The 72,089-nt window shown below is 42.0% G+C and overlaps 2 protein-coding genes across 2 annotated transcripts in view; both read left to right on the top strand.

Annotated features, from left to right (window-relative positions):
- The window catches only part of LOC105928425 (serine/threonine-protein kinase pim-3-like), a 6,061-nt gene extending 3,963 nt beyond the window's left edge, over nucleotides 1-2,098 (top strand). Inside the window, exons 6-7 of the mRNA XM_036144597.1 lie at nucleotides 1,533-1,703; nucleotides 1,793-2,098. Coding sequence (XP_036000490.1) covers nucleotides 1,533-1,703; nucleotides 1,793-1,884 — 263 coding nt within the window. The 3' untranslated portion in view covers nucleotides 1,885-2,098. The remainder of the gene's footprint in view (nucleotides 1-1,532; nucleotides 1,704-1,792) is intronic.
- Nucleotides 2,099-15,227: 13,129 nt separating this feature from the next.
- Nucleotides 15,228-68,358, top strand: lrriq1 (leucine-rich repeats and IQ motif containing 1). Its single transcript, XM_036146239.1, has 24 exons — nucleotides 15,228-15,455; nucleotides 17,418-17,513; nucleotides 18,930-19,091; nucleotides 19,230-19,304; nucleotides 20,882-22,282; nucleotides 23,460-23,612; nucleotides 23,702-23,852; nucleotides 24,103-24,296; nucleotides 26,715-26,842; nucleotides 27,086-27,159; nucleotides 28,761-28,854; nucleotides 35,657-35,836; nucleotides 43,209-43,643; nucleotides 45,369-45,528; nucleotides 47,203-47,328; nucleotides 51,617-51,706; nucleotides 53,223-53,308; nucleotides 53,976-54,047; nucleotides 54,138-54,226; nucleotides 55,697-55,795; nucleotides 61,629-61,743; nucleotides 62,147-62,207; nucleotides 62,390-62,489; nucleotides 68,225-68,358. Exons 1-24 carry the CDS (start codon nucleotides 15,375-15,377, stop codon nucleotides 68,356-68,358), a joined length of 4,356 nt encoding a protein of 1,451 aa, XP_036002132.1. The 5' UTR covers nucleotides 15,228-15,374.
- Nucleotides 68,359-72,089: the final 3,731 nt, after the last annotated feature.

Here is a 72,089-nt window from a genome sequence, read left to right as displayed (position 1 = left end):
AGGCCAGTTCACCAATTCATTAATAGCTTTGACAACAAGCAAAGCTCCACTCACTTGTGAATGTTTGAGGAGCAGTTTTTCTCAGGGCCAGCCCGGGTTCCTCCGGCTGGGCTGAGGAGCAAGGTCAAACCGAGTGGACTCGAGAGGCGTTTTGAGTGAACTCACTGCTTTTTAGTGATTGGTCGAGGGGCGAAGGGAAATGAGAAGGTTTCATCCGAGGAAGTCAAAAACTGAAGAGCGATGACATTAATATTAAGGAGCACTATGAACAAAGTGGGTCAAAACCAAAAACAATTTTATTATTTGCAAACCATGAACCACACCTAAGAGAATAAAAGGACACTTCAGCCTTCTAGACCCTGGCACGGTATATCAGATCCGTGGATTTATCGAGGCTTTCTCCCATTTTACACAAGTCTCCATCCATCAATCAAATGAGGTACAAGGCAGCAGCTGTCTGCCTTTCAGACTCAGAGCACCGAGGGGGAGCAGTGGGGTGCTTTCACAGAGGTGCCCACTGAAAGCAGCTCAAGTTCGGCCGACTCCAGACTCTCTCTCAGCTGAGACAGCCTGGGAGTCAACGCGAAATCAAACTGCTAAAAATAATCTCACTGCGGTTAAAATCTTTTTTATTAATGTGTTCTCCTCGCTCCTTTCATGGCTGATCTCATATAAAAGTGTAAATTTGAACTCTGTGACTGAAAACAGCCGGGCGAAGCAGTGGTCTTCCCCTGGCCGCTCGAGGGGAGCTCATATTGGGCAAGGTCTGAACGCTTAAACCACTGAGACAGCTGGGGACCCCCGTTGGGGACCCCTGCCATGGTTGAGACAAAAAATCTCATATCAAGGTGTAAATTTTAACTGAAAACAGGCTGGCGAGGGAGTGGTCTGCCCCTGGTACCCTGGAAGCTCGCTCAGCTGAGGGGCCCGACGTTTGCAGGTTAAACGGCTCCGCCTCTCTGCTCTCTCTCTCTCTCTCTCTCTCTCTCTCTCTCTCTCTCTCTCTCTCTCTCTCTCTCTCTCTCTCTCTCAAACACACAGTTTCAAAGCAGTTAGCAGAGAGGCTGTGCCTTGCTTTATTATTAGATGTGTAATCCAGATATTTGTCCTGGTGGATTGTGCCTTTAACATGTCAAAGACAAGCTTGTATAGGCTACACAGTTAAAGAAAGATGATATGTTTTTTTCTTTTATTTATGTTAATTTATGTTTAATTTTAATGATGTATTTCTTTATCGTTTACCAGTTGTTGCAGATTTTTTTGACTTGTCAATATTGCAAAAAGGGCATGGGGCGGGGGGAAAGTGGCTAAAGCCACCCACGGAAATAGTTTCTGGGCTGGCCAAATGACAAAAAATATAAACCGAGTGGGTAGGAGCTGAGTCGGGCGGCCAAAACGAGTAGGGTCAGTGGAACTGCTGCTGAAATGAACCAATTGATCTCATGAAGCTTCTCAGAAAGAAGCAATTCCCATAAAATCCCTTTCCGAATCACTATGTTCTAAAGTCCACTCAGACTATGCGTGTGTTTCAGGTACTCTTCCTTATGCCCCCCCAGAGTGGTTCAGATATGAAAAATACAAGCCTGTTCCCACAACAGTTTGGCAGTTGGGGGTAATGCTTTACTGCATGCTGCACAAGCTTTCCTTTGACACCAGGAGTTTCACACATGGCTGCATTAAATTCAGCAGCGACCTCTCCCAAGGTAGGTCCACAAGCAGCTACAAGAACGGTACCGGTTTCTGTCTGCCTATGCTCAGTCGTTATTCTCTTGTGTTGCCTTCTTGATTCTAGCGTGCCTCGAGTTCCTCCATCTGTGTTTGGAGGTGAAGTCTAGGAAACGTGCCACCCTGGAGCAGCTCCGTGCTCATGCCTGGCTCAACTGATTGAATCCCGTCCCTCAGGGGTCCGCGTTGCTTTTGTTCTTGCTGGCCCCTGTCACTGCATCCTCCGCCCTGTTGCAAAGACCTCTGTGAAGAACTCCGTCACACGCGCACGTCAGATGAAACTGACAGACACAGCTGAAACAGATTTGCAGCACGTCTGAGATTTCACGTTTACAACTTAACCAGACATTTGCATGGAGGTCATCTTCTTGGACATCTGACACTTGATTTTTATTGTATATATATATAATAAAACAATATTTCAGTTGCTTTCTGTGTGTGCGTATGTATGCTAGGAGAAAAACTCCAACAGTTATATCCCTGTTTGTGTTGGTAGATGATCCGACCTGCATTTTTTAAATATATTTTTATTCTTTTGATACTTGTGTGCGCATTTTTCCAAGGTGAAGCTGTATAGACATAGTTAAACCAAATTAATATAGAGGACTGCGACCGGCCACCAGCTTTCTTGCAAATAACTATCGACTTTTTAATCCTGAAACTATGGAATGAAAATACGATGGATGTTCGAAGGTCCGTAAATTAGTACTCTCAAAAGCCACCATGAACCTCTGAGGTTATTGAGCCGATAGCTTTGCCTTGGCATGGCACGGCCAGCCATTAGCAGGAATCCTTCTGTTTTCTGATGTCCACATGGTTGTGATTTGTGTCGGGCGGTCACAAATGGCGGCTTAGTTGTTGAATTGTTCTTGAACCGACACTGACCTTGTTAAATTGATGCTGACCCGTGATCGGTCGCCACCAGTTCCTCCCTGCTTAGCATCTCATGGAAAGTGAGGACATATTGGTTTTCACTGTTACGAGGACACAGCGTAACGGTCGACAAGGGGCTGTGAGAGTGGGACAGGACTGAACCGGCTGGTGATGTTCAGAGTTAGAGAAGCTAGTCGTCCAGCGACAGCTTCCCACTTTCACGACTAAACTACCTATAACTGCTTTCTGAACACTGGCTGTGTAACGGAATATTGAATGGGAACAGCTGCAACGTAAGTAAGCATTTTTTATTTCGTTTTTATTTTTTGGCTTCAGCTTGAGGCTGCACTCTTTAATGTCCTGTTTGTGTTGTCTTAAAACGTTGCTTTTGTACCCGCAGGAAAATTCATTGCATGAGGTGTCTGGGACCTGCTCTGAAAACGAGATAACACGGTGTTCTGTGAAAGGCGATGTGCAGCCCCAACCTGATCTGATTAAACAAAAGAAAACAGTCAGTGCTGAGGTAACAGTGACGTTCGCGCTGGGAACCTTGGCGGTGTATTGTGTATTCAAAGTGAGACCTCAAGGCCACATGAGGTGTTGTTGGATAGATTTGAAATGAGCAAAAGAAGAAGGGAAAGACAACTTGAGCATTTAAGCCCCTTCTACCATGTTAAGTCCTGTTGGATGTGCATCTCATTTAAATTATTTTCTATCTTTTGAACAAAACAAATGATGGCAAATTCTTCTTCAGTCATAGCTTCTCCAACTTATATTTTTTAATTTTTGCATGATTCTAACAGAATTTAGACATTCGTAACATTCATATGCTTCCCCTGTTCAAATCCTGACTTAAAACCCACCTGTTCAAGACTGCTTAGTCTGCCCGCATGATTTGTCTCAATTAGACGTTAGAAGTGCCTCATGTGTTGTGAACTATATAAATAAAATTTCATAAAAGGCACTTGAAAATGATATAATAATTTGATATAAAAAAAACAACAACAACAACAACAACAACGATGGAAATGATGATTAGTATTATTTAGTAAATCAGATCCTGAATATAAGACAAACTGAATATCAAAGCTATGAGGAAAAAATGCGAAGTAACAGTAGGCTTTAAATTAAACGTGCCAATCTGGCACCCTGAAAAGAAAGAAGAATGGAGAACCCTGATTGGATCAACTGTCGGCTATCTACATACAAAGGTCATGACAGTTTCATTGCAGTTAAGCTGCCACACAGAATTAAAGCTAGCTCCAACTCAGATAAAGTTTCCAATTATCCACAATAGAAATCTTGAATACTTAAATCTTGTAGAATGTACCTCCCAAGTGGAGTAACAGCATAAACTTGGTTTAAACAGCAGCAGCAGCAGCAGCAGCAGCAGCAGCATGTCAGCGCCATTTAAAATAAAAATCAGTAAATAATCAAAAACCCAGGTTGTCAGGATCCCTAGGAACTTGATTACTTGTTTTGCACCCCTAGTAATTCAGCTGGTAATTCTGTTTATGTTTTGTACCTTTTTAGTCTCATTTAGTATCTGTAGATTCTTGTCATTAATTAGTTCTCAGTTCCTTATTATTTGAGCTTATTCCTAATATTTGTTAATAAGTACTTGCCTATTAAAAAAGATAGATCCCTCTTAATTATCGGGAATGTTTTATTGCACAATACTGCATATCAGGTTTAAGAACGTTGCACAACAAAATCACAACAAAATTGAATGTATCATCAAAGAAGCTTGAAGTGACTGATTCATCCAACATAATGGATCATGTTTAGGTGTGGTCTGCCAGTGCTAGTACCTGGCAGACCACAAAGACTAGCTTGCATGCTGTGATCCTAAAACAAAACAAAACTGTACATGCTGTTCTCGTTATTACCTGCACCCATTACTTATTGTTCTGTTCTGTGCGTCCTAAAGCAGAGCATGTACTGAAAATATAAAACTTCTTGATTCTTATTTTCGGGCCTGCCTTTCTCGGTTTAGTTAGTTAGGCTAATCTTCCTTATTTGGTCATCCATCCTTTTCCCTGTTACATTCTGTTCTCCTCCTGCCCCTGCCAGCACATTGCCCTCACTCTCCTTCAGCCTGTGTTAATGCGCTCCACCTGCTGTTCCTTCCATGTCCTCCCCTATATAGTCAGCCTGTTCCGTCACAGTCTTTGTCAGGTTATGTAACCCCTATTTCATATTCCTCTTGCCACTCTGTGAGTTTTACTGTTTGTTTGATACATAAACCACATTACATCTCATCATGCAACTTCCTAGCTCTTGCCTGCATTTTAGTCTGCCAACAATTACCAACCAACCAAAACATGTTCAATCTATATTTCGGAACACAAATGCTGAAACATATTCTTGCCTCACCAGTTAAAATCCCTAAAACACTAAAGGTGTTATTCTCAATGTCTCCATAGAGATGCTGAAAGCATGTTCCTTTAGCCAAAAAGTTCCAATATAGTTGGTGAATTTAACTAACGTATTATGTATATAATTTCAGCATGGGTGGTGTAACGAAGACTAGGTTCGTTACCGGATAAGCAGAAACATGCACCTTACTTGAAGCACTGGATCATGCTCAAGGCACTTTTGATAGCTCACTACACTTCGAAGTTATTTACTAATTTGCCCATCACCAGGGCTCCGGCCTGCAGAAATAAGAATCATAAATGTGATTTCAGTAATAAGTGTCAGTGTGTAGTGTATGTGGTATGTTTTAAAGGGTTTTAGAGTGGTGTAATATGTTGATTGTTTTTTTTCTGACCTTCTTCTTGTGTTCAGGTGTCTGGCAAAAGGATTCTCCAGAGACCAGACACCTATTTGAAACCTTCCGGGCCGGACCAAGAGTGAAGACGGCAGGAGGGAGTTGTTTGATGGTTTTAGAATTGGTTGGAGAATTATTTATTGCAATTGTGTTTGATTTAGGATTTTCTCTATTTAATTGATGAGTTTATTTCTACATAATTATTGGTGGGTTTTGAATGGAGGAATTTTACGTTGGTTTTAAAATAACTAATGTTTGTACACCCCTAGTGGTTTTAAGTGGTTTTACCTTGCTGGGCGTGGCCCCTTTAAAAAAGCCAACTAGTTCATTCATGGTGAGAGTTGAGTTTGGAGTGTCACCTGCTGTCTGCTGCTCTATGCTACTAGGTAAACCATGGCTGCTTAACAACCATGCACTTTTTGTATTTTTAAGTTGAAAATAAATGACACGGAAACTGAGGACCTCAAAGCTGCTTGAACTTTAATTTTTCGTCGGTACCAACACTGTTTATTCCACCGCCCGTGCCAACCTGACCACACTGATACACACGGTGGGATGGTGTTGACAGGTGGCTGGGTTTAAATGTTGTGTTTCCAAATAAAGATGCAGAAGTGCTGCTGTGTACTTTAAAGTTAACAGAAAATATGACCTGCAGAAGAGAATAAACTGGGAGAGGACAAATAATACAATTCTATAACATGACCTGAGGATACTCAGGTAAATGTTTGTTTAGCTAAATGTTTAGCACCCTCCCGCTGCAAAACTCCCGCTGGACTTAATTCTGGTGACAGATTCTAAAAAGAAGGTGCTGTTTGGAAAATCTTTGCTAGGGGTGGGGGATGTTGGTGGGTGTGGCGAGAGGGGCTCGCCCAAGGCGCCGTTCATGTGAGAAGCACCACTGATTGTAGCAGGAAGCAACTGAGGGAGCATGAAGAACATTTTACATTTTTGCTAGAGGTCAAAGTTCTACGGTTGAGAAATGAACCAGCTAACAACCGTCATGTCGTGGCGGCGAAGCCAGTGCTTTATTCCAGCTGGCTGTTTTAGCAGCTGTTAAGCACTTTTCTGTAAATTGTAGCTGCTCTGCCGGCTGAGAGCTGGCCCTCAGCAGTTCATCTTTGCTAACTGAGATCCGTTCGGACTCTCTACAGTGGATTTCTGTTCGCCGTGTCCCCACACAGACACTCTGTATAAATTGTGACATTATTTGTAGACTTGCGGAACTCCGTGCTTTTGTGAAGCGTACAAAGAGGGCCGCGTCTTGGTTTGGCCCCTGGTGATCAGTGTTACCATTGATGGGCCGGGGAGTGGGGAGGGAGGATCCTGCACCCAGCATGTGATTATGGATTTACCCGCAAGTTAACACTAAAAAAAAAGTTTTTTACACATAATAGAAGTGGCCAAGTGATTAGAAAAGCAAAGCTGTCCACTGCTGCTCCTTTATTCAGAGGACCTCTAATTGCAGAAATCTCACAGTCATTAGAATCAGATTTAAGGGTTCTGAGCGTGGTCTGGCAGCTTAGTGCTAACTTTGAAAGGCAATCCAAATCTGTTTATGGATATCTATGTCCAGCTGAGTAACTGCTTTTGTCAACCCATTGTGGGATAAGTAATCTCACTCAGGATGTTGAAGATGAACCGGATGAACTGTACGGGTCTGAGCTACTGCTGCTGACAGAGCTTTGCAAAGGTTTCTTTTTTTTTTAACAGTATGCTGTCCAGGCAGCTTTTGGAATCAGGATGCTGCGTCTGGTTGCCTTGCAGCACCACTGGCAGATTGTTTCTACACAAGAGGGGAAAGCATTCTCCTCGTTGCACATTGAGTATATTAAAGGGGACATATTATGGAAAATCCACTTTTTTTTAGCCCTTAAATACATTTGTTGTGTACTTGGAGTCTCTAGGAGTGCGGAAAATGTGAATGTAGTCTGTCCAGGTGTGGCATTGCTGCAGAGCTGCTAAACAAGGCCATTGACTTCTCGCTAACTAATTATGCGAATCTGCCATTTTTATTTTTCTGATTTTGTAGTCCAAGCTGAAGAAAGACAAAGCTACAAATGGATAAGTTCGTCATTCGGTTGTTCCTACCACAGACATATATACGTAGACGCGTCATAGGGCGCAGGTTCGCACATCAACGTCACCGCCATATTGTATGCTGCAGAAGAAAGTTATTGTGAACGTGAATCAGAAAAGATGCCTCATTCCTGTGCTGCATGGAAATGTATTCTGGCTGATTTCACTACTTGTATCTGCCTTCTATAAACTAAGGCTGCACCATGTTGCAAAACTGGACACACTAAAGCTGCAGAGTGGCAACACAGGCTATATATATATATATATATATATATATATATATATATATATATATATATATATATATATATATATATATATATATATATATATATATATACACACACACACACACATTTGTGTGTGTATGTGTTATGAATATAAGGATCAATTTGTTAAATCTAAACATTGTGGTCTTCATTATTTCATAAAACCATGTCACATGTGAACCTTTAGGAACAGACTTTTTGGGGGAGTATTAAAGAGGTAAAATTAATAATATGAGAAAAAAAAAATAAAACACAAAAGTAATAATGTTATGAGAAAAAACGTCATATTATGAGAATTAAGGGGGAACATTTCCAGAATACTCACAGTTTGCAGAATTATTTCACTCCTGGAGTAATAGGGCCAGGTTAGATTATTTTAAATATTTTTATTCTTTAGGAGAATAAATTCAGGAGAATGAAGCTAAAGGGATACGAAAATAAACTTGTAATATTGCAAAAACAAAAATACTACGAATACAAAGTATATTCAGAGATTAAAGTCCCTCTGATACTGTTTAAGTGACTGAGTAACTGCAGATTTGCCACATTTAAGATGGCGGACGCTCTGACGCATCCCAGCATAGGCAGAACCCGCCCAATGACGCGTCTACGTATATGATGTCTAAAGTTCCTACAACCCCAGCTTACCACAGAAATGCCTGAGGGGGGTGGAGTGGAACCCTCTGTGACCTGGAAGGGGGTGGAGTGTGAAGTGCCTCCTTTGGATTTAAAGAGACAGCACAAAAACGAGTTGCTATGAGACGCACCTCAGAACAGCGGTAAAAGAGGGGTATAGGGCTATAATAACAAGGAGTTCAGACCAAAGCATTGCAGTTTCACATAATATAGACAACAATGGAAAGATTTCAATGTGAAAAGAAAGAACTGAACATTTGTGACCACATGACAGGCCACACCAGGTTTCAGGCAACAGATTGGGTGGGCCACAACAGGCAGGGACAAACCTGCCTGTTGTGGCCAAACATTCTTTAATGACCAGACAGAATGAAGAAAAAAAACAACAACAGAGGGGCAAGTGAAACTGGGGAGAAAAAAAGCAATAGTTACAATAGCAATAATATTACTACTACTATTTTTACTACTCTAATTTAGCTATAATAATAATAATAATAATAATAATAGTAAAAATAATAAAACCTAAATAATAAATTGCATCTAGTGCACCCACAAATGTACCACCACAATTTATACTATACTACCAAATACTTGGTAGTATAATACTAGCTTTTTAAAAACAAATCGTCAGAAAATATTGTTACATGAAACCCATGAAAACTCGGCTCTGAATTAATCAAATACAAATGAAGAACTCAGTACACTCTATAAAATGCATCCACTGAGGTGAAGGGAGAATGATTGTTCAGGTAACGTGTCTCAATATCAGTATACCTCAGCAGGCGGCCATGTTGCTCGGCTCAAAACCTCCAGTAGATTTCTAGCCCACTGCAGGTAGTTCATGTTAAAGGGCCAATCATTATGCACCCCATCTCTGAGCTTTGGGCATTTGTCAAGCTACTTTACTCCACTGACTCTGGAGGTTAGTGAAGGTTAGAAGGAATACTCCTCCATCCGGACTGGAGTCCGCTGCAACATCTCATGTAAGAAAAGGCAAGCATTTTTTCAGGAAATGTTGGGCCAGTAGCTACATCATGTACTACGGTTAGGGAGTGCACAAACACTGTCATTCCCCTGTCTGTCTGATGCTGCTCAACGCTGCATGCTGAGGTTTGTGCTCACTGAGGATCAACTCTGGCCAGAATACTTACAGGAACCCAAAATAAAAGGCCGTGAGGTGTCAGAACAGGTTTGGCAGGGAATTCATGACAGAGAGGGTCTTTTTTGATAAAAGATATTGATAAAAGAAGAAAACATTTATCTCCTTTGATCATCCGGGGCAACAGGGTAGGTGCTTGAGTCGCACTAGGAGTCTGTGAACATGTACATAGGTTATGCTTTACTTGTGCTTGGAAAGGTTAAATGAAGCAACTAAGACAATGAAGAAAAAAAAAACTTATATAGCAGCAGGTAAAAGGAAATCTGATTGGAGTATAATTAGACAAATAATGATTTATGGGCAGCTTCTCAACTCATGCACATAACGTGCGTAAATCGGGTTAAGCACAAGCGCCTTTGTTCTTGGAAGCATGTAATGTGGCTCAGTGCACAGAGATGTTTTTTTTTTTTCTAACTTTGGGATTTAAAACGTCAGCTTGTAATTGCGATCTCCTCCTTGACTGAGTGGACCAGACTGAGCTTGCAAAGGAGGCTGCGGTGCTACTTATGCCCTTTGAACTGTCATGTCCTGGGCGATGGGCAAAAGGTTTTCCTCTACATGGCTTGTGGCAAACTGTAGACGGTAGTTGTAGATAGGGTTTAGACAACACATATAACGCGCCTTGCACTGTGTTCACTGTCAAATTATTTTCTCCCAACGAGCCTTGACTGCTTCTCAGATCATTGCTTCCCTTGTCTGCCTGTTAGTTTAGGTAGACACCCATGTTTTGAGAAGCTGTCTGTCTGCCATATTGCTTTCTTTTTTCAAGAAAGCAATATGGCACGTTCTTGGGAGAGATGTTCTTGGGAGAGGGAGCGGACCGGACCCATACCTGGAAGAAAAAAAAACAAAAACAAAGCAAGGATGGAACAATACGAACAAACAGCTAAAGACAATACAATCAATAAAGACAGTGAAAAATAAAACGCTACAAGCCAAGGAACAAAAATGCGTTTTTAGAAGAGTTTTAAACATGGGCAGTAGAGGGAGATTATGCCGTAAACTGTGAGTGATGAGTCTTTGAACAACAGCATCCAGTCTCGTAGCAGCTGGTTAAAGTCAAAGTAGTTTTAATTTCATCTTGTTCATCTTTGTATCCATCCTGAATAGTCATCTCTACTGAGATTTGATAGAAAAAAAAGTTAAATAACTTGTTTTAACTTAAGGTTAAGGTTGGCACGATATAAAATTCCAATTGAATTTGATAGAATTTTTGAATCTCTCTCTTTTTTAAATATTTATTTTAATATTTAATAAATAAAGTTCAGTGTTTTATAATCTTTAAAAAAACATATATCTATTATTTCCCCGATTAGGGGTGTCCAGGTGCCCCACCCTGTAATTTCCACCTATGCTCCCACATTGGTTATTAGCGCACATAAGAAAAAAGAAGAAGAAAAAAAGAAAGAAAAAAAAGAAAAAAAGAAAACAGGGATGTTCTAAGTTTGGGATGTCCTTCAGTACCTAAGCCCTAAAACCTTAATACCTAAAACCCAAGGCTTCTTTAAGCTTCTTCAAAACTTTATCTCCTACCTTCCTGGTGTGTTGGTGGTGCTTTTTGTTCATTAATGCTCTCTAATGAACCGCTGGGGTCTTTACAGAACAGCCGGAATATGACTGAGATTAAAATGCACACATGTGGTCCCATTTCCCACTTATTTGGCTGCTGCGGGTCTTTAGTTGTCTTGACCTTTTTTTTTTAGGGGTATCAGAATAAGTGGTGCTGAAAAACATGCCTCCCATGTCTCCTTTTGGTGCTTAAGCCATGAATCATTTTCTTTCCACTTCAAAATGATGCATTAGTTTGTGTTAGTTATCACATAACATCCTGGTAAAATATAATTGAGTTTGTAGCTGTAGCGTGAAAATAAAAGCATTCACGGCACCATATATGTTAAGGCATTCCATTTTTGTTGATGACTTTTTATGGATCACCGACATTTGCAGACTCTGCATCTACCGAGCGTGCAGAGTACCGTGCACTGTGCAAGAACCTTAAAGCTGGAGGTACATTCTGCTCAAATTTTAACTCCCAATTCCCTCTTTCGTCAAACCCTCCAGATGGAAATGATGGGCTTAATATGCCCAATGATAGTGGCTACAGATGAGTAACAGAAAACCCTCGGCAGAGTCAACACACGGCCGCTATCCAAGCTGCTGCTGGCCTTTGGCTTGAGAAGCCATTGACTGGTGTAATCTGCTGTGTGAATCTGCAGTTTGGCCCTGTCTGGCTTCTGTCTGGGTTCCGTGCACTTGGACAAAAGCGAGGGACACCTTGCCCACCGACAAAGGCCCCGGCTCTAATCGGAGCAGACAAGGCTTGCTGATGGAGGCTTTTTGGGCAATTGAACTTGTTCAATAATTCTCAGAGGATCTAATGAAACATAAGGGACACACAGTTGGACTCCAACAACAGCAGCGGCACCGGACTGTCCTGTATCTGCCCGTCAACCGCGGGACTGAAGCCGTGCTCTGACCCGTACCGCCCTGTAACAAAAATACGCCTCTGCCGAACCTTTGAAGACTGCGAAGGTGTTGACACTGGGGCGCACACAGACTGTAGATGTTCCTCTTGTTGTCATAGCGAAACACGGACCGGGCCTTGAAAGCGAAACCGAGTTTTGAGCTGGCTTTCTTCTGTTGTGTTGTTTTCATCTACGCGCGTCATGCGAGCCCAGGCAACAGGCTTTGTGTGTTTCCAGACCAAACACTCTGAAAGGGACAAGCTGTTCTTAAAAAAAAAAGAAGAAAACTCTCCAAGGAAGGAGAGTGAGCCTCTTTTAGGGGAGCTGCGGCAGCCGTGCACGGTATAACCTGTGTGGGCCATTGGAATCTCCTCAAAGGGAAGGAGGGGAGCACCAGGGCAGAGCCTCTCACCGCAGGAGAGGAACAGGTCTTTGTGATCACAAATACCACGGGAAAAAGTGTGCATTGTTCCCACCCTTGTGGATTTTTTGTTCCTCTATTCCTGTGATTCGCCCACAAGGACTCGGCCTCGCTGACCCCACTTGGGTTTCGCAAAAAAATGCCCACGCAAGTCACCGACCCTTGCGTTTCATCCTCGCTATGTAACTCGGTCATTTCACGTTGCTTGTTTTGCCCACAGTTGCAGGCAGCCCTGATGAAAATATGCAAGAAGCTCGGAACAAAATTCTTTTTTTTTTTTTTTTTTTTTTTTTATTGAAGCTGCAAAATGTCCTGTAGTAAAACTGAGAAAAATCCAACCTCTAGCTGGAGTAAAAAAAAAGCTGCTCTTCAAAACGAAAAAGAGAGGCAAACATGCCATTTTAAGTATATTGCATGTCTGTCAGTCTTCACTGGACAGGAGATGGCTACATCTTGTCAATATTCAAAGTCATAATAACAGTTAAAACGTTAAAACGCGTTGTTTTGTGACGTTTAGTTAAAAACTTAATGGAGTCCTGAAGTAGCCGATTCAGCAATAGGTACGTTTTTTTTCTATTCAATTCAATTTAATTTTATTTATATAGCACCAAATCATGAAACATGTCATCTCAAGGCACTTTACAAAGTCAAGTTCAATCATATTATACAGATTGGTCAAAAATGTCCTATATAAGGAAACCAGTTGATTGCATCAAAGTCCCGACAAGCAGCATTCACTCCTGGGGAAGCGTAGAGCTACAGGGAGAGTCGTCTGCATTGTACATGGCTTTGCAGCAATCCCTCATACTGAGCAAGCATAAAGCGACAGCGGAAAGAAACACTCCCCATTAACGGGAAGGAAAAACCTCCGGCAGAACCGGGCTCAGTATGAACGGTCATCTGCCTCGACCGACTGGGGTTACAGAAGACAGAGCAGAGACACAACAAGAGAGACAAAAAAGCACAGAAGCACACACTGATCTAGTAATCTGTTCTATATTAGATGGTAGTAGCGGGTGAGCCGTCTTCTCTGGATGATGTCACAGCTAACAGAACGCCACACCAGGTGTACCTACTATGAAGATAAAAGAGAGAGAACAGGGCAGGGGTCCCTGAGGACCAGGGTTGGTCCCTGAGGACCAGGGTTGGGAACCACCGTGGTTGGAGGACGACAAACAAAAATGCAGTATTGAACTGCAGCAACAGTGCCATCTTGGGGTCACAGAGTCTCCATTACAAACAATCGGACACTATCGACATTGTAAGCTGTTGCTGAGAATGCATGGCAGGAGAAAAAAAAAAGCATTTCTGTCCTACCATCACAAATGTAATCATGCAAAGTTACATAATATGGGACAAATATGCGTAAACGTACCGTTAAGTGTAGGGGAGGAAGGTCTGTGATGCTGGGGATGTTGTTAGAGCACATGGCCTCATGAGCTAAACAGAAGTTGCGTTGCCTCTGCTAGTTCATTGAAAATGGGTCATCACTGAGGTTTCCCGCAGGATAATGATTCAAAACATACGGCAAGATCAACATATGGCCGCACACACAAGCGACCTTCTACCCTGGCTGTTAGTTGTCAGACCTAAATCCTGTGGGGTGAGCTAAAGAGAAGAGAGCATTACAGAAGACCCAAAAGCTGAATGATAAGAGGAGTGGTCACAGATCCCTCCCCAACATGATCCAACTTTATGGAATGTGATAAAAGAAGCTGGCAAAAGGACAATGTATGTTCAAAGTTAAAAAAAAAAAAAATCAGTAAAAGTTGTATTTTCTAAAATGTTCAGTATGGGAGAATGCAGCTGCAATGAAACATCACTTTATTTCAAGGCTTTCTTTACATCTTTATCAGGGGTGGAGGGTAAAACCGTAGAATGATTTCAGGATGCTTCTGACATTTTAATTAATCAGCTAGCGGACACCTACTTCACAAATCCTTTTGCATTATGAGTTAAATGATCTACGGACATCAAATAAAGATGAAAACACTCATTCATTCTCACCCAAAGTAGCTCTGGGACATGAGAGTCTGTCCAAGTCAGACTAGAGGTCGTCGTTAAGGGCTATAACATCGCCCTCTAGCGGCAATAAACGGAGAGACACTTTCAGGGCCCTCAATGAAAGTGGGTCCACATGAAAAAGTACTAAATTAAAATATTCAAAAATCTAATTTCTAGCCTTGATATTTTAACCCCCCCCCCCCCAAAAAAAAATATTACAGCTCAAAAATTTTAAATACTTCTGTGAAACGTTTTATATTAATCTAGTAAGCCACATGAGTATTTTATTATAGCAAATGTATCATCTTAATAGCAGAGCACTTTCACACATGAAATATTTTTTCTGCATTCTATATGATTTGTAATCTATCTTTCAACAAATTATTTATGGGTGTAATTTAAATTCATGTCACGTGATTTAACTAATCTTTTAAATCTTTATTTCTTTGGCACGGATCCCCTATAGATTTCAGAGGACTGTGAGAACTGGTCCTCACCTCATTTACTGCAAATGAAAAAACAAAAGTTATGACTGAACTGAATTGAATAAATTGTACGGCTTCTCGCTGCCTGTGAAGCAGATGGAGCGCCATCAATGTGAGAAATAAAACAAAAATCCTCCCAATTCTCCAGTTTTTAAGTCCTCCCAGCAGCTGCCCGCCTGGACTGGGTGAAAAGTGAAAGGAAGGAACCATTTCCAATCGATAAAACTGCATCGTTTTCAGTTCGGAACAAGTAATTCAATTTCCCTCCGAACAGCCCGTTACCCTGAAGCTGGACGTCGTAAACGCGACGTGACGTGGCTCGTAGCGTCGTTTCCATGGAAACCATCTTAGCGCGTGGAACGCAGAAGTTTTGCGAAGCGTAAATTTTTTTTGCCGTAATATTTATCGACAACTCTACTGAACATAACTCAAGTAGGAGTTAAATAATGGCGGCGGCGTTGTTACAATGACAGCGTGAAGCAGTATTAATGGAGCTCCATTTAATGTTCTGTGAGACGGAGGACGGTGAAGGGAACCCGGCCATCTTTTCACACAGCGACCCCGACCCGGTAGGTCCAATTCCCAGGTCTGCAACCTGCGGCTCCGGAACCACAGGGGCTCTTTGGACCTTCCACAATGGCCCTTAGTAACTTTGCCTAGCAAAAGTCACATAGAACCGTATAGAAAATGTAGATTCATTAACAAATGTAGGCTTTAGCCGTTTTCCAGCATTTAATTATATTATATAATTATATATATATTGAATTTCCCATGCGGAATATGACTCTAAACGTGTCTGTAAGATAATTTTTTTTGTCATTAGTTTGGAAACTGTGCTTTAAAACCCCCCACACACAATTTCCACATATATCAACATCCAATAGAATAAAAAGTGTCTGTCCTCTTTATGCAAAGGTTTTGCCTTTCTGCATTTTATTAAAGGTAGGTATAAAATGGTTATGTCTTTTTAATGACAACAAGCTGTCCTATATTAGAACTTGATTCATTATTATAAGTTGTCTTTTTTTCTAAAGGTCATGTAACATTTGTGGCTCTAAAGGATTTTGTTTAGCTGGACTGAGGGCAAAAATGGCTCTTTGGATTGTAGAAGTTGCAGATCCCTGATCCAAAATGAAACCCTCTACAATCCAGTGGTGGCCGACATCAGATTAACGAAGCGCAGAACCTCGCAGGGGGATTCACGGCTCTTCAGACGTTTCACAACAACTTGACTGGGATTTATGGGATAGACCAGCACAAAGCAACGCATGACTGTGAGCTGAAAGGGAGACGTGGCATTATTTTCCAAATACTTCACAAAACAAATGGGGAAAAAATGTCACGTCCACATACGCCCCTAAATAAATAAAAAACCCTGCAGCTAATCGCCTTCAGAGGTAATAGAGACTGATGATCCCACCAGACAGGTCAGAGATGGATATGTGCAAAGGTTTAAAGCAGTTAATATGTATTATTGCAAGCTTTGAACAGCTCACCGAGGAAAAGCCCCTTAAGGGAACCACCCAATGGAGCCAGGGTATCTCTGAAGGAGCTGTTGGGACTCCCTGCACTCCACAAATCCGGTCTTTATGGAAGAGCGGCAAGAAGGGCGCCACCGTTTAGAGAAAGCCAATGCAGGAAAAACATCTGCGTTACAGAAAACTAATACAGGAAAAGCCTTTACTGTACAGCGTCACAGTGGAGGCATGGCGGTGGCAGCATCATGATGAGGGGAGGCTCTTCCTCAGCTGGGTCAGGGAATCGGACCAGAGATGATGGAACATAAACAAACTCAAGAGTTATTTCCAATATTTAACTGTTTGTTGTGATTAAAAATACAGTAAGCGACTGTAAACATTGTTTTAAAGAAGATTCTAGGTTTTCTTTGAAGTGACTTTATTCCTGTGACCATCAAAGCCCCACAGCCACTCACGCTGCTCTAAGAAAAAAACAACATACCTATTGCTTAATCGGCTACTTCAGGACCCCATTTAGTTTTTAACTAAACGTCACAAAACAACCGCGTTGAATCTTTTTTTTTTAGTTATTCCAGCTCTCTCAGAGCTCCCAGTAGGAAAGCAATAGTAAAAATATTAAATACCGACAATTCTTGTAGTTTTTGAGGTTTACCAACATAATTCCATAGAGTTTTACATTTTTTATTTTTATTTTTTTATCATTGTCACCATGAATCTGAATTCTTTTGACAGGGAAACAAACTTCAGGATAACATAATTTCCCTTCCGCATTGGCAGGAAATTAACAACAAAACCAAACTAAGCCGTATTTCTTTCCTCCACACATTATAAAGTACTATTATGTATTAGTCTGTCACACACAGTTAGGATAGGAGACGCTAAAGTTAAACCTGGGTAACAGACGACGTGAACGCTGGACTGAAGGAGTGCAGAAGTTTGTGATGGAAAAAACTAAACGTTTCCAGGAGTTTTTGTTAGATACCTCTGATCAGATCTGCCGCCTGTGTAGAGAAGTCATGGCAGCGATAAAGAGCCTCTCTGTTTGGTGTCCAGGCGCTGGGAGACATTCCAGCTTCTCTAGCCAGCTACTTTGAGACGTCAGAAAGCCGAGCAGCAGCCTGCGAGAGACTGATCCTGGAGCAGCTGGAAGGTATAGCTGATGGCAGATTCATCTGTAATCTCGTTCTGGTGTAGCAGCGATGGCGGCCCCTGCAGTAGACTGATATCTGCTCTCATCCAACTCAATGTCAGAGTCCAGAGATGGCACAGCGAAACTGCAAACTCAGCTAAATAAAGGCGTAAGGAAGTCCAGGACAAAGGTAAGTGCCACCTTGCTGTTTAATCTGAAGGACAATTCAATGACATCCAAAGATCGACTAACATGACTTAACAAAGTTTTTATAATTTGTTAAATGCAGATCACTGGTGATTCAGGTGATGACAAGAGGAACACTGACGGTAGGTTCAGGGTTGAGTGAGAAATAAAAATAAAATGAGAATGTGTGAGGCACAGCTGTGAACCGAAGAACGGCGACCAGTGATAAAACGTTCATGTTTGTCTCTTAACGACATTTGAAAGCATCTTTTGTGTTTAACGTGTTTCAGAGGAGGTTTCACAGTCTGGACGAGCCAGAAAATCCAAAATGTGTCGTTAGTGATCAGATCTGGGCCGTTTGTCCCTGTCACAAACCGGATGCAGTGGAAACCCAGAGATTCATTTCACCTTTCCCTGGTTTAAGAGCTGCCGAGCAGGGCACTGTGCAACTTTGTTTCTGATTAACCTCTTGTGAACAATTGCCACTTTTGTCCACAAGAGGTCCCTGTTGTCTTCTTTTTGTTCTGCCCTAAGATGGCAGACAGGATGGACACAGTGCACCACACTGCTGGTCATCAGCCTAAACAGTGCCTGACAGTGTGTGTATTCCTCATGTGTTGATTTCAAGGAGGCTTACCAGTTTAGCAGTGGAAAGTCTACGAATATGAGAACTTATTGATCCTCTGGATCCAGATTATCTCGGGAATAGTGTTTTACTGCCAGATTCCCAATTCTACTGCTCTGATCGCTGCCCCACCTGTATAATCAGGAAATCCCTTAAACAGCCTACTTGTTCCCAGAGAAGCTGGGAACAAGTAGGCTGAAAAATATCTCTTAAAGCAACACATCTAGAGAAATTCAAGAACAGATGAGGAGAAAATTGATCAACAAAAGAAAAGGGTTACCAAGTCATTCCTAAGGCTTTGGGTCTCCATGTTAGAACGCGTACAATGTTGCTGATTTAAAACAATTCTGCAAAGAGCAGTAGGTAGAAATCCCTCCTGTGAAAGACTCATTGCCAATCACTGCATATCATGGTAGTAGTTTCCCCCCACTAAGGCTGGCATAGCCAGTTATTAGGCTTAGGGGGCAATTACTTTTTCACTTAAGATTGATTTTTTTTATCCTTGCAATGCTTAAAAAACAGACTTGTTTTCTTGTTATCTTTATCTCACATGAAAATTAGTTTGATGAACTGAAAAAAAGATAAACATCTGTCGGTGTCGCTTACATTTAATGCACTGCTCGCCGATGACTATGCAGAGAATAAGGAGGATTTTGCGGCGAACATCAGGCAGCATCTGGCAGAGCGAGGCAACCCTCACCGCGAGCAGACGCAGGAAACGGAGACGAGGCGACGGAGAGAGATGGACTTCCAGGAAGAGCTGAGGAGGAACATGGAGGCAGAGAAGGTAAGTCCTTCCTGGAGTGTCAGTCTGATCAGGCAGCGAAGAAAAGGATTTTAGTCACTATGTCAGCGCTGACTCTCTAACCTGGTGGGTGTGTTGGTTTACGTCTGGATTGTTTAAAATGAACCCTACGGTCCCCAGCGTCAGCAGATGGAGCTGGAGCTCAGACAGAGAAAGGCTCAGGAAAAACTGGACCAGGAGCTGCTGCTTCGCCAGGTGGGTCTTAAAGTCTGATGTTTCAAAGAAAGCCACTCGTTGCATTAGAAATGTTGTAGAACATTAATTCATGTAAATGGTCTGCATCACTAAACATGGATCTTAGAGCACTTTTTGCCGTCATGTTTCCCTTTTCCACACAGAGCAGTGGAAGCTTTGCTAATCGCTACTTTTTAAAAATAACTAGATTATAAAATGCTAAGAGCTGATTTTTACACCTTTCCTTCCAAGCATTCACAGCCAGGTTTGTTCTTCAGCCACTTACAAATATCCTGAGCTAAACTTTCTTAAAGACGTAAAGAAACTTTACACGCTCTGAGATAATCTCCTGACCTCCCAGGAGGTTAAGCTTTCGTTCCAGTGGCCTCCACTCTTCATGGTTTACATGGTTTACTGTGGCATGTCCTCACCTTCCAAAGGTTCCACACATCCAACCTTAAGTTTGTCTTCATGTGTCAGAATATTTGCTGTATTTGGTAGAACATTTTTAATTCTAATATTAAATCTGAAAAGAAATGAAAGTAACTAAACATTTCTTTAGGTTGATCAGTACATCCAGGAGCTTTTAACTCATAATCCAACACTTGTGTTCTCCCTGTGGTTTAAATAAAAGCTGGTAAACTTATGATGTCATGGGTGATGAGGCCTGAGGAGGATCCATGTGTATGTTTCCTCTCTGTGGGATGGTAGGGCAGGTGAAATAAATCTGACACGCTGGCGTGTCATGATCCGAGGATGTGTTTTGATTATTTCGGGTTGTGATAGTTTTTCAGATTTGCCGTTTTAGGTGTTGTGTATTTGGTTCCCTCTTTTTTTGTAAGACCCTTGGTTATTTGGCTTTTGATTCGATGGAATTATTAATTCTGTTTTAATTCCTCCGTTCATGAGTTATCTTGCATCAGCTCCTCTGTTGAGTTCGCTGTGCTGTGGTGATTGGACTAATCTGGTTCCTATGTCACTGATCACCTCCATAGCAAGTAAAAGCCCTTTATTCATCCACGGATCCCTCTGTTTCCCTGCCTGGCAGTTCGTCTGGAGGGGATTATGCTGTTTTCTGGACTTTGTTGTTATGTTTCATTTTCTCCATGATCAAACTGTCAGTCTGTGCACATTCGGGTTCCCTATTAGAGAACTGCAGACCCCCCCTCCGGTATCTTGGGGGTCATTTTGTAAAACATTATACACTGTTTTACTTACGGCAACAAACATTCCTTGTTGGTTTGTGTGAAGCAAATTAGAATTATGCAGAAAAGCACCAGAGCCCCACTATTGAGTGGAGGATCTGAGATGCTGTTGACCAAAAAGGTTCTGGGAACCTTTATAGAGTGTGTGGGATCACAAACCTGTTGAAACACCAGGACAGTGTGTAAAAATGAGTGGGACTCTACCAGAAAACTGAAAATTGGTCAAACATAAATCTAAGATGTTTACTTTCTGCTCTTTTTTTTTTTAGGAGTTCTTGTGTCTTCTTCGATTAAGAAGGATTTGTTTGTTATTCTCATGCAGTTTGTAACATGATAGGCCAATGAGTGGCACTGCTAACTTTGCCAATTAAATAACTGCTGCTTCTTTGCCAGGAGCTCATTGGGAACTTCAAAAAGCAAGTGGAGCAGGAGAGGGTGATGATGGAAGAAGAGAAAAACAGGAGAATATTGGAGGAAGTCAAGATGAAGCAAGAGAAGAGGAAAAATGACAAAGAGGAAAAGAAAAAATGCAACAAAATCAGAGAGGATGGAAGAAATGGGGAGAGGGAAGAAATGAGAAGAAAGGTAGAACAGGAAGAGGGGAAAAAGAGGGAAGAGACAGAGAAGGGAGAGGTGAACAGAAAGAAGGAAAATAAGTCGAAAGAGGAGAAGGGATGTTTTACAGTAAATGGAAAGATGATGACGATGGACGGCGAAGAGAGAAAAGTGGATGAGACAAAGCTTGGAGATGAACCGGAAACAATGGAAGAGAAGGATGATGGAGAAAAGAGAAGAGAGGAACATTTTAGAATTGGTTCTCTTAGTAAAGGTCAGGTGCAGCAAGAAGAGAAGGAGGGAGGAGAAGAGGTTCAACTACAGAGGAAGACATTTAAGAATGAAATGCACCACAAAGACGGTGAAGAGAAGAGAAAGATAGATGAGAGGAAGAGTCATTTAAAAATCTGTCTTCAGAGAAGGAAAGAGGAGAAGAGAAGAGACAAAGAGATGGAAGGCCAGGGGTTAGAGACAGCTACACAGAAAGAAGAAGGGGAACAAAGAAGCACAGAAGAAGAAAACAAAGTTAAGCAAGAACGGAGAGGAAGGAAAGGATATGAAAGAGAGAATAGAGAAATAGAGGGTTTGGAAAAAGCAGAGGATGAAGAGAAGAGGCAGGAAGAGTTGACGGATGACAACCAGAGAAATGATGATGGGACAACAGGTGCAGAAGTGGACAAGTTGAGAACTGAGACGGGAGAACAGGTAGAAACGAGGGGGAGAGGAGCAGAGGATGGAGGAGGAACAGAGGGGAAGAAAGACGCAATAAAAGAGGAGCAGCCGATTGGCCACAATCATCTGGAGGAGAACAAAGGAGGAAGTCACAGTTCAAGATCTCTACAGAATTCAGATAAACCTGGGCCTCAGGCCTCCTTAGTGTCTGACCCATCAGTCAGCGAGGCCACACCAACCCCCCCAGCTACACAGCAACATGGGCCAGACGACAACATCTGGGACACCTCTGCATTAGAAACCGCTGACCAGACACATTCAGAGCCGAAGCCGTCCGCCTGGTGCCGCTCTCTGCCTGCTTCCCTTCATGAGCGCACAGAGCAGAAGAGGCTGTCCTGGATGGAGCGCTGCGCGCCCTGGTCCGAATTGTCCCTGCAGAACAAGAGGAAGCAGAAGGGTTCCTTCCAGAGCCGGAGGAGGCCGAGGAGGGCGGGCGGAGTTAGCAGCCTGGCCCCGCTTTGCCCCCGCGCTCTGCTCCAGTCCACAGGCAGAGCATCCCTGCAGGAGGTAACGCTGACATTTTGATGCAAAGGTTTCCTTTCATCCAAATCAGTTGATTTATGTAGCACCTCCACCTGAAAACCTACATATCTACGGTGCTTCCCAGAGACTTAAAAAGACGCGGGAAAAGTCAGTTTACTTCAACCATTCCTTGTAGAAAGTGAAACATTTTGTCGGTCCCAGAAAACTCATGCATTTCTGACATTTCAGGTTTATTTTTTACTTATTTAGATGATTATGGCTTCCAGCTAACGCAAACTGAAATTAGGGTTCACAGGCGATTTGCAGTAAAGAATATGACACCAGACCCATAAAAAAAGATTTTAAATACTGAATAAAACATGCATTGTCCAGTAAATGCACTAAAGACTTTTTGCATGGGTCAGGGCATTAATGCAGCGTGCCATGGAGGTGGTTCTGCTCAGTAATAATGTTAGTTGACCTCAACTGGATTGTTGGCTCAGGTGTCTCTGGTCTTCCTCTTTACAGTACCCCCAGATTGTCTACGGGGTTTAGGTCAGTAAAGATTACACAGGGATACCATGTCTATTGAAGCAGGTATCCTGAATATCCCCACTGTCGGACAAAACCGCATCCTCTGTTAGTGCTTTGCTGCAGAATGAAGTCTCCACACAGCTGGAAAGCATGAAGAGCTCTAAACTTTCCTCAAAGAAGGGCTGAATTTGGACTTTATAGAACCCAGTGGACCAACACCAGCAGACCGATTGGGTTCTAGACGAAATTCTAAATGCACTTTAATCTAAAGAGAGGACTTGGTACCTCTGAGCCGTAGTAGATCAGTCCTTGTTGTCGTTTGCTTTTGACTTTGTCTCAGCAGCTTTCTTGGCGTTGACCTTTTGTGACTTACCCGGCGGTGACTCTCTGCTCGACAGCTGTCACGTCAGCATTTCCACCCCTGAGTGCGTAGGCAGTGTCGTGTTGCTCTCATGTAAAAGTACAATGGTCTGACAAATATATCGTTCAGTTCTCATCCGCTGTTAGCCATAATCATTACAGCTATAAGAAATGGCAGCTTGAAACACACCACTCTGTGTACACAAATCTATACAGTCGATTGAAACTGGATGAAAGCGTTCAGGCAGGAAGTGATTATTTAGGATCTAAGACCAAGTTTTTGTTAGTTGAATCCTTAAACCATGAAACCTGTCATCCTCTCCGTCAGGTCACCACAGTCACATTGGAGGACTTGCCGGCCTGCGGCCTGTCTACTCTTGCCCAGTGTAAGCGACTGCAGCGCCTCACCCTCAGACGCTGTGGCCTCAGGTCTTTGGAAGGCATCAGCCAGTTGCAGGAGCTCTGCTACGTGGATTTAGAGGTGGATTTAGAATCCAGACATCGCAGGTTACACCAAATAAAAAGGACTTTGTTTGTAACAGATTGTGTTCGGGCATTTCGACGTTGCAGGAAAACGACATATCATCCCTGGACTGTGAGAACATGGGCAGTTTGAGAGTTCTTCGACTCGCCCACAACAAGCTGACGTCCATCCACGGTTTAAGCGGCGCTGATAGTTTGGACGTTCTCGACCTCTCTCACAACTCAATCACTCGCATTGGTGAGAAGAGGAGAACTAGAGCTGTGTTTGTGCTCATATATCCACAAGAGGGCAGGATTTCCTTTCTTTTCTGCTGTCTGTAGCATTTGGTTTACAACTTAAAGGGAATCATGGAGTCATTTTGGCCCAGCAGATAGCAGCAGTGCTGCCACAGGATAGAGAACGTCCACTAGTTTGGTGAACAGTACCCTTACCGAGCTGTTTTTCTTTGTCTGAAGAATTAGCTTTTGATTTTCTTCGTTGTTTCTAGCTGGTCTAGAGTCTGTGAGGAGGCTGCAGAGGCTTTCAGTGGACCACAACCAGCTGATTAGTACCAAAGGGCTTAGGGACGTGTATACACTCCTCCACCTGGACTGCTCTCACAACCACCTGGCAAAAGTTGAGGGTCTGGAGAACAGTGCTCTTCTCCACACTCTGGATCTAAGATCCAACAGCCTTACTGAGGTAAGAAAAGGCCCGCTGATGAAAACAAGCCATGCAATCAAGAGATTTTCCACTCAATCCAAAAATATTTTATTAACACCTTATTAATCCCAAAGGGAAATCTTCCTGTTGCAACTTTAGCATAAATGATTCCGCTTTAAGCTTTTATGCATAATTATGGTTTATTTATATAGGACATTTCACAGATAAAAATCACAAAGGGCTTCAAAAAGGGAGTCTTAACGTTAACCATGTATTAAAACAAACGCAATATTCAAATAAATATTGAGGAAAGGCTCCTTTCAGTTGTTTCTTGAGCGACTGATGATTCTGAGGAACTAAAAAAAAGACAAAGCTGGTATCTGAGGGCTGAAGTTTGAAGGAGTTCACCGTGCAGGGCTGTGAAAGTCAAAGTCACACATTTTAAAATACACTCTACAATAAAAGAGTAAATACAGTATGCTCCACAAATATGTGGACAGAGACATTTTCCTAATTTTGGTTCTGTGCATTACTACAATAAATTTTGAACAAAACATTTCAGATGCAGTTGAAGTTCAGACTTTCAACTTTAATCCAGTAAGTTGAACAAAAGGGGTGTTTAAAAACATATTTTAAACACCCCTTCAGGGTCTCAAAAGCAATTGGACAAATAAATAATTGTAAATAAAATGTTTTTTCTAATACTTGGTTAAAAAGCCTTTGTTGTCAATGACTGATGTGCTGTACTCATTGACGTCACCTGACGCTGCCTTTCCTCCTTATTAATGCTCTGCCAGGACTTTACTGCAGCCGTTTTCAGTTGCTGTTTTCTTGTGGGCCTTTCTGTCTGAAGTTGAGTCTTTAACAAATGAATATATGCTCAATGGGGCTGAGATCAGGTGACTGCCTTGGTCAATCAAGGATATTCCACTTATTTGGCTTAATAAATTCCTGGGTTGCTTTGGCTTTATGTCTTAGGGTCATTGTCCATCTGTTTTATGAAACACCAACCAGTGTTATCAGTGTAATCAGTTTGGCTGGATTTGAGCAGACCTGTGTCTGTCTGTGGATAGGTCAGAATGAATCTGGCGGCTCCTGTCCTGTGTCACATCATTAAACACTGGTGACCCGGTGTCTCTGGCAGCCGCGCTTTCCGAGCCATCACACTGCCTCCACCGTGTTTTACACATGATGTTCTATGCTTTGGATCATGGGCTTCACCACCCTTTTAATATGCTTTTTTATTTCTGTTAATCTGGTTAGAGGTTGATCTTTGTTTCATCTATCTAAAGAATGTTCTTCCAGAACTGTGCTGACTTTTTCAGATGTTTTTAGCAAAGTCCAATCTAGCCTTTTTATTCTTGAGGCTTACTGGTGTAGTGGCTTCCACTGTGCAGAGGCAACCCTCTGTATTTACCGGAGCATTTACCAGATTTTCCATGCAGTCTTCTCTTTATGGTAGATGTAGCTATTGAGACGCCTACCTCCTGGGGAGTGATGTTGACTTGGTTGGCTGTTTGGAAGTGGTTTCTCTTCACTTTTTGCATTGATGGGTTCACTCACTAGTTCTTTCTCTATTTCTTTCTGTCTGTGATTTTTCCAGATGTTTCCCCAAGTTCCATTTTGAATAACTGCGCATGCGCAACACCGTCTTACCTTGCTCTTCCGCTCCTCAGGGAGATTGTGAGAAAAAAATCTCCCAAATCCACTCTGATCTTATTACTTTCTACTGAGGCCTTCCTCTTCTTCTCATAAACATGAACACAGTTCACTTCTTGCGACTCTCAGCCATGTTTAAAGTATATGGTGAGAACAGTGGAGCATCAAGGAACAGTGAACAGCTAACCTAGCCGCTAAGCTAACCAGATACATAAAAGCTAGAAGTGCGCATGCGCAGCCAGCAAGCTCCCACAGAGAACAATTTTTAACCTCCTTTTTGTGAATACATAGTATATTAACTACTTTCATGATGGAAGGAAGATTATACCAGCATTACAAAAGTGTTTCTGAACAGGATTACCAACTTATAGCTTTAAAGAAGGGCATGTTTAACGCACATGGTCAGCTCTTTAGACCAAGTTTTCTTCCCAGCACATTCTTCCAATCGCAAACACTACACTTTAAATCAACTTTGGGCTTTTTATCTGCCTAACTGAGAGTGACAAAACAAAGGAACTGATCATACCTACCCATGAATAGGCCTTTGAGTGAATTTTCCAATTACTCTTGGTCCCTTTAAACGTGGGGTTCTCGGTTCACTATAATGCATGACTGGCCCCGGGAGCCTCCCTGGCAGCCCGTGCTGATGACAGTCACCACAGCAGGACTAAAGCAGCTGACACTGATGGATGGGGTCAGCCAGTCGCTGCTGGACCAGCCACAGCAGCAGCAGCAGTGCAAAGTTAGTCTAACCTCGGCGTTCGGCTGCTGTGAGCTGACAGCTTGTTTCTCTATCAGCCCCCCAGCCTGAACAACCAGGTTCTCCTCAGAGAGCTGCTGCTGGACGATAACGCCATCTCTTCCCTCCAAGGCCTCGCCGCCTGCTGGCTTCCTCTGCTGCAGCATCTTGCTGTCCCCCAAAACAGGTTTACACTTCTTTTCTATATTTCTGACTTAGATTTGTGTTTGTCCGAGGCATTTTAGAACAAAACAATTGTATATGCTGTAAATATAGACACCTGTAACAACAACAAAGACACTTGCTTCAACTATGAACTCTTTTTTTACATGTCATATTGATACTGGATGTGAAGCCTTTAAAAATACATAGATTGATGCTAACCATCTATTGTAAAAGCGTTGTAATTGTTCTCTTTGCTTCGTTTTAGAATAACCCAGCTGCCCTCCATGACTGACTTTGTATCTCTTAAAAAATTGGATGTGAGCTTCAACTGCCTGTCAGGTAAAAGTTTTCCTGGGTTAACTTTAACTGTTGTTTTCCTCATTTCTTTGGTTTTGCTAATATACTGATTTAATGATTCTGTCTGGTTACGCAAGTAAAGTTAGCATTTTATTTGTAGAATAATAAATTTAAATGTGCCTGCCGCAGCAGCTCAGCCGCGCTTTCAACACTTTAACCCACCTGCTTTAACTTGGGAGGATCTTTCTCATTCCAGGAAAACACCTTTGACCCGACTGGCTGATAGCCGCTGGGTACTATTTGGCTAGAATTCTGCTGTTTGGTACAAATATGCTAAAATTGCAACCTGTGGTGTTTTTAAAATGTTTTCCTGTAATGGAGTTGACTTGTTCTGCGGTGTTTGATCAGACTGGGCAAGTTTGCCTCTGGATCCGTCAAACTTGTAACATTTGTCTCGCTGACCGAAAGGTTTAAACCTTTAATCTACGGCTATTTAAAGTTGCAAAGGGACATTTTGATAGCTGTAGCATCTTTTTCGTCATCTGTGATTTGGTGACGTATCTAGAGGTGCTTAGAAACATAACTTAATGTAGTTAGTACCTACCTCTGATCTTACGTACTCAGCAAAATTGCCATTGTTTACCAATATATGTCTGAAAATAGTCTGTCCATTTGTTTTCAGCCCCTTTGAGTCAATTTGCTGAATCCACTTATTGTACAGCAACAAGTCTTTTGGGGTATGTCTTTCAGTTTGCACATCTAGAGGCAGAACTTTTGGCCCATTTTTTGCTAAATAGATCAAGTTTGTTCACACTGGATAGAATTTTTGAGGATTTAAATTTTGAAGTCTTGCCACAGGATTGTTAAATAATTATTGATATGAATAACATGATCTAATCCAAATGTTCCCAAATATTTCAGCCTGGGGGGTGGGGGTGTTATGTATAATGTTTTATTTTTAATTTTTTTTATTTAACTTTATTGTGAGAATCAGAAAAGTCCTAAAATTAGGAGTGTGAAGCAGTCTTTTTTTTTAGATCTCTTACAAAAACAAAAAACAAAAAAAAATAAAAAACACATTACTGAACGTTGGAGAAGATATTGATCTCAATAAGTTGGCATTTTGCTTTTTACACTTAGGGTCTTTTCATATAGTTTCATAAACAGTGTCATAGACACACATCTAAATTAGCGTTTTTAGGGTAGAATAATTATGCAGCATCTCTAAAAATCGAAGCTCAAGACTTCTGGAGGAATGTCTGAATGTCCAGTGCTCTGTATCGTCTTCGGTAAACGGCAAACATCTCCCCACTATTAAGCATGGAGATAGAGGGGTGATGATTTGGCCTTTTTCCACAGAAACTGGAAAAGTCAGCGTATAATTATCCAAATGCTATGCACAGTTTCAAATATAATCCACTACAAATGTTTGGATGATTTTTCTCTTTGTTCATATACACATGGCTGTCACTGTTTAAACAGATTTAGTTTTTTAAATACCAACTCAGTACCAGGATATGTATTCCCATGATATGTTTATGTGATCTCCACACTGTGTTCAATTATAGGAAAGAAAAAAAAAGTCAAAAAGCTTAAAAAGGAAAGCAGAAGCTTGTTTGAATTTAAATGGCTGTCTTTCGCAGAGCTACGAGATGTGTGTGAGAGTCTGGAGGGTTGTCTGTTTCTCCAAGAAGTTCATCTGACTGGAAATCCGCTTCAGCAGGAGACTGACTGGAGGTAAGCTAAAGTTTTAGTGGAAGAATAGGAAGAGAAGTGTTTTTTTATGCCTAAATATATCACATAAATTATGCTTGCCAACACACACCAGCCACTCCTGCTAATTTTACAGCCTCAGTGGCTGGTTATAGTGCATACTGTGTCCTGTTTTCCTTTGCAGCGGCCGCTTTCACATTCAGATGAAACGACTGAAAAAAAAAAGAGTTCCTAAAGTCTTTCAGAAAAAGTTTCAACTTCCTGCTCTCCACTTGCCTTGATTGATGTTCAAAGAGCACACCATTGAAAAGCTGATATTTGTCCATCAAATTCTTCTATTGGCTGAAAAGGTGGCAACATTCCAGGAGAACATAGGCCTTCCTGTTCCCTTCCCCGGATTAGGCCTGTGATCCAGTTTAGCCAATGAGATTACTGGGAGGTTCCCCACACATCTCTGTGTCCTCTACGTAGCTCCACACAAAGGGGGTAGAGTTCCCAAAATATCGATACAATAGACAGATCATTTATGTTTGATCAGACATTAAGTCATTCATTTAAAGCTGCTAAATATTTCGCACATGCTTTGACAGTTGCAGGGAGCGGATCTAAAAAAAAAAAAAAAAATGGGTCAACTTGACAGCTTGAGTCCCTTTTGCCTTCGTTGGGCCTCCTGTAGAGCGAGGGAAGCTGGCACAGTTTTAATTACAAATAATTGCGGTTTGCACCGACGCAACAAGATGAAGAATCTTAGTAACCATATTAAACCCCATATAAAGTCCCTTTCAAAGTTAGCGAGATTTAAGAGTGTCTCTTTGTTTGTTTGTTAGTCTTAAAATCAGCAACGTCATGAGCAGGCACTGGCCAGCAGGAGATTCTCACTGTATGATAACCCTGTGTAGAAATACTGAGAAATCACTGCATTTACACAAAGCCTTCAATGAAAATGCATAACATGATCTTATTTGGGATATTTAAAAAATTATTGCAGCAAGTATTCCTGTCATAAACACAGTCGGTAACTGTTCTGTTGATGTGTTGTTATTTTAATATAGATTTACTATCCACTTATCACAGTATATTGCATTATTAGAGTGCCTGTTATCAGAATGTAAACCAGTTTTACCGCTGCACTGCAAAAACAGAACTAAAAATAAGTAACATTTTCTCGAAATTAGTGCATTTGTCCTTGATTTGAGCAGGTAAATAAGATTATCTGCCAATGGAATGAGTATTTTTACACCTAAAATAAGATAATTAGATATAATGCACTTGAAATAAGGTGATGACGATGAATACTTCCTATTTTAAGTGCAAAAATCTTATTCCATTGGCAGATTATTTTATTTACCTGCTCAAATAAAGTATAAATACACTAATTTCAAGAAAAATTGACTTATTTTTAGTTCAGTTTTTGCAGAGCTTTTTATAGGAAGCACAACAAACCCATATCTGCTGGTTATCTAGGTCATGCACTCTACTAGCCCCTGCATTCAGATGCTTAACAGACATGCCCCGTGTAGCCTGCTAACTGTACTTTTAAAGCAGCATCACCTTTATCGTGTCAGGATGCAGGTTGGTGTTCTACCTGCTGGCCATCGCTGCCTGACACAACTCCACCGCTGCCTCTGCAAGTGTGCTGCCTCAAACACTATGTTGACACAAAAGGGTCATCAGCTGGGGACCACCAGTCACACTTACTCCTTTACCCTCAATGTATCTCATGGTGGCAAAGTGATAGCGGGGGAAAACATCAGTCAGTTAACCAGAATTGTGCAGAAGCAGGTGGGGAAGGGGCAGCAATACCCTTTGATTTTAGAAAAAACTTTGTAATCTCAACAAAAATGACTTTGAACTCTATAAACAGCACGATGGAACATTTTAGCCGTTTTGAAACTTTTTAAAACTTGATACCATAACCAGCCCAAATTTAATCGTAGTTGTGAATCATCATGTGACATTCATTTCACAATACACTATTCTAACTCTAGTGCCGTAGATTTGTTGGCTGGGACTTCAGTTTTATAAACAGTGACATAGTTTAAGATTCCCCTGGTTCAAATCAAAAAATATTACAGAGATTAAACAATAGGCTAAATAATATTTGCAGTCATAGTTATATTGTCTACTATTTTGCCAAGCAGGAATAGGTAGATTAGAATAGATAGATAGGTAGATAGATACCTGAATTATAGTATTGAATTGAGTTTATTTAGATGTTTTTGCCATTTACAATGCATTTAAAATATACAATAAGCTTTTGTTTTTTTAGATTAAGACACTTGTTTATTGAGTTATGTCAATTTATGAAGAATATCTCTTTTTTAGATTAATTGATTAATCGAAAAACAATAATTGATAGATTAATTGATTACTAAAATAATTGATAGCTGCAGCTCTAAAATATGATATACTTCTAACATCTTCTTCTCTCATTGTCAGACTAGACACTTCTGGTTTATCAAAAATAAAAGAACTTCCTCTCCTTTTCATTAAGAATTTTTAGATTCTGTTTTCTAACTCACTACATGATGCCTTGCTCATGATTTTGTAATTTATTACCTACCTTGAGACATGTTTCCTGTTCAGACTTGACTGCAACGGTTTGAGATGTAGATTTAAAACCGTGTTTGTAAAAATCGATAAAATCCTCTTATTCAGGCAGAGGTGAAAAAAAGGCCCCCAACCCCCAATTGTGCAGTAGATAGTGAAGGAGTGGACAATATAGTATTAACAGAGTCATAACAAATACACCACAACAAGCACTTACATAAACATAAATTCACGTTTATATTACTAGGGAGGTAAATATTACACATCATTAGCAATTTAAAGCGTCTCATGACAGTTTTTGCATTTTAAAGGATAATGTTCACGTGTTAAATAAGGGTTATGGGTAAACAGTATAGGATTTGGACTCCTAACCTAGAGCAATGTCATGTCATTGGCAGACAAAGGTGAAACTATTGATATCCATCACTAGAGACTTCACTTGGTCTGGGTGCAAGACTTGAAACTTGACCTGATTGCAAGAAAAATTACCTGTGAACATTTCAGCAACTTGAAAATAAATTCAAAATTTTATTTGTAGATTATACTTCAGTAAGTATTTATCTGACCAGATTAACTCTCAAGAGAGATTACTTTTGGAGACTTTTTCTTTCCTAATACCTAATTTAAAAACGATCTCAATGCTTCCCTGAACTTTATTTAACCTTAGCTGCCATCTATGATAGTAACCCTCAGTTGGTCCACACTCAAGCCCTGGCCCTTTCATCCCACGCCAGTGATAACACCGGCTAAATTAAAGCAGCAAAAGCCAGGCGCTAGGAATTACTGGCCGTGTTGGCAGCCCCGGGTGCAGGAGATGGAGATGATGAAAACAATGATTAATCAGCACCACTTGAAGAGATTTGGAGGAAGTCTTCACTGAATGAAATACGGCCTTGTGCCCATGTGGGCTTGGGAAGGACCATGAAGGAATCAGAGTAACCAGCGTTGTTGCTTTCACAAACTACAATGAGTTAATTTCAGATTGCAGCCGGTTTTCAGGTCTGGGGTGAAAGATTTTCAGTTTAGGGGTCACTGGAAAAGCTTCTGAATTATGAAAAAACATTGACAAATAGAGAGGTGACATTCCACGTCCCCTACGTTTTCTCCGTAGTGTGTCTGGGCTCTCCCTTAGAGATAGGGTGAGGAGCTCAGTCATCCGGGGAGGACTCAGAGTAGAGCCGCTGCTCCTCCACGTCGAGAGGAGCCAGTTGGTGTGGCTCGGGCATCTGGTCAGGATGCCTCCTGGACGCCTCCCTGGTGAGGTGTTCCGGGCACGTCCCACCGGGAGGAGACCCAGGGGAAGACCCAGGACACGCTGGAGGGACTATGTCTCCCGGCTGGCCTGGGAACGCCTTGGGATTCCTCCTGAGGAGCTGGCCCAAGTGGCCGGGGAGAGGGACGTCTGGGCCTCCCTACTGAAGCTGCTCCCCCCGCGACCCGACCCCGGATAAGCGGAAGAAGACGGACGGACGGACATTGACAAATAACCTCTTTAGATTTAGTTTAACTGAAGAGTTTATATGAAACCCAGAAAGATGATCATCTCATCAGAAACATATCAGATCTTCTTGTCTTCCACAAGTTTCTCACGCGTGTGAAACAGTGGTGTGCATTTCTGATCCAATTACACTCCCCACCTCAATGAGGTCATGCAACGACTAAAAAGGTCCTATTTGGGTTTGGAGCTTCATTTGACGACAACGGGCCAGACTACATGCCCACAGGGCTGGAATCTAATCCCCGTTTTTGCCGAGAGAGACCGAAGGGACCACATCTAAACTCAAACTCCCTGACAGTAAACAGATCTTGTCTTCTGCGGTCACGTCTTTCTGTCAGAGTCGTGGGAGGGTTGCGAAAACACTACATGCTGACGGTCTGTGTTTGAGCTTAAAATGTCAAGATCATGGAATCTCTTGCTGAAGTACACTAAAGTTAAGCCCAAAAGGATTGATGCCGTGGGCAGATTTAAGTTTAAAGGGGAAATGAAAAGTGTTTTGAAGTCGACATCACTTAAAAGTTAAAGCATGAAATAAAAAACAATTGTCCTAACGTGATTAGAATTATAACTCATTGGAAAACAAAAGTTCTGGTGTGTTTGGCATTTTCTGTGACCATTTGGATGTGTGGCGCAAGTTGTGCCACCGAGAACTAATGGCATACAGCGATTCAACAGCGATTCACTAACAGGGGATGAGTACAGGTTTAACACGGTTCAGTTTGTTGAAATGAATTGGTTGAACCGGCCCAAATATACCACTGGAGTTACATTTTTCAGTTTCCCAAAAGAGAAAACAAACGTCCGCAGACTTGGATTTGGAAGCTCTGACGTGAGAACTACTATAAACTCGAGTGACCGCTTGTGCAGCCGCCCAATGCCGGTTGATTAGCCACACGCCAAAGAAGCAGGCCCTTTAGCCTGGAGCTGTCCCGACTATTTTCATTTTGTAAAAGAAAAGCAGATGGAGAGAAGCACATCAACAGCAAACAAGAGGGAAAAATTAAGTGCATACATCAAACAAGAACGCACTCGTATCATCCAGGCATGACTATATGTGTTTATAAATAGTTATTTTCACACACCTGTTGCACAACACTGGTTATAGTATATTATACCAATCAGCTACCTACATATGTATACTCCTCAAACAAAATCGTGTGTAGTGTGCTATGAATGCAACATATAAGAAACTAAACAAAGAACCACCCCAACATATTTATAAACATATCAGCTGCTCCATGATAATGGACCCTAATGTATGAAAAATACTAGCGTTGCTTTCCAAATCCCCTGGATCCAAATTCCAATCAATGCACTAAACCTACAGATTCTACATTATAATGGATCTAATTGGTTCTCACCATTCCACAGTCCCAACTCGGTCATTAGGCGCGTCGTTTTGTCGGCCATGATGGTGCTCGCCCTCAGAATCCCAGTCTGAAGGGTTATCGCTTGATTCCTGAGATCCAGCTCTTGGTTCAGGTTCCTACTGGTATGGTTGAATACCCATTACTCCCACAAAGTCTTTCGGCATTTCCTTGTATTCTAAAAGTTATTGACAGAAATGTATTTAAGTTGAAGGCTAGAGAAAAAAGGTTCCCTGGTATGTTTAGTGGAAGTGTTTCACTAAATGATATTGCAGCTATCTCAATTTCTCCTTTAAGTTAGGCTTTCATATAAACCAACATATTTCTGCTGACTGGAAGTAGTATTTAGATATTTAAATGGCCCGGCCAGGCTTGAACCTGACAGAATATCTTCAGATACGGCAACAGTTTAGGGTGGTGGCAAGATTTGGAGCGGATCTTTGAAGATAAACCGTTAAAATGGCAGTAGAAACATGCAAGAAGCTGCTCAACAACCATTAGACAATTTAGATTTCTGTAATCCCAAAAAAGATTTTTCTATCAATTATTGACTAGGGTATGAAACATTTTCAACACGCTATATTTTATTATTAAAATGTAAATATAAAGTAATCACACTGTTTTATCATCCATTGAAAGTTTCCTGTCTCATTCCCCAGAAACAAACTTCTTGGTTAAATGAAAACAATGTTAAATCTAAGTCCACTCGGGTTATGAAGGCTTTGGGGCTTATATTCTTATAACGGCTCGTTCTAAGAGTAAATGATGGATTTGAAACAAACCTCATGAAAGGTTATTAGGACAGTTAGCAGCTTACCTGGAGTCAACAACTCTTTTGGCATCTTCGTTTAGGAGGTTTTAATATGCTTTAGAGAATCGGTTTGGCTAAAGCTCCCCTCCTAATGTAAAAATAAATAAATAAATAAAAGGTTTTAGTGGTGACAAAGCATGCATTTTTTTGCAAGTTTTACTGTGTCTATTCCCTGGTGTCCGGTAGAGTTCCCAGCTCTGTGTTTTCCCACTGATCACTGCCCACATTTGGTCAGTTTTCGGGTTGCCTGGAGCTCTGGGGCAGATTCTAGAGATTTTTCTCCGCCTGCACAGCCTTAGTTTGGGCAAAAGTTACCTCTCCCAAGAACCCTCAGCTTCTTATGCTTCTCCTCTAGTTTAAGGCCTATACTACTCAACACAGGTCATTTATGTGTTTTTTTTAATCCGACAAGCAAAATGCAAATGCGTTATCAGCTTGTGATAGCAAATAGAAGAAAACTGAATATATATTTCACATTTATCCAGTTTTCTGCTGTCCATCCCAATATGAAGTGCACTGTCCTGATAATCAAGATTGAAAGCAGCCAAACAAAATTGCGATTATAGCTGACTTTTTCATTTTGTTGTTTTTCTCTTTCAGATCCAAACTGCAGAGAGCAGTGCCTGGGCTGAGGGCCTTTGACAGCCAGCAGACACACTCCTTGCTCTCTTCTCTGGCTTCTCAACAGCTCAGCTTGGCCCCAGACACGTTCCTTATGCTCTGTCAAGTGCAGCTTCAGCAGACTCAGGATTTACATCAGCGCCTCAGCAGGGAGCTCAGGTAACAGCAGAAGAGACTGTTTAGGACAAACAGCACAATGTCATCAGCCGACATTTGACTGGTTTTCATTTTGGTATTTTGAGGCTGGAATTTCTAACTAAACATTTCATTGAGAACAGTAGAAAGTGGTAAATCCTATAGGATAGTGGTGCTTGGTGAAAATACAGCGGCTACCTGAAGCAAGCTGTGGGTTCATGCTTATAGGATTGCACAGTGGGTAAAAAGAAAGTACACCCCTGATTAAGTCTAGGCCATTGCATATTTCATTCTGCTTTTCACTGACTCACAGAGACGGTCTATAACAGAATGGACACGTACCGGAGAGGAAGATGTAGAGTTACAGGAAAACAGAATTCTAAGATGTGGATTGCAAACTAAAATGTAATTTTGATGCAGCGTATCATGTAAAAATTGGATACTTTTCAGTTTGATTAATTTACCTTATTTTAGTGTTTATCTAAACCTAGCACAAGAAAAAAAACTACGAAAATGGCATTTGAGGGTGGCAAATCAGCGAAGTATGAGTTGGGCCCATTAAAAAACCTACAAAGTCTCTGGCAAAACTAAAAATCTTAGTTTGTGACTGACTCATGTTTGATGTTATTAGATTAAAGGATTGAAGTTTGAGGAAACAAGAATTTTTTTGGATTATAAGTCACATAGTTTTCATAGTTTGGCTGATCCTATGACTTATAGTGAGGTGTGACGTATATCAAATATTTAACAAGTTTTTAAACGGTAACTCATACTGACCAACATGAACCAAGAAGTAAACATTACCCTCTATAGCCACAAGAGGGCGATCTAGGCTTGTGAAAACTATATGCTGCTCCTGTACCACTTAAAAATGAATTGAAACATTAATTTATAGATGACAAAGACTGAACACATGTTTGTGTGTTCCGCTGTTTCAGTCTGCATTCACGCAGCGGAGCGTTGCATGGTGCACCTCGAAGGGCGTCCCAGACCGCGACAGAACCCTGTTGGGCTGTCCGTTTACACCTTCGCTGACGCAGGTTTAAGAGCTTTACTGACCTTCCTATGTTGCTCTTGAACGCCCGTATTGTACTCTTAGCTTACATGTTGCTCACTAGCTTGGTCACACATTACTACAGTATGGCATCTCAGTTTTCAACCAGCAGTTATTACAAGTCAGCCGAGGGGTCTTCATTCCCCCTTGAATGAAGTTGATCCCACAAGTGTTCAATGCGGTTAAGGTCCGAATCGCAGGCAGGCCATGCTTTCCTCTGCTTTCCCAAATTCTGGAGGTGGTCTTTGATACACCTCACTCTCTGGGGGTGAGCACTGACATCTTTGAGGGTAGAGTTTGATCTGTTAGAGTGGAGATATGAGATGCCACTGTTTTTTAGAGTCTCATCTTGTATCCCTCTGCATTGGGGTTGTGTCCAACGATGGCAAGCCTTGTTTATCTGCCTGCTCCGTTATAATGCCTCTAACGAAAGCTCTTTGGCATTTGCAGAGAGGGTTTGGGAAAGTTTGTCATACTCAATCCACTTATGCAGCTATGTTGCTCAACCTTCAAATGTCCGTACAAATGTTTCACTGTTCAAGGGAAAATAAACAGATTTACCCACAGTATGCAATTTATTGCCAAGAGGCACCATTACAACAAAGAAATAATGGACCAAACAAACATCTTACTTTTTTTCTAAGTGTGTTAAGAAATGATGCTGTCCTGCACTTCCAGGGCCACATGCAGGATATTCTATTTTTAATCTGACCTGCAATTTCCCATGGTAAATCATTAGTATTTCTTTCTGCTGGAACTTCAGAAGGTAAGCTTTGTGAGCCAGAACCGGCTGGATAGGCTAAAGTAGAAATCAGAAGGGGGAAAAAATGATCAAACACCCAAAGCTGTCGCAGAACAGGATAGCGGTTTTCCCGTCTGTTGACAGGCACTTGTTTGGCACTTTCTTATATCTTGAGCCGATCAACCCGCCGGACATCAAGCAGCGAGGAATGCTTCCTATTCCCTTGTTATGTCTGAGCCACGAGGCGCAGTGAGCCTAAAGACAACGTCCACCTATTTTCACAAGTCCTTCAGTGTCAGCGAACCCTGCGCACGTAGATACCCCAATGCAGGGAGGACCACCAGCACTTGAAGCGCTGGTCAGCTTTCTGCTTATCTTCCTGACCTTTCCCAATTACGCAGCACAAAAGATGAAACGTGGCGGCGGCCACTCTAACGGGTCACACCGAGGACTCCTATGGCTTAGGGGGGGTAGCGTGGCGCTCTCCTAGTTTCACCCCTCACTGTGTACCCTCTACCCCTCTGGCCTCTGAACAATGAACCACTTTTTTTGGGGGGGGGGGGGGTGGCTTTGCATGAACCGACACAGCCATTTAACCCCTGGCCTGACCTCGTGTCAGACTGAAGTTTAGGGGAGGTGAGAGGGGGGGTGCCACACGCCATTTCACTGGTGACTGTAAGGTAGGAAGATCTTAGAGATATTATTTACAGCGTGCATTGCATCATCCAGGGTAAATGTTCTGTGCTGTGCTTCTAACGAATGACTTTGTTTTTACACAGCTGGTGCTGATTTTTCTCTGTAATTCACAAACAAAACAGTGGGGATCAAAATGTGACAGTCTTTGTTTGCAGGGATTTCTTTCAATGTTCAACTAAAGCTTACAACAATTGCCTCATCTGTGGGATTTAGTTAATTTAGCTGCGGATGCGCGGTCCATCAGAAGGAAACCCTCCTCTTGACCATGGTTAGTTAAAAATGGACTGCTGAGGTATAAAAGCCTGTAATTATGTGTGTAGTCCCAATCTCCTGGATCTGGGATGTTTTTAACTTAAATTGTAGTTATAAGTTAGTATTTGCCTAGTTAAACCATGTATTAAGGCAACAGGAAACTGCACAAAATCAACATTTCCACATTTTACTCCATTACAATCAACCTTGTGATGTGACGGAGTATACAGTGCCTTGTAAAAAGATTCTTTTGATAACTTTTTCACATTTTGCTAGGTCACATAAGGTAAAGGATACATTGACTGGGCCAGTGTAACACATGAACATGCCAGGATCTAACCTGGTTCCATTGTTGCTCTGGCTGTATGTGGATCGTTGTCCTTCCAGGTTTCTTTCCCAGTTTTCAGCTCCAATCATCTTTCCTTCAACTCTCAGCTGCTTTCCCTGTCCCTGCTGGAGGAAAACAGCCCCACACCATGATGCTGCCTCCACTAGCTTTCAAGTTTAGCACGGTGGGCTCAGAGGGGACGACTATGTGCAGCACACATGGCCAAAAAGTTCTGACACATTTACTAATTAGATGACTTTTTTATTTGTTGAAAAAACACAACCATGTAACGTTTTTCCTATAATCCACACTTTGGGTTGTTCTAACACATAATAAGGTTTAAAAGTTTGTTTTCAAAACCTGGCATTATGTGTAAAAGGGTTATGAATAATTTTTCAAGTGAATGCAGCTGATTTTCAAAGACAGGTAAGCAGTAACGATTTCTGTATACTCACAGGGTCAATAAGAGAACAAATTACTTAATGTATACCCGTTTCTGCTTTCTTATATCCACGTTGTGCGTTGTGACCTTGGATTGAACTGGCAGGTACAAGGAGGAAGGATCATGGGGGTCACAGTCCTCCGTGACCCCCTGACTCCGTTCTCGCTTGGCCCACTGAGAGTGAAGAGCTGGACCTTTGTGGAGACAAAGCTATTCGCCTAAAGACTACGGGGCTCCCAGACAGACAGACAGAGTGTGTGTCTGACGCCTCGGGGTTGAAGCCAGGGGAGGGGAGCAGAGCAACAGAGCAAAGCATTGCTAATAGATTCATTAAGTTTCTTATTGAGGAGGCTTTGTAGCGGGTTTATCCCCAATGAAAGAGACATTTTCAGCTGGGGCTCATGCAGGCAGCCACGTCTTTTGTGTTCTCTGTAATACACCCACACTTACCTGTGTGTGTGTGTGTGTGTGTGTGTGTGTGTGCGATCACACACTTATCCTCCCACTACTGGTGAAAGCAGCTTTCTTATCGATGTTAGTCATCCTTTTTAAAGAGGAATTTATCATATTTTTACAGAGCTACGGGGCTAAAAAAGTATGTCATGACTTTATTTTGGGGAAGTTTGGAGCAAATAATAATTTGAAGATGAAATGGAAGAAAGTTAGGGACTCTACCTGCTGAAGTTCAGTTGGGAGATGTCTATGATGTAAAAGTTTCAGTCTCTGTCGCAAACTGTTATTTATGATAACAGCACAGAAGAAAACTTTCTTTGTGGCGTCTAGCATCTTGAACAATGCAATCTTTGTCAGGTAGAGACATCTACTGATCGATCTACATCAAGCAGGAAAGGTATAAGCCAACATTCCAAACATTTCTGATATCTTACTTTTTCCCCATAACTTTTATTTAACCAGGAAATGACTCATTGATATCAGAGATCTCTTACACGTCCTACCAGGCCATATCAAGCAGTGGCATAAAAACACAACAGAAACGGTAAAACATTGCATTTATGACAATCAAAAATCTATCACAATAGAAAACGGGTCTAAAACAGCATCAGGGGCTAACATAATTACTAAAATTGAACAAATGTTGTCTGTTTTAGGCCTCAAAAGGAAAGCAAGACGTATTTCTAAAAATAAAATCCAACTTGAATTTAAACATTTTGCTAATTGCTTTACAGGAAGTTTTATGGGAAAATGCTATAGCATGGCGAGAACTTGCTTAAGTTTAGCTGAACCAGGGGGAGGCAGCAAGGCGAACCCTGACTGTTTAGATGTGGGTGATCATAATAATCAAGATGACAATGCATTTTGTTAAAATATTAATGAGAACAATTTGTAAATTTGTCATATTCCCTGGGACGGGCACAAATACATCAAAATGTATTTCCAAATAAAATACAAAATACCCACCTTAAAAATGTATCAAAATAAACTACAAAATACAGCAGCCAAAAAATTTATCAAAATTTTTGTATTTTCAAAATACTACAAAATACTTCACTCTAAGCGCCTTTTTCTTCTATCCCTTCACTTGTGCACTATCTGGAAAAACATATGCTGACCCCTCATGTTAGACACCCCAATATAAACCTCTACCCTGAGAAATGTTCATTAACTCAAGAAGCCCTTCCTTAAGTATACGTATTTACTCTATTGGTGGAATAGATTGCCCACTATGAATCAGTAACAATAACTCAAAGACAAACAATGCAAATAGGCCGTGGGCCAGAATCTGTTGGGTGACTTTTCGTATGAACTGTCAGGGGGCAACTTTCTTTCACTTGGATAAGTTGCTACACATAGCAGTGATCTCAAAACACCAATGTTCCCATGTTTTCACTTGCACATTAATAGGTTTAAACAGATAAAATTTTTTAAACTGTAGCGCTCCGGTCCAAGAGGTCACGTGATTCAAGTTTTGCTGCTCAACCAATCAGATCGCTGTATTGTCAGCTGAGCGCGTTCAACCACTTCATCATGGCTGTGCCCGTAAAGTGTTGTTTGCACCTGTTTCCAGACGAAGAAAGCCCAATAATAACATTTTCTGGTGCCAGTTGGCAGAGATCTTGATGGTGAGGAAAAATAAATAGCCCAGTCCATCCATCATCCATCCATCCATCATCCATCCATCCATCCATCTTCTAACACACTTATCCCTGCTGGGTTCGCGAGGTGCTGGTGCCGATCTCCAGCTGTCAATCTAATATGCAGCACCGTGCGTTTTGTGTTGATCGAGCAATGTGCCCATAGCAAGTGTGAAACAGTGCCAAAATGCCCTAGTGGCCGAGAGTGGTATCACAGGGACTTGACTGCAAAGGTGCCACAGACACTATTTCATGCTTTATAGGTCGTTAGATGTCATCACAGCCTGTGTCTCACAGAAAGTATTTTACAGTATTTTGAAAATACAAAAATACCCAACACTGAAGTATTTTGATACAAAATACAAAAGCATTTTCATCATCTCAATAAAATACAAATGACAAAATTGTATTTTGTATTTGAAATACATATTTCAAATACTTGTATTAGAAATACTGCCCATTCCTGCGTATTCCAATATTCACATTAGCTGTATCAAAATAACAAAGGGCTGTTTTGAGTGCAATAATAGTTCAGGTAAGCATATGATTCTACACTATTCAATTCAGTTCAACTCAATTTTATTTATATAGCACCAACCTACAACACATGTCATCTCAAGGCACTTTACAAAGTCAAATTCAATCAAATCATACAGACTGGTCAAAAGGTTTCCCATCTAAGGAAACCCAGCAGAATGCATTCACTCCTCATGAAAGAGCGTGGCCCCACAGTGGGCAGTCGTCTGCATTGTCCATGGCTTTTCAGCAATCCCTCATAAGGAGCAAGTATGAGGCGACAGTGGAGAGGAAAACTCCCCTTTAACAAGGAGGAAAACCTCCAGGAGAACCAGAACCAGGCTCAGTGTGAACGCTCATCTGCCTCGACCCACTGGAGGTTAGAGAAGACAGAGCAGAGACACAGAAAGCACAGAAGCTCACATTGATCTAGGAATCCTTTCTATGTTATATGATAATAGTGGATGATCTGCCTCCCCTAGATGATGTCACAGTTAACAGAACGCCAGACCAAGTGTACCTACAATGAAGAAAAAAATGACAGAGAACAAAATGTTAAAAGTTCAAATAAAACAAACAATGCAAATTTGAGAACAGTAGGAGAACTCAGCAGAGTGAGAAAAATAGACCCTGATGTCCTCCAGTAGCCTAAGCCTATAGCAGCATAATTACAGAGAGTGGGGCGACTTGGCACAGAGGTTAGGGAGTTCGTCTTGCAATTGGCGGCTTGCCGGTTCGATCCCCGGTACTGACTGTCTCTGTTGTTGTGTACTTGGGCAAGACGGTGGCACCGGTGCATGGCAGCCTCGCCTCTGTCAGTCTGCCCCAGGGCAGCTGTGGCTACTTGCATAGGTCACCACCGTCAGGGTGTGAATGACTGACTGTAGTGTGAAGCGCTTTGGAGGTCGTCAAGACTAGTTAAAGCGCTGTACAAGCCATTTACCATTTTACAGAGGTAGCTCAGGGTAACATGAGCCACTCTAACTGTAAGCTTTGTCAAAAAGGAAAGTTTTAAGCCTAGTCTTGAAAGTAGACAGGGTGTCTGCCTCACGGACCAAAACTGGGAGTTGGTTCCACAGTAGAGGAGCCTGATAGCTAAAGGATCTGCCTCCCATTCAACTTTAATTAATTATTTGCTTAATATCAAGGCGGATTTGCTAAAATGTCTAACTAAATTCAGATGAGTTTTCATGGGATTTCATAGTAAACATCCCCAGTGCACATTTTAACCAGTTTCTTTGTGCTTTCTTTTTCTTTTTTTCTTTTTTTACAGAAATGCGTCATCATCTCTGGATGCTATGAAAAGCTGCTGCCATCACTTTGCTCTGGCTTTGCAACTAGCCGAGGACCAGAGATTCGCTCATGAATATGGCGACACCGCTGTGTCTGAGGAACACACGGATGCAGGCCAAACAATGGATGAGAAATCCCTGGACTTGGATAGTAGAAGTTTGGAGAAGCTCACAGATTCCCTGAAAAGCGAGTCCCCTGTCAGACGACCTCCCGACAACCCGGGCAGGGAACAGCACGGACACAATCACTGCCACTTTGAGGACGCAGCCGATGAACAGGGACAAGACACATTTGGTGGCGTTACAGCTGGCCAGAGGTCTAAAACAGAGTCTAGCGATGCCAGATGTTTTGTTCACTTTTGCCCTTCGAAAGGAGAAAGAATCTCCACCAGACTGGACAACTTGGCCAGGAAAAAGTAATTAACTTAATGTTGAAATCCATTTTAGGAAATTTGAAGCAGTTTACTAAAGACCCCCTGATATAATGTACAAAAGTGAAGGGGTTACGGCACACTATCAACTCTTTATGAAGAAATGTTCACATATCAATATCAAATCTTATTTTTGAAATTATTTTAGACAGACAGTCAATAACAGCTAATTTTACACATTTTGGCAGGAAATATCTTCCGTGTGCTGCTTCCTGTATCCCTCTACTAGCTCTGACATCAGACTGAGGAAGGTTTTTGCGTCACTCCTCACTCTAAGGAATTTTTGCAACGTTTGAGGAGTTTCTTGCGTGTTCAGCCTGTTTCGAGTAAATTGTAGCATCTCAATGATAACAACATCTGGGCTCAGCCAGTCCTCAGTGGGTCCAGTAGTGTTTCAGGTTGCAATTTTTTGGTGGTGATTATTTCCTCAAGCATCCTCTGAAATACAATAGATTTTATGGTCTTTTTCTGTTAGCATCTTGTGGTCTGAACTTGCTCGCACAGCCAGACCTGGACATGCTGAGAGTTGTTTTTGACCACTAGCGCATTTGTCATTAAATGGAATGGCTAATATTTTTTTTTCTTCATATTTTGACTCATCGGTAGACTTAATTCACAGTAATCAGATAGGAAACGGATAGAGAGAGAAGCAGCAAAGCTTCCAAGGTTGAGAATCTAACCCCAGACCGCTGTGTCGAGGTGGTTTAGCGTCTGCATATGAGGCGCTTTATGTCATGCCCCACTCTTCATCATAAAGGCTTCAGAAAACGTTCTATCTTACCTTGTGATTTTTCTCTGGGACTGCAAAAGTTTTTTTTCAGTCTCAGTTCAAAGGTAAACGGCTTGTACTTGTATAGCGTTTTATCAAGTCCGACGAGCCCAAAGCGCTTTACACTACAGTCACACCCTGATGGTGGTGAGCTACATTGTAGCTACATCTGCCCTGGGGCAGGCTGCCAGCCACCAGGCCCTCTGACCATCACCAGCAGACAATGCGGGGGACATGTCTTGCCCAATGACACAACAAGTGAGACGGTCAGAGCAGTCGAACCGGCAACCCACCAGTTAAAGGACAAATTCCTTAACACCCGTGCCAGTATCGCCCCAGGGCAAAACTCCTTTAATGATGATGAGTAACCATGTTCTTTTCATCTGCACCTGATTTGAGATGCCAATGTGTAATCTCAGCTGTTGTAAGTGCAAATAATTGCTTGTTTCTTTTGGAAATGTTTAGAAATTACATTATCTTTCAGTATTGCTAAAACTGATGTTAACCGTCCACATGTTTCACACATGTTAACAGAACCACACAGGCTGTTACGGGGGTGGGGGATTTTTTTTCCCCATCACCATACGTGATAAACTTTTATGGCACAGAACTGAACACAGCTGGAAGAAAGCAAACACTCCACAGTTTCTATCGTTGGCTTCATAGCAGCTGAGCCTTTTTATTAGTTTCTGCTGCAGACTATTTGTCATCATCGGAGCCTCCTCTGTTTGATTTACGGTGAGAGATGTTGAAGATCTCCTTCATTTTTACACACCGCCTTATCATTAACACTCCGCTATCTTTGCGAGGGCAATAGATCTTTAATTGGAGGCTTTGCTGCAGCACTCCACATGCCTGCTTGTAATGAAACGAAACAATATTTTGAAAGGTGGCCGCTGATGTGACTTACTTAGTGTATTTGTTTGTTGTCGATTGAGCAGCGCAGCGGCCACCGTGCTTCAGAGGACGTGGAGGACATACAGGCGCCGATGTGGATACGCTACGGCCTCTTCCACCGCAGACTCCGGAGGAGAAAGGGAAGGACATGCAGAAAATGATGGGAGCACTGCCGGCCGAGACCATGCAGCAGCTGTCATACAGGTGAGACCTTCCTCTCAGTCTGGTTTACCCGGCTACCTGTACGAGATGCGACGTTAGGGAGCATTGAGCTATTTCTAAACCTGAGAATCCCAAGCCGAGCCTCTGCCCACCTGAAGATGTTGTGATGTCAGGCTCATGATCTGAGTGAGTGAGCAGTGCCAGGCTTAAGTATTTGTACATCTGCTCACGTTACAGCAACATCATTGGAACATAGTTGGATTTTATGCAACTCAAAGTGCTGCATAATTGTGAAGTGAAAGGAAAAAGGGTACATGATTTAAAAAGTCTTGACATATCCACAGCCGAAAAAGTTGCCTGTACATTTGCATTCAGCCCTTTTAACGGTAGAGCCATCTGTCACTGGAGTTGTAAGGTCTCTGCCTCCACCTCTGACCATCTTCCCTGTCCCTCATGAAGCAAAACCTGCTCCACCCACAATGTTTCTTTGTGGCAATGGCATGTTAAAGTTTTTTTTTCTTCACACCTGGCTTTTTTCTTGCAGGTCAAATAGTTCAGTTTTGTTGTCTTCGAAGCTGTGTTAATAACTTTTGTCCATTACAACTAGATTACTAGAGGGCCTGATATTGATAGGCAACAGCTTTCCTGTTTAAAGGATCTTCCTCAAGTGCCATGAATCTCTACAGCTCCTCCAGAGTTACCTCAGGCTTCTTGGCTGGTTTCTCTGGCTGGCTCTGTTTGCCCTGCCCGTGGCTTTAGGTGGAAGATAGCTTTGCAGTTGTGCCAGAATCTTTCTGATTTCAAATGATGGGTTGAGTGGTGCTTTGACGCACCTCAAGGTTTTGTTTAATAAGGTAACTTTGGTTAAAATATCCCCAGAACTTCACGTCTGACCTGTGAGCTGTGTTCCTTGGTCTTCATAGGTCACATTATAATGTGGTGAAATGACAACTATGACTGGTCGTCATACGACTTTGTGCTTGTCTAGTCAAAGAAAATACAGCAAGTTCAATATGTTTGTAGATGTTCAGTGGGCATGAAAACTTTTGCAAGGCACTATGTTTTCAGTCAAACTCAACCAAACTGTAAGCCCTGTGAAATGCTCGTGGATTAGTAATTAATGATCTTTGCTGAAGTCACTTTCACACATTGGATTTATGAAACTGCTCGTGTGCAACCCCGATCATCAATCTACAGGCCCCCAGCGTGCCCGGGACTTTTACTTGGCTGATCCTCTTCACCGAGGTGTAAGCTGCTGCTCTGAAACACATGCTACTCACCACCTCGCTGATATTCACGCTCAACACAAGCAGTGTTTGATGAGTCCTTTAGGATTCTCCAGAGAAGGAAGTGGGGGTAGGAGAGGGAGGCAACAGTATGTAGGTGTGTGGTTGTGTGTGTGTTGGATGGGTACAGAGTGATTAATCAGATTCCAAAGACGTGCGGTAGTAAGAGCTCTAGAATTCCTGTGAGGCTCCGCTTAGAGCGAAGTGTGCCCCCCCAGCTCCGCTGGGAATTTGAGGATTTAGAGGCGCGCTGGAGCTCCATTTGTCTCCGAGCAGCGCGGAGTCACGCAGAGTTCAGACGGCAGAACATTCGGCAATTAAAAAAGGGCCTAACATGTTTTATCTCTCTAATGGGATAACATGCAGTATTTACGTTTGGGCTGTGATTCATAGACGGTGTTCTGCCTTTCCTTTCTCCGCGTACCTCTAGGCGTTTTGGAGGGGCTGCGCTCTGAGGAGGAGGCTCGCATCTGCTCTCGATGCTTTAGCGCGCGCCGACACCGGAGAAGAGGACACCTTGGAGGAAGTGGATGTGGAGGAATTTGTCGTGGATGAGGTAGCCTAACTAAGGTTGTGTTTACTGCACTTTTATGGTTTGGTTGTTTGCCACATTTTACCCCAATGTAATGAAAACAAACAAAGCCAAAAAACCACTTGCCCTAACCCTAAAAATGCAAATATGTACAGAGACATTTCCAGAGACAAACACACAAGAACTCATTCACAAACCATTTTGAGTCTGCTTCTCAATCTAAATCATCTGCAAAACTGTTTGGTGTTTCCACCACATGGCGTACCGTAGATAGTCCTGGTCAGACGTTCACACCTGGAGGTCAGTCATGCTGAGGTTTTAATGATCCACTTCAGCCGCTACATTTCCAAGGTAGGATGGTGATACAACAAACAGCTTCAATAGGTTGTCAAAGCAAGACTTTTGTGCGCAAGCTTGAGTTACTATTATTACTGAAAATGGACACATTGCCAAAATTATCCACAACTGAGGCTCAATTATGTTCATACATCAAAAATATTATGTTACTTCTATGAACATGAATTTAAACCTTATGAAATGTTTGAAACAAAGGCTTTAATGGGGCTCGTGTCCTCCCTTGCTGCTACAACAGCTTCAACTCTTCCAACTGGGCTAATAAGTGAGTTCATATGGCTATCTGAGCATTCTTCCAGAAGAGCAGAGGAACGCTCATTTTGGACAAGAAGGTCTGGCTGTGGAGGCCAGATCAAGTTCTTCCATCCCAAACTGGGTCACTCATGTCTTTACAGACCTTGCTTTGTGCAATGGTGCACAGTCATGTTGGAACTGATCGGCCAATCTCCAAACTGTTCCCAGAGGTAGGATTCGTTATCTGGTGCTTTACACATAATGTATGCTTCTCACTGCAGTCCGTGATGTAAGGCGTGGATGCAGCTTCTCGGCCATGGAAACCATTCCATGAAGTTCTCTACGCGCCGCTCTTGGACTAATCTGAAAGCCACATGAAGGTTGAAGGTCTGTAGCAATCGACGCTGCAGAAAGTTGGTGACCTCTCTGCACTACGTGTCTAATGGTGCCTGCAGTGTTGGCCGCGGTGCATTTCGCATGCACAAATGGTGAAACCAGCTTTGATGCACTTTGGCATCATCAAATAGGAGGAGCTTCTATCCACTGCTCTGTTCAACTCAAGAGGCTGAACCAGGATTTTACCGAGTGAGTCACGGTGGTGCGTTTAATGGGGAAAGCTAAACTGTGCCGGCGTTCCCGCGGGTCCACAAGATCCTCCAGAGATGCTCCCAGTATGAGGAGTCTAGGAGCTCAGCTGGATCGCTTCCCAAGGTGCTTTTGTCTGTCCAGGATCCAAAACTAATCCAGTTTAGGGGACGGATATTCCGCACAACGGAGGTAATGTAAGTGGGAGATCAGAGCAAGTGGGCGGGCAGAGAGAGCACGTGTGCAGATGCGGTGGCAGGCCGTGCCCCGCTATGGAGCTCAGACAGAAGCACTGGTAGAGCGAGCAGAGCAAGAGACCGACAGACAGAGCAGCCGACCCGCCCGCAGTAGCGGTAGCTGGCCAGGCCAGTTCTGGAGCTACAAGAGGAAGACGATTGATGAATGATTTCACCGTCCTTTTAAGGGTTAAATTAAAACTGCTTTTCTCAAAGCCACCCACAAACCTCTAAAGAACATTCCTTACTTCATCCCATGTCAACATCAAATTTTCTGTCTCCCATTTTGACTGAGAAAAGCTTTTGTTTCCGCTGCGGTCCTTCACCGTGTGTCACAACAATCAGTATCTGATTGGTTGCTGCGATTTGACAGAACACTTCGGAAATCTGAACCTTAGCGAAAGTCACTGCTTGGCTCGTTCCGGGTGGACCGTGTCGACTGCACCTCTCTAACTGTACGGATCATAGGGTGGACCGCTTCACCGCTCCTGATTGCAACTTTTGCAAAGAGATAATATGTAATCCACCGCTTCAACCGTGTTTGGTGTGAACGGACCATAAGGATCCGCTGCCTCACTCTCTGATTTCACAGGGACTACCCAGTTGGTTCCACTTTCTTATCATGCCACTAACAGCTGACTGGGATATTTAGTAGCTGGAGAACTTCTCGACTGGCCTTATTGTAATGGTACAATAACCACGCTGAAATTAACTGAGCTCCAAGGGGCCATCCGTTCTTTTAAAAGTGTTAGTAGCAATACTCTGCATGCCTAGGTTCTTGATTTGATACACTTGTGGTCATGGAAGTGATGGGAACTTTCAATCGCTTCAGAACTCGAGGAGACAGATCTTTGCAAACTTTTCATGGACCAAGACTGTCAATGAACTACTGCATTACCTTTGATCACTGGACTGCCAATGCTCTCTGGTCCCTTCTCTGCTATTATATGTAGCTGTAATGTGTTTTATATTTTTATATCATAACTTACTTTTGTTATTTCTCTTTTAGATGTTCTAAATTGTATTTTACTGTGAAGCACTTTGTGACTGTTGCCAGAGAAAGTGCTGTATAAATAAAATGTACTTACTAACTCCTGAATTTACTGAGGGGTGACTCAATACATTTGGCTCAATAGTCTACATACACCCACTCTGATATTTGGTTAGTAGTCATTAGAAATTTACATAGATATCATATAATCTTAGTGGCCAAACAGGTCTCTGGCAGAATTCTGACTGATATTTCACCATTTTTTACCAGAAATAGCAGGACTCACTTCAATTGGTTGGTTTCCTTGTGCATTCCTGACTCCGAAGCATCAGCCTCACATTTTTAGCGAGGCTGACATTTTATCCAATCCTGGGACCTAATCTCAGCCTGATGTATTTCTTGCAGAATCAGTTGTAATGTGTGTTTGGGATTGTTGTCCTGCTGACAGATCCAGTTCTGTCCAATTGACAGCAGTCTTGCTGTTATGTGGAGTTGAATAATGTGTTATTATTCAGCCCACTTTGTGAGAAGCTTCAATACTACTAGCAGCTTGATGCGACCATCACTGTTCTTGGTGGTTGATATAAAGTTCTTAGGTTTAAGAAGCTCACCTTGACTCCACCAAGCATACTTGTTTTCACTGGTATCATCCAAACATAAAAACCTTTCTCCAAAAGACAGTTTTACAGGGCTCTGTTGGAAGCTGCAATTTATTCATCCAGTTTGAAGGTGTTGATTTTAGAACTGGGGCTTCTCCTTTTGTTGATATCCTCTCAATCCATGTTGATGCTAAGGAAATGTGACCATGGACACCCAACCTGGTGTTCAAGCATCTGCTGGTGTGTTACCTCGAGCCTTGGTGGTTCCTAAGCACAATGAGCAATTCAGTTTCATCGTAGGGGAACTATTTTTGTCAGAGAAGTATAACTAACCCTAACACTGAGCTTCTAGACTAGCTCTGACCTTAACCCTATTGGAAATGTATGCACTATGTTTAAATATGCAGTCCCTGGTAGGAAACCAACCACGTATTGATACAGAATGTATAGTTTTTAACAGGATGCACATCTAAGTAAGGGCTCCACATCATCCTTTTAATATCAGTGGACACATTAAGAGAAAGGATTGTTTGTAAAACAATGTAATGTTGCTGTCAGGAAAAATGCACTTTAGGTTATTCTTTTCTGTCTCTTTCGAACTTCTATTGATTTTCAACATGTGTGGATCCATCCATGAAACAATCAAAGCATCAATGTTTGTCACCATTGTAAAAACAACGGACCTTCCCGCAGCAGGCGGGATAGTTCATGAGAGCATTTAAACATAGGAAGCTGTACTTTAGTAATTAGCTCCTTATTTACCTTCTAATACAGCACACATTCCCTCATGACTCTAAATATTTCCCAGTATCACTGTGTAATAGTCAATGCATTATTTTTATCCAATAATGAGAACACCTTTACAAGCCAGCACTAGAAATGTGTCACATTTAAGCAGACTTTCCTTCGAGGGAATCCTTATAGAGAAAAAACATTCCTTTTTTCTCTATAACTTTCCTGACCTGGAGCTTGAAGATGTCCCTCAGCTCTGCAGAACTTTGTTAGGGTTTCATAAAGAATCTTCATTCTTGATTCTAGGTCAAGCACCTCTGAACTTTTTAATTGATTTGCACTTCCAAAAATACGTAATGGTAAAAGTTGCCAATTTTTGTTTTTGGCATTTGTTCAGAAAGATGATACATGGGGAGCCATTTTATCTAAATATAAAGAGAGCAGAATTTTATACTGAGTTGACCGTTGCCTGTCTCAGGTGAACATAGAACTAATGCATCTCCAATTAATTTGACACATATGTTATATCTAATATTCTGTTCTACATTATGCATTTATGTCTATTTCTTTTCCGCTCAAAGCAAACACTGGAAGAACAGTGGACAATGACCGTCTCTGACGACCCTCCTCCCCTGCGTCATCCTGTGACAGAACAAAACTTATCTCCAAAGGTAAAGCTCTGGAGCTTTCATTAGTCATCCGACATGGTGAAAGTGGCCAGCTGTATTTTGGGCTGAGTTGTTGGTAAAAACGGATTTACAAGCTTATGTTGTGTCCACGAATATCTGAAAGGTACTTACACCGCCGTGGATACACGCTGATCCAGGAGGAGGGAATGCTGCAAGTCAATGACTCGGAGCAATCAGCTGGGTTTTCTTTGATAGAAAACTTGTTAACCAATCTATCCGGATGATTCGATAGAATCAAGTTTGTAAAGTGTCTTGAGATGACATGTGCTGTGAATTAGCGCTATATAAATAAACTCAATTGCATTGATCTTTCTAGACATGTGCCTTTTACAACTTGCTTAACCCACACTAGCTCCCGCCCCCCTCTCCCAAGCTAAGACTCCCCCTCCCTGATTGATCTTTAAATTTATTCGTTTGAAAAACAGGATTATTTCCCTGAGGGACTGAAGGTTGCTCAGCATCAGCAGATGTCGTCTATCACGCTGGCTGAAATGTCATCCTGTTTTTTTTCTTCCCCACTCTTACCTCTCGTTGGATCTTTTCTTTGGAGCATGCTCAGCACAGTACATCATGGTAGCCCGTTCAGGCCAGCTGATGTGCTGCAGCTGCTGGTGTGGCCGGCTCCAGCCTGTTGACACTGAGGTGCACATCAAAGGCGACGGTGAACAATTCCTCACTTGGACGGAGAGAAAATGGGATCTGGAGAGCAATTAGGCTGTTCGTCTGACTCGCACACGAGAGTTTTATGAGTAGGAAAACTGACTTTGGTGAAATGTATCCACTAAATATTTGAAATGAAAACACACTGTAGATTTAAATGTGATTACCTATTATTGTGTGTAAATCTGATTATTCTTAGTTACTCTAGACAGTTTTTTACATTTGCATTTATAGAGGATAGTACAATAAATTACAGTGTACATCAGAATTAATTGGACCCCCTTAAGATCTGTAAAAAGACCTGAAATATATCCATAGATCCATCTTTTATTGGTGTAGTATAATGTCACAGTGAAAAATGTGGAAAAGCCACCTTATATTTTTGTTTATTTAACAGGTTTGAAAATAGATGTTATTATGAAATAATAATTTCTAATAAAACGACCGGCTCCAATGTTGTTTCATCATCTAGAGTAGACAGTCACCTAAAAGAATATGATGTTGCTGAGGCGGCGTTTGTAAGAACGTCTGTGAGTTTAACACCTGGTCAGGGTGGTGAGAAGGGTAAAAGCCCCTCTTGTGCTTGAGCAACGTATGCTCTTATGCGGGGGCGGACCACCGAGGGTCACAGCTATCCTCAGCCACACCCACAGGACAATCATACGCCCGACTCAGAGAGGATCCCTAAGCAAAGCAAACACACAGTAGCCCCCAAGACACGGCAAAGCAACAAGGCCATCTAGCAGTTAGGGGGGGAGAATGTATTAAAGTGAAAAACTATTTTTATATAGCTCAGTTTACCGACGCTGCCCTTTTGTGCCCTATCATGATCTCTCAGGTTGTACTGGAACCAAAGCAGGCCTGGGCGGCTGAGGAGCAAAGAGACTCTGTAGCAGAAAGATATTCAGCAGGAGGTTCCAGTAGGTAAGAAATGCAGTTTACCCAGTTTACCCAAACGCTTGAACTGTCATCTTTGAGTCATCATTGGACTCAAGTAGCAAACAAAACTCAATTAAGTTCTCATCAAAGTGACTTGAAATCCTAAACACACAAATACCGACACATACCAGCAATATTAAACACACAATATTAACAACAAGGATTGTTTCAGCTTTCTGGTAAAAATTAAAAGTTTTAGCAATAAGGGTATTGTAAATAAAACGTGTATTTTCTCTAAAACAGGACCAGGTTAAAGAGCTGGAGAACTGCATCATTAACGCGGACCCAGACAGCAGCCTGTATCGCACAGCGCTGCAGTTAAACAGAATTTTACTGTTATCCCAAAACAAAGCCAACAGGACTCCAGAGTTTTACATCAGCATCAGTGATCAGAACAATTAGTCCTTTTAGCTTGATAAGCGAGGTTAGCATGGCTGGCTGCAAACAGCAGTCTCTATGCGAGAGTAAGAGTAAAAGTAAGTGCACCCTTACCTTAACTGTGAGGTTTGCATAAAAATGCCATTTTTTCCCATCCCAGCATGTTCCTCGACAGAATTGGATATTTTATATGCAGTGTTGTGTGATGGCAAAATGAAAATGTGATTATTGATTTAAAAACCTTCCAAATATTTTGATTTCTTTGTGATTTCAGAAGCATGTCTCCTGCTTCGACCTCGGTACACAGTGGTCTGTCTGCAAGATCAGAACAAATTCTGCAAGAATGGTAGCTCATCACCAGATCTCATGTCATTTGATCAATATCACGTGTGGATTCAATGCGACTGAATTTGTATTGATATTCTGATAACTGCAGGGGCTTTGCCGACAGCCGCACCGCGCTTCTTATGCTAAAGAGAGCCCAGAAGATGAAGGCGACTAAACCACAGCAGAAAAAACATGGAAGTGAGATATAAATATACGATTACATACAGTGCCTTGCAAAATTACTCACCCCCCCTTTATTTTTTTCTATATTCTGTCTTACTGAGATTATTTCTGCACACCAACACAAAATAGAGCAGCATTGTAACGTCATCTGAAAAGTTTTTTGGCCTAGATGTAAAACGCTTTGGCTGTGGGGAAAACTGACACCGACACACACACCGCCACCGTCGCCACAATGAGACACGGGGGTGGCTTCATCATGCTGTGGGGATTTATTTTCAGCAAGGACTGAGACGCAGCTCAGAGTTGAGTTTGGGGGTGGAGGGTCACATTCAGGGAGGACAACAACACTTGAAAATGCTCTGATCTTAACCAGTTTGAATGAAGTTTAAGTGCTACCTGTCCAGTCCTAAATCCAACTGAGAATCCGATCTGTGACCAGGAACCTCTGCTAGCCCTGAGACATGAAACCTATTGTTCACAGATGCTCGCCATCCCACCTGACAGGAATTTTGCTGAATTGTCAGTCTCTGCATGTGTGAAGCTGGTAGAGATCAACCCCAGATGACTAAAAACAGCAGCTAAGGTTTATTCTACAAGGTTCTGTCTGTAAACATCACAGCTGTGATTTTTATTTGCTCAACGCAGTGAAGACCAGACCCCCTCTTTCCCTTCCACTTCACAATCATGCACCTCTTTGTTACAAATCTGTGGAGGTTTGCAGTTGTAACGTGACAGAACGCGGAGAAGAACCAGGGGTGTGAATACTTTTGCAAAGCACCGTACTTTAAAGTCCCCGTTTAGTTTTTTTTGTTTGCAGACATGTATGCTTTCATGGCTGGCCGACAGTGCCCTTGGTGTCTGATTAAGCCTTGCTTCTATAACTATAATCAAATCCCTCCATCCCTTTCTGGGCTCTTTGCTTTTCATGCTGGTGCGTTTTCTAACGATCTTGCCTGAGCAGCAGTGAACCTTTCCAGCCCATGTGCACTAATGAGCCATAACAGGCAGCAGAAGCAGGGCCTGTCGCCTCTCGTTGGGGCTTTCCTAAAAGCCGGCAAAATAAATAATAATTGTCAGGAGAGCTTCTGGCAAGTCATCTCGTGATGACTTTCATTCCACCTCATCACAACGATTGAGCGTAGCTGCAGTGAAAGTTGACCTCACCTCGGCTCCGCTCCGCTCCGAGACACAGCGGTCCTGACACGGATACCGTGCGTGTGGGTCATGTACAGGGAGGCTGCTCTTTGATCCTAATTGCAAATGCATGACTGAAATTGCGGCTCTCTTGTCATCTTGTGCCACCAACACACGGGTCTATGTCGGCTGTAACTCCTAATGGCATGTCCCTCAGTGGAACCAGAGCTCTGTTCTAATACTTTCCAAATCTTTCATCGTGTTTTTTTTTTCTTCTCTCTACTTGTTTTTGCTTCTGGTTTTAAGCCTGCTATATCCTTCCTTGTTGCTCTCTTTCGCTGCCGCTCTTAGATCCCTCTGGCCACGTTGCCTCCAGAGGCTGCAATTACCAAATGAGCCCGGCGGAGGCGAGGAACAGGCCGGCACGACACAGCAGACGTTGTTTAAAAGGTAGGACTTCAGATGTGCAACAGCACAGATTTTTCAGGCTTTGTGGTGTTTTTCAGTTTCTTCAAAAAGACTTTTCTTGGTCCTTTTACTTTGACAATAAGCACTCTACTAATCAAAGATTTGGTGATACCAAAGGGTATGACAGAGTGCAGGTTTATGTAATATATAATGACTCACATGCAGAAGATAAATCCCTGAATATGAGGTACCCAGCAGGGCACAAACAGCTAGTCTGTGTCTATAACAGCTGAACTATTTTAATTCACCATAATCTTTTTTTTTATAGTCTCATTCTCCTGGATGTAAAGTATTCATCTTTAGAGAAGGGGTGGGCGATTGAGGGGTGAGCATTGATTGCATTGATGCTATAAGTGTCAATAAAAAGTGTTTTTAAAATGAAACCTCACAGTCAGAGTCTCCCAGACGCAAACAGCGCTCTGAAACTTATCCTGGCATTTATCCAAAGGAGTGCTTCACCTCAGCAGCTGAAGGTTCAGCTGTCTGCAAGACCGGAAACAATAGTGGTTTTTAGTCATATTTCAAAATGGACACGCAGCATTTACTGATGATCAGCAGTAGATAAATACTCCAAGCAGCACAAGGGAGAATCCCAGTCATCCTGTCACTTTTTATGGGTCATCAGCAAGAGCCCACGGTAATAATATCATAACTCATTGTTATTCTTCGTTTGTCTATGTTCTATGAAGATCAGTAGAGTATACAAGCATTCATTGGTCTATTAAATAGCGAATAATGGCAGCACAAAAGACATCAATTGCTAATATATTATCAACTGAAAGATTTATAGCATAGCAAGAGCATGTTTTTACAATTATCGTGTTATTTACTTTGATTCAGACCCAACGCTTGTACATTTTTGGTCCCCACTCCCAACTGTGGGAAACCCTACTCTTACAATTAGGTGGACAAGTTTATTTTTTGCAGGCAATCAAACATACAGTGTTTTCATATGAATTTAAAGAATTAAATTATTTATTTCGATCAATATTGCTTCGCAAAGAATATCCAAATATGTTATTGATCAGGCTGTTCATTTATGTTCTATTGGTGTGAGCTTAACTTTGCCAGCCTCTGTATGTCTATAGTTTGAACGTTTTTTTTATGATAGCAGCTTTCCAATGCTGACACTGGAATCGTGTGTGAGCACAAACACCTCTTTTGATAAGCTCTCAGCCAAGTGGCTGTAGGAGAGTGTTCCTGTCTGAATGACTTAGTACATCACAACAATATCTCCCGCTGTTATCTGTCCTCTCCACCCTCGTTTTGCTAAAACATCGGACGAAGCTGGGGTTTTCAAGCATGAACTTAAACGGCTACATCAGCTGGTCATTTAACAAGAGGTCCGTGGTCAGGAGGTCATCCTGTGCTCTAGTTTAAACGCCGTACCTTCAGTCGCAATTCTGATCCGACTGAGCCGGAATCCAGCAAGGAGTGAAACTCTAACCTGCCCGGTTTTTAAAAGAGACGACACCTGCCGCCTTTTTACGAGATGACCCCGCAGCCGTGGCGACAGCAGTGGTAGAGGTGGGGTGACCCCCTCGCAGTGGCGTGCTTACACCCCTCCGCTCCTGACCTGTGGAAGGCACCCCCCCTCCTCCGGATCCTTCCCCAGTGCCTGGGGCCTCGGCAGCCCAGCCCTGCCTGGCCCAGCCAGCGCTCCCCGTCAGGGGCTAACGTTTCAGGTTTTGACTCAAGCCCCTTCTGGAGGTGATTAGCCCCAAACCCATGACAGATTCTTTCCGAGATATCTGACGCGGCATGTTTATTTTATCCGGGCTCTTTGTGTGGATGTACTGGACATGAGCAACCCACTTGCAATGGGTATCGGCTTACACGTGCAAAGAGAGACATAGAGAGAGAGGATGGTACGGAGCCTGGAGAAATCTTCTTTTAAGAGCAAAAACGGCTAGATATACATTTCCCTGTGTTATTTAATTAGCATCTTTCAGTGCGAATGCTTCATCTGATGGAGATGTTTCATGCCTTTGGGCGTTTCTACTAACCACTCTTACTTTCCACCAACGCCTTCCACTCATCGCCTGCAGGCCCACAGGTCCACCCCACTCCAGCCTCCCTCTTGCAGCCAAACTCCAACCTCATCAAACATCTGTCCTGGAGTCACACGGGGCTCACGGATCTGCTTTCTTCTTTCAGCCCGGGGACCCCTACCTCTTGAACACTTAACTCAGTTTCACACTTCATGTCATCAACAAAGTCAAGCTGAAGCTAAACCGCCGTGTTTATCTCGGCTCTCCCGAAAGACCTCAATCTTATAACATTTACTGCCTCTCATGTGCGTTCAGTTCATGGGCTTCTATATACACTGTCTAAGGGAGCAAAATCATCTCCTCTCAGTCTGTGTTTAAGACGTGTTGGCACAGTGCAGAGCGGTTAGAGCGGGGGGCCAGTCTGAGCTACTAACACACACAGACATCCAACTGAAAACACTGAGTCAGTCAAGTCTCAGACGTGCTCTCATTCATCTTCCACTTTGCATACGGCATGAAAATAGCACGCTTTAGACGCTGCCCGTAATGCACTTTGAAATTTCTCAATTAAACGGGGTGTACACACAGACCACATTTAGATGTTTTGATGGAGTTGGAGGTCATGCTTTTTCTGGTTTATCTCAATCATAGTCAAGGTGAAAAAAAAAGGGATTTTTTTTTTTAAACTAGTCTGTGATGTATTTTGATTTCAGTGCGTAAAATCTTGCCCAGAGAACGGATGTTGGCAGCTCACAACTATGTTGTTGTTTTTTTGACTAGAACTGCTGAGATTTTAATGCCTTGGAAAATGCAGTTGCCTTAAACTTTTTTCACAATTTGTCATGTTACAACCACAGACTTCACAGTATTTTATTGGATTCTACATTATAGAGAGAGAGGGGAAGAGATAAATGTCAGTTTTTAATTTAATAGAAATCTGAAAAGTGTGGTGTGCATTATTCACTCACTGAGTCAGCGCTGATCCTCCACCTCTCTGCTATTACTGCAAGTCTCGCCTCTACCAGGTTAACACATTTAGAGACTTACATTTCTGCCCTTCCTTCTTTACATTACAGTCCAAACTCACTCAGATTGGATGGGGAACATCAATTTCACCTCTGATTTCCCCTTTGACCCAGTTGGATGCCAACTGGGTCATTCTAGCACATACAACCACCTGATCAAAATCTTTGACTGGGGAAACAAGTACAGTGGTTACAAGTAATTGCATTTCGCTCTGTTGGGTCCCGTGACCAGTTTGCAAATCCCGCTTGAAGATACCAAAGGATAAGGAAAGGCAAGCATAGTTTATTTGTGTATCACCATTTATACACAAGGGAATCCAAAACGGTACATTAAAATGTCAAAAACCTTTAAGCTTGGCTCAAAATATCACCGACTCAAAAGTGTTGTATAAAAATAAAACAGAACCTAAAGTGCAATTACAAAACAGATAAACAGCTTAAAACACTATTCAGAGACCTTGTCCAGGGATTATTATGTTCTTTGCGAGCAGCACTAGCTGTTTATCATTCTCAAACTTCACTCCGTTATCTGTTATCAGGCTGACTTCTTCAGAGAAGTTCTTAGATCAAAAGCTGCAATAAACAGTAGTGTTTACGGACCGGTTTTAAACGGAGCCACGGTTTCTGTTCAACTCAGAAACAGCAGCAAGGGACATAAAAATATACTGTGAAATGTACTGAAGGTGATATTTAAAGTAAGTCTGTTCATCAGCTCATCAGTAGACAAAAACACTGCAAAAACGGATCTAAACAAGTAAACAAGTAAAAATGTTCTTAAAATGTGTGTTTTTGTCCTAGATTTGAGCAGGTAAATATTATCTGCCAATGGAATGAGTAGTTTGACCCCTAAAATAAGATAATTAGTCATTCTGCACTTGAAATAAGATGATGGAGATGAGTTGTTCCTATTTTAAGTGCAAACGTCTTATTCCATTGGCAGATCATCTTATTTACCTGCTCAAATCAAAGACAGATACACTCATTTTGAGAAAATATTACTTATTTTTAGTTTAGTTTTTTGCAGTGAACAAATTCAAGAACAGGTTCAACACAAACGGCTCAGTAGGTAGCAGGGCACTATTTGGTTTGAAACTGGGTTTAAGCTTGCTTCATATGAATGTTTCCAATGGGCTAGTGGGAACATTGCTCCATGTGGTGGGCGTCGCTTCAAGATATAAAACATTAGAGAGAAACAAATACTTGGCAGGTTCTATGATAGACGTAACTAGGACTCTAACAGAGAATTATGGAGTTAGAACATTTTTCTTTTCTTTAAAACTAAAACTAAATGCTGCTACATGCTGTCGGTAACTGTGTCTATAGACCGAAAATGGTGAGAAATCTTTCCTTTGATCTCTTTAATGAGTGGTGAAAAATAGATTTGGAAATGTAACATTTTGAATATAGATTTTCAACATAAAAGTTGTTAATTATTTCTACCAGAGCAAACCAAGTACTCTGAGTCTGATCTCTGGTGCATATCTACTGTTATTACCTCAACCGGTTCTGATCCATTTGTTCCAGCGTTGGTTTCTGCTGTGAGAATATATTGGAAATGGCTCGATGGTATCCAACCGGTTACCTAATCATCTTCGGTTTGCCGGGGGGAGCTACAGCCTCTAACTTCCTTTTCCTCCTCCTCCTCCCCGGCTTTCCGATTCAGGGTTCTTTCCTCCTCTGTAGACACTAGATGGCTTAATGTGCTTAAGAGCCCCGTTAAATAGCCGTGACTCCTACAGGCCCTGTCTTGATGTCCTGCAGGGCCACTGGAGGGGGATTCTGGAGATTGGAGGAGGTCAGGAAGGAGAGAGAAGGAAAGGAGAGGGGGGTGGGGGGGGGAGCTGGGGTGGGGGGGCTATGCGGCAGGAGACACGCAAGAACGCCGACTGTAGTTCACAGAATTCATCCTGGATTACTTCCACTCACTGAGAATCACAGTGATTGTAAATCATCAGTAGCTGCTTTCATACCATAAACCTGATATAATGAACGCATATAAGCCAGTTTAAGGCTAACGTTTGAGTCCCGCAGTGAGTTAATGGTTATTATTTAATCACTTTAAATGGCCGGTTTAAGAGAAAGCAGCTGTAAAAAAAAAAAAAACAATCTATAGCACTTTAGGCTCCAAACGCTGTGTCTGTCTCAACTTTTGGACGTGCGTATGGCTATTTCCTGGCCTTTGTGGCCCCGGGGGAAGCATCCATCACTGGGCATTTTTAGTGGGGCCTTTCAATTAACCCATGACAACTGTAAAGACTTTCTCTTCTTTTTACAGCGCCACAAAAGCGAGTAAATGGCTTAAATAAATGCGTCATTAGTTCCAGCACCGGACTGTCAAAATTCATTATCAGTTTACACCCATCCACAGCAGCTTTACTGTCGCGGCGGCGTAAATGTTTACTCTGAATTACAGCCTTATTTTAGGATTTCAGCAGAGGCTGTAAATCAGCAGCCCTTCAGATTTCTCTTTGTAGCAAGCTTGCGACGTACTGCCTTGATTCGGTTTCACAAAGGGCCCTTGCAGAACTGTAGGAAAAGTGCTGAGGCTTTCTTTGGAGCCATTTGGATATTTTAAATATATCGAATAACCCTGGGATTTGGGAACAAATAAACCAAACCAACAGAACCATGGAGAGCTTTCACCGTTCGGTGCCGGTGTGGACCCACCTGGCCGAGTGTTATTGGTATTTCCAATGATAAGCCTGCTCTCTCTAAAAGTTACGACCCAACGATATCACTGCAACGACAGAGGGAAAAATTATATACAGGCTTTTCACCTTTATTTTCTGTTGAGTGCAGTTGGCGAGGCCCAGTTGGGTCTTCAGTGGGCGGGGCGAACGGAGCAGATGAGGTGGCAGCAAGCTCAGCAGCAGCTGCAGGCGCAGGTCCCGCTGGCTGACCGCCACTCAGAGAGGTGAGGGGCTCCAGGTTGCCGGTAAATATGAGTATAAAGCCTTAAAATACATTCAGCTTTTATAGGGGCATCATGATCTCACAAGAAGTAAATCCCAGTTTAAGAATGTGTTGTTTTTTCAACAAATAACTTAACGCCACACTTATTGGTATCCCTAATAATTACCATGTAAAACTCATTTTTACTTACTTTTTAAAAGTTGATGTCATTGTCTGGGAACTTTCAGAAATGACATGGAGATAAGACAGATTTCTCTTATAGCCACTGTTCAATATTCCCATGTTGAAGGCAAGAGCGCATCCCATTTAAAAGGTGGATGTGTTAAGCAACTGCAACTGTGAAAATCAAGGCTGGATGAGGAGCTGTGCTTTATAACCAAAACCTTTTTCTTTTCCAACCGCAGAGGAGCCTTTTTACCAGAGATAAACTCATCCACAGTGAGCAGTGGTAGAGTTCAACTCATGGTGAGTGTTGTACAGTGGATCATGACCTGCTAACGGGACTGAATCTCTTTCAGTTTCTTAAGTCAGAAACAGAGACAAACTTCATGACTTGTGGAGTAAAGGCTTGCTTTCAAGTTTTATGCAAGGCTTGAGACTTAGCAGGTAGCGTGTCATGAGTTTGTGATTCTTTCCGCTGTTTGCAGGCTGACCCGGCGTATGCAGATCTCCCCAGCACTGCAGGACCGAGCTCCAAAAGCAGCCTGACTGCCCAGCTTGTCTGCACAAGAACCCTGACTCGAGCAAGTTAGTCTTGAACAGATTTTTGTCATTCATGATGGTAACTTTTTATTGTCATTTTCCTTTGTTTACAAAAAGAAAGTGCATGAACAATTTAAATTCAGCATTATATAAATTAAATTAAATCAGGAAGACCTTTGGTTGGGAGCTATTCTTGTAATAGTCCCTTTGTCTTATCGAGTGTGTTGAGTTCTTTCTTTATTTCTTGTCTCTGTCTTTGAGAGATGTTTTAACAGAGGTGAATAAAAGGATTAATTTCAAAGAAAATATGTTATAAACTTTCCAGCCATGTTCCTCTGCTCCACCTCTATGGTGTTCTATGGTGTCATGAAACGATTCAAGGCCTGTGTGAGATGTACAATGTGGAGAGATCACCAAAAAAACATATTTTGCGCCGAAAAATATCTCTTCCAGGTAGACTTCTGGGAACCTCTGGCTTTAGATGTATTAACTTAAATGAAACATGAAAGAAAGTAGCAAGAATGAGGTCAAGAGTTTCTAGAGCCAACGTTTGGCAGACGTCTTGTGGACTAAGCAGCTCAAGCTGGCTGCTATATTACACTGTCCAGTTTGATAATAACTGACACATGAGTTGGACGCATGCCATAAATTGTGGCTTGAAAAGCAATTAGTATCTTCTATCTGAAGACAGAAGGCAGAAGGCACAGATTTATTTGTGAATAAAACAGTCCAACCTGTTTATTAGCTAGACAGGTGATGATCTGAGCTGTGAGAGCGTGAGGTAACTGGAACCTAAAGCTTGCTTTGGATGGAAAGATTTCTGCCTTTAGAGCAACCCAGAGACAAATCGTGCAAAAAAATAATACTCTTGAAAGTGTCTTCAAGTCAAGACAATAGAAAACCACGCTGTGTTTCCGTCTTAGCACAGTAACTTATTCAAATAATAAGTGAGAGCATTTTAATAACTAAAAAGTAAACAAAAAAATTTAAAGTTTTCAAATTACATCAGTTCCTGGGATCACTGTTTTGCTTTTTCTTATTAACTTTGTTTTATTAATTAAGCCAGGGACATTTGGAATAAAGCGCTAAAGACATACTTGAAAGCTGTTACTTTTCAAAAAGATGTTTATTAACTTTTTATCTAGATGAACATTAGTGTGTGCGCTGAAGAAAAGAGAAACGACAAGAAGAAGTGAGCAGAAAAGTCAATAAAGGGTTGAAGTTTCTTTAAAAAAAAAACATGCCATTAAAAACGTAAACAAAATAAGCTATAGGTCATTAGTCAAATGAATATTTCAAAGATCATCAGCTCAGTTCCACAGTTAGTGTTTATCTGTGTGTACAGCACGTATATACATTTTCAACTGTAAAATCAGTTTTTTTTTCTTCCAAAAGTGGCAAAAAAAATTAACTAGGCAAACTGAAATTTTTTTTTTGTCTTTTAGAAAGATATATTACCCTTTAACTGAGCTAGTTTTAGAAAGCCAGCTTTAGTGAAGCTAAATTCATTCATCCATGTAAACTCTGCAGTTTTTACATGGATGCAGTGATGTTTTTAGGTTTGGGTGCTTGCGCTCGTGCATCTTTTATCACACAGACCTGAGCATAGAGAAGCAAAGATTAGGCTCATTCTGTGAGAAGTGACTGCGCTGGTTGATCGCTGCAGCTGGAGAGGGGGGGCCACAGGGTCGGGCTGAGGACAGAGTGCCGTGAAATCTGTCCTGAGAGGAAGTGGGCAGAGAGAGATGGAGAGAGAGGGGAAAAAAACAGCCCTTTCAGTGAAGAATGACTAGTCCTTATGTGAAGACAAGTGAGGGCTCAGGAGTGTGAGTGACAAAGATGCTACAGACGGATTGACAGCGGATGATCACTTTAAGCAGGCCCAGGAATTCAAGTGAAGGAGAGCCCTGTCCCCTTTAACGAAGCCAAATTGAATTCGGGTGATGATTTCAGAATGATATCCACGAGGTGCAGCGGCGCGCTCCGCAGACAGAGCTGTTGTTCCCTGCAGGAGCGAAGCTAGCAGAAAGAAAGCCTCTTTGAAACCCTGATAGAAACTGTCAAGGTCTAAATTGAAATATGAATGTATGTGTAAGGCAATAGCATTTCTCAAAAAAAACAATTACTTATTTCATAAACATTGTAAAGGGCGTGAAATGGTCTCAGTGTGTCGATAAGCACTCATATCAGCAGAAACCTGAGAGAAATCCCAGGGAAAAGTGTCTCTGATGTGAATGCCCAGATCAGGCCTACAAGAAACGCTAAACTCAAGTAAACACATTTTATTTACTCTGGTGAAGCAAACCAAAATCAAAGTGAGAGTTTAAACTTGAAAAACTTCCTGTTTGCCAGAGCAGTAAAGACTACAAAAATACTCCCCCCACAGCTTGCTGAGACGGTACCGTAAAAATGGTTTTTTGGGACTCACAGTCTTCTTTACATGTGCAGGGGAAGCCACTGTGGTCCGTCCTCTGCTCTAGCTGCATTCTGTCCCCCACCTTACACTAATATGGGTAAAAAAGACTAGGCATAGAGTCCTGGTCCGATGCTTCAGTGAAGTTACAGAAGTCTACGCCATGTTTATGTCTGAGAATTCGGTGCAGAATAATAACGCCTGACATTTTAATCTGTATTACACTTACAGATCTGTGACATGCTGGGCGCTGCCGATCTTTCATCCCTTCTTCTTGACAGCAACAAATATTTTGTGCAAGTTGGTATTTCTGTGGGCGCAGGCTCGATAGTATGGAAACAGATAATTGCGAAGCTAACTTTTTGTTCATCGCATTATCAATCAAGCTAAGTGTAGAATTTGTTTGCGGACTGGTTTCCGTCCACTTTATTGGGTTTGGAAAATGTTCACAACAAGATATTCATCTGCAGTTTTTGTCACTGTGATTGGTGTTACAACAATGAGTAACCCTAAACGTCATGATTTATTTCATGTTTGTGATGATAGAGGGGGAACGGGACCTCCAGAAGTGTTCCAGGCTTGTGGCTTCCTGACTCGCATGCACCGTTTTCTTTGTAATTGCTGAGGTCTGGGCACAGACGGATAGAATATTCTTCTCATAAGCTTCCACTGCCGCGTAAAAGTTGAAGCTTAAAAGTCATTTATCCTGAACTAAAACAGAGATCCCCTCAAACACGAAGTGCGTGCAGCACCTTTTGTCTGAAGACGCGTGACCCAGACTGAGTGAAAGCCTGTGGTTATCAGTTAGCGGCTAGCTTTAGTGTCCTCAAAATGTCTTAGTTATCTTTAATGGTTGCCAAGCTAATATTTTTGGTTAGCTGTGCCCGCACTGGTCAGCAACAATATGCTCCTGCATCTCAAACCACCTTGGTTAGAATAGCTACTTAAATAGGGCATAGCTTTATCATTTGTTTCTACAAAAAAAATCACGCACAACACATAAAGCTACCGTCTTTTGTAAACTGATGCTTTTTTCCTGCTGACAATGTTTCCTGCAAAGCAGTCTGGATTTGTCATTATTTGTTTGGCAACAGGTTTTTAAGGGGATGTGAAAAAATTAAAATAAACTTCTTCTATTCTTTTATAACCTTTTTTTTTTTTATTTAAATGTCTTAAATTTTAATGCTTGCTGTTTCAGCAGCTATCTGCCCAGCTTTACTGTCAAATCTAAGCATCCGGCAGGTCAAATGACGCAGACAGGAAAGAAGGAGCGTGTCAGTGCAGTCTCTGTTTTACTTTTACTGTTGCACGTTGGTGTAAAGGAAAACCCTTTGTTAGCAGAAAAGCCAAATTTGTCAGACCAACAATCAACAGAATAATTGTGCAATCTGTGTTTATGAGAACAGGCCTAGCAGGTAAAAAATAGGCTTGCTGGGTTGTAGCTGAACAAATTACAGGCAGTACATTAGCAACAGCTTTCATAGATTAGGTGTGGATGATTAAAGAAATGCCGTGACTCTGAGGCAGTTCTTTGGATTTGATTAGGACTAGAGCTGGGCTATATGGAAAAAATCCCAACGATAATATTTTTCATACCAGTCGATATCACAATGTGTCACAATATTAAAGTAATCGCTATTTTTACCAATCTTTAATGTTCCCTGGTACTGTTAACTGAGATTTGAATATATCAAGTTATTTTTTAATTAAACATTTATTTTTAAATGTTGAACATCTATTATATAAACATTATAGTACAGAACAAAAATGAAAATATTATTTTGTTGATGTCAAAGAATTAATATAGGCAATGAAATATCAATTGTTTTTATCACGAAGTGTGATGCTACAGAAAGCCAATTATATGGTTCACGTCTACGATTGTAAGGTTTTCCATTCGTGCTCCAGCAGACGGCAGGTTCAGGTGCTAAAACAGATTGTGGTATTCCCCTACATCAACATGTGCATGACAACATGTGCATGATCCATGATCCAAAGTGCATGTCACCTTTTTGTCTTTTTCATTTTTGTCCAACTTTAAATAGCCAAAATGCTTTTACACAACACAACTATTCAGGCCCTTGTTGTCAGCGGTGTCATTCGCTGTGTCTTTCGTCTTTTCTGTCTTTTCTCACCCCTTTTTTCAGCGACCTGAAGTAAGAGGCTACAGCTGCACAAACATTAGCCGTTAGCGCGTCTGGCTGCTACTGTGCTGTCTGTCTGCGTCAATTTAAATTTGTGTCACTCCGGTCATATGATTGGTCCAGCCTGGATCAACTCTTATTGTCATTGGCTAATAATTTTATCTGTATATTGAAGGGCTATATTGACCCTTTCTATTATATTAATCAAGCTAGGTGGTTGCTCTGAGCTGTTTTGTCCAGTGAGACAGATCTACATGGAGTGGGGATGTGTGGTGGAGGCAGCTGTGGGAAACTCATGGCCAGTGCTTGGGGGCAAATCACTTGGTGCGGTCTGGTCTGCATTGATGTTTTTTACCAACTGGTCTACCGTTGGATAGTGTCAGCTTGGCTGATCAGATGAGCAAATCTGTTACCTACACTGCAAGGCAACCAGACCCGCCATATTGTTTGCCTAAGCTAACTCTGAAGATACTCCCAGCTAACTCTTAGTAGCACCTAAAGTAGGATTGATCTGTTTTTATTAGATAATATTTAATGCAATAAGTCTTTCATAAATGACTCCCAGTCAGCCGTACTGTTGCCAGGTTTCAGCTCAGAAGAGCATGGTGGTATTCTTTTATACAATTTTAAACAAGGCGTGAAAGACTACGAACACTAAACTGACACAAACATCGTCCAAACCTAAAGGGTTTTTTATTGGGTTTGACTTGTGAGCAGATGGATATTTAACACCGTGTCCCTGTTTTTAGAGTCAGATCAATCCTTGCAATGCATCCGTCCGAGTCCCCCCCGCCTAAGTATGACCCCGACTCCCCCTGAAATGCTTGTCTCCCTGTGCGGGGAAACTGTGGAGACCTGGGGCCTGAGCGCTGCACGTGGAACACATCATACGCTGTAAAAGGCTCTGCCTTTGTTCTGTGTGGACGAAAACCTTTGCTCCGACCGTGCGCTGAAACAGAACGGCCTCCGATGCAACTTTACAGGGCTTCAGCACAACGTTATGGGATTAATTCAGTTTTAGGATGAGCGATTATTCATAACACCCGTTCACAAAGATGAGGAAATAAATGACATGATAAAGACTTGAATTGCTCTCACAAAAAATATATATGTTTAGCATCAAATATGTAATTAATTTACCTTGGAGTTCAATAGTTGAATGATTTCTCTCAACTAATGTTGCTTGTGAAATAGTGATGCATTTCTTGCCCACCTTTCGGCAGGTAAAGAAGCTCCACCCCCTAGACGAGTCACATCTCCTGTGGTAAATAAGGAGCGCATCTCTTTCCGGGACTTCCCCGTCCAGCTGAGCGTCGGCTGGGGAGGAGGCAAGAAGAGGGACAGACTGCCCAAGTAAATGGCAAAAAAAAAAGACCCTTTCTCCCTGGAGTCTGTGAAGCTTTTTCAAAGCATTTGTTGCTCTAAGATTGATAGATGTTGAGATTATGGATGATGTGATATTGCATAAGAATGAATTGGTAGAAAATGGCCTGTTCGTTCATATTGTGCTATGTTTTCCTAACTCAAACAGAAAGTAACGGGGCCTCTTAAAAATGAAGACGGACAGGACCCGGAGCAGCCCAAATAACTTGAGGCGTTTCCAGAGCTATCAGTGCCCGGACTCCGCCGCAGCCAACCCGTGTCAAAACACATGGAGGAAGGCCACAAAACCTGGGGAAATGGCTCGCTTCACGTGCAGATGACTGCAGGAAATCGCAGCCAGGATCTCCAGTACCTGTGGGGTCACGCATTTCAGACCGCTGGATTCCTTTTAGTTTTTGTGCCCGGGATGTTTTAGAGCTACGGATTGCAAAAAAAAAAAGCTCTACCCTTTAATCTGAGGAGCGAATTTTAATAAAACAATTTCTGCGTTTTATTTAGCTCTCTGCTAAGCGTACGTGGACTTGGGTTTTGATGGATCACAGTCACACCCTGTGTGTATTTGTGTGGAGAATCCAGAGCCTCCGTCCTGCTGCAGGCGGCTCACCTCAGGCGTTCAGCTTCCCCGCCGACCCGCTGTCTGAAAATCACAAGTTAATGAACGTCAAAACAAATAGTGAGTGCTTAGGAGTGGCTCCCTGGCAGGAAATGCGTGCCTGTCTGCTTATTTTCCTTCTATCTTTCACTTACGCACGTCTGCGGGGTGGGTCTGGACCGTGAGCTGGAGGGGATTTTCATCTGGGAGGACGGCACACGCCTGAAATGTGGTGGTCCTGTTTTGAAACTTAAGAGCTCTGTCTTGTATCTGGGGGGGGGGGGGGGTGGATTTTGAAGTCCGGAGCTGTCTTTACGTGTTGTACTGGCCCTGGATTCATTTTCATTAAACACAGCAGATTAGTGAAAGAAGAAAGGAGACGTAAAAGTAGTTTACATTTACATCATGCCTCCAACGTTTAGCTTTAACCCAGCTCAGAAAGACTACGGTTTGGCTTATATCTGTCTGTGATTTCTGCTCCCAGGATAATGTCTTGAATCTATCGCCCACCACATAAGACTTTTAAGTGTAACATTAACTCTGCTTTTATATTACTCAACATTAGCCTCTAAATGCTTTAAAAACTCCCCTCAGTGCTCTGTGGAGTTGAGAAATCAGTGGTGGTTTTCTTTTTATGTTTTTCCACAAAGAATTTCGAGTGATGCAGCAAAGTTCTGAGAACTATCTTTTTTTTTTTGTTTGTTGTGTTTTTTGTTTTTTTTAGAAACTAGTTTTCTGTTCTTGTATATTTCTGTATTGTATACAAGTCTGTTTTTGATGAACCAAAGCAGTAGTTCTTGAAAATAACCCTGAAATAAATCTAATCACTTTCAAAACAACCTGCTGACTTGTGTACCTGCAGATGCCAAAATAACACTCTTCACTTTTATTCAAAGTAATCACACTTTCAATTACTTTACTATATTGTGCTGACTTGTGCATGAGTGGACAAGTCTGATGTGTATATAGAATTACTCGCAACATAAAGATGTAATATCACTTAAATCGTAATTGTACTTTAATTATTAGCATTAAAAGAATTAAATGTTTTATACATTTTATTATTGAAGATTTATTTTGTCTTACATGCAGGAGGGCGTTTTTAAAACGGTCAAACTCATCGAGGTGAGAAGTCACTCACTCGGAGCAGGTGGTCTTATTTATTTCTGGCTCATGACATCAGAACCTGGTCCTCTATCAAAACTAACTGGAAACGGACACAAATTGTGGGAAACTCGAGTCCCATTAGCAGAAGATGTTCCACACAGCACCGTGCTGCCGGCTAAGTCCAACTTATCTGTAAAAAGGAAACAGAAATATTCACGCATTATTAAAACGCATTAAAGGTCTCGGTGGGTTTTCAAAGTTTTACAATGTTTGCTCCTTATTGCCTAGAACTTTGTGCTGCTCAGAAAATGAAGACAAATGCGACAGTTCGTTGTAGCAGGAGGTTTTTTGAGACTCGCAGCACCGCCACGTGTATTGTTTAGTTGTGTGAAAAGCCTTTTTGTTATTGGATTTTTACATTTTGTATTATTATATTTTTATATATTTACTCATGATTCGTTTTCTCACGCTAAATTATTTAGAAAATCCGACTTTTAGTTTGAGTAAACTCATTCAGTGGTGTGTCATTTTTTTCTTTTTCTCAAATGGTCCCCGTGCTGATACTTTGTAAACGTCCCCATCGCCAGTAGAACGCCACAGCATCCAGTAACATTTCCCAAGGTTGGAGCATACGTCCTCTCCTCATCAGCTCATAATCTTATAAAGGATGTAGTTCTGAGGACTACAATGAAGACGGGAGATTTTCTGTCTTGGTTTTGGGTTGTAATTCTGATGAAAGACTTCAAAATAAGGGTAGAGTCCATTTTATCCATCCATTTTCTAACTTGTCTATCCCTTGTGGTGCCTATCTCTAGCTGTCAATGGGCGAGAGGTGGGGTACACCCTGGACAGGTCGCCAGTCTATCGCAGAGCAACACAGAGACAAACAGGACAAACAACCATTCACACCTAAGGAGAACTTAGAGAGGCCAATTAACCTAACAGACATGTTTTTGGACTGTGGGAGGAAGCCGGAGTACCCGGAGAGAACCCACACATGCACAGGGAGAACATGCAAACTCCATGCAGAAAGACCCAGGGCAAGGGTAGGACCTTCTTCCTGCAAGGCAACAGTGCTACCCACTGCGCCACTGTGTAGCCCAGTCCATTGTATTTTAATTTGAATCGTCCCGGTATTGCAAAGTTTCATGGCACTATGCACCCTGAGAAGGTTTTCCGGGCCTTTGGAAGCGAAACAGGCCCACAGCACCACCGTTCCTCCACTCTGCTTAACCGTGGGAATGTTTCATTTCCATATACTCCTTCCTCCGTTCCACTCTAGCTGCAATATTTGCTGCTAAACGGCTCGCTCTTCGTCTCCTCTGGCCACAGCACAGACTTTGAAGCTTTATGCATTCTCCAGATATTTACGTTTCCGATGGTAGGACAGAAAAGACTTAACGGGTCGACATGTAAACAGCGTCTAATTTGTGTCAGAGATACTCGGGTGACTCCAAGGTGCAACGTCCTTACAGGCAAATTGTTGTTTGGCTTGGCTCGCCATGCTCATCTCTCAGTGTGTGTGATCGAAAAGCTGTTTTAAACCTTTGAATTATTGGTCTGACTGTAGGCAAAAAGAAGTTTGAACAGCCTTCTCCTGACTTGTGAGGACCACCACACACGAGCGGCTACTAAAATTTTCTAAGTCAGTTCATGGATGCACGCGTTGAAACAGAAGGCCATGGACACGTAGGTTCTCTGATCACCTTTAAAAAGGCATTAAAACAGCATTTTAGTCAAACAGTAACTAAATATATAGAAGTGTTTTTTTTCTCCATTTTGAATAGAACATTTCAAAATCTGTCAGCATTGAGGATGTCATTCTAGTTTCCTGTGACCTGTGCTGTGCGTCGACGCTACGACCCAGATGACATGAGAGCAACGGGGCCGAGAGATAAAAGTTGGCTCCGCTCCGGAACGCTCAACTCCTGGAAGAACGGCAGACAAACAAAGCAAATAAAAGCAGGCTTTCAAAGCACCAGAGTGCTGCTTTCACTTTCTGAGAT

This window comes from Fundulus heteroclitus, chromosome 2 (genome assembly GCF_011125445.2).
Source record: "Fundulus heteroclitus isolate FHET01 chromosome 2, MU-UCD_Fhet_4.1, whole genome shotgun sequence".
Lineage (NCBI taxonomy): Eukaryota > Metazoa > Chordata > Actinopteri > Cyprinodontiformes > Fundulidae > Fundulus > Fundulus heteroclitus.
This window is presented reverse-complemented; position numbering and strand designations above follow the sequence as displayed.

What these genes read in the sequence shown, in the direction of transcription:
- lrriq1 (XM_036146239.1), top strand. Translation starts at nt 15,375, where the DNA reads ATGGAGCTCCATTTAATGTTCTGTGAGACGGAGGACGGTGAAGGGAAC. An exon ending in TCTGCTACGTGGATTTAGAG is followed by an intron (nt 23,613 to 23,701) that starts GTGGATTTAGAA and finishes TCGACGTTGCAG; the next exon opens with GAAAACGACATATCATCCCT. An exon ending in CAACTCAATCACTCGCATTG is followed by an intron (nt 23,853 to 24,102) that starts GTGAGAAGAGGA and finishes CGTTGTTTCTAG; the next exon opens with CTGGTCTAGAGTCTGTGAGG.